At 43.5% G+C, this 72,089-nt stretch overlaps 2 protein-coding genes across 2 annotated transcripts; one reads left to right on the plus strand and one right to left on the minus strand.

Moving 5' to 3' along the window:
• The first annotated feature begins 4,271 nt into the window (after positions 1 to 4,271).
• LOC118369919 (inhibitory synaptic factor 2A) lies at positions 4,272 to 39,828 on the plus strand. The gene is made up of 4 exons (XM_035754693.2): positions 4,272 to 4,842; positions 14,334 to 15,519; positions 27,515 to 27,586; positions 39,489 to 39,828. The coding sequence occupies exons 2-4, from the start codon at positions 14,339 to 14,341 to the stop codon at positions 39,670 to 39,672; spliced, it is 1,437 nt and encodes a 478-aa protein (XP_035610586.1). The 5' UTR covers positions 4,272 to 4,842; positions 14,334 to 14,338; the 3' UTR covers positions 39,673 to 39,828.
• Positions 39,829 to 40,701: 873 nt separating this feature from the next.
• LOC118369741 (indoleamine 2,3-dioxygenase 2-like) lies at positions 40,702 to 60,217 on the minus strand. Its single transcript, XM_035754401.2, has 10 exons — positions 59,982 to 60,217; positions 58,546 to 58,641; positions 57,729 to 57,848; positions 57,516 to 57,634; positions 57,299 to 57,313; positions 57,074 to 57,173; positions 56,741 to 56,858; positions 46,109 to 46,160; positions 44,796 to 44,944; positions 40,702 to 44,076 (listed from the first exon to the last, which is right to left on the minus strand). The coding sequence occupies exons 1-10, from the start codon at positions 60,078 to 60,080 to the stop codon at positions 43,727 to 43,729; spliced, it is 1,218 nt and encodes a 405-aa protein (XP_035610294.1). The 5' UTR covers positions 60,081 to 60,217; the 3' UTR covers positions 40,702 to 43,726.
• Positions 60,218 to 72,089: the final 11,872 nt, after the last annotated feature.

The following is a 72,089-nucleotide window of genomic DNA, read 5'->3' on the forward strand; positions in this document are numbered from 1 at the left end:
GGCCAGGTGGACTGGGGACAGCAAGGAGTCATCATGTCAGGTAGTCCTGGGGCATGGTCCTAGGGCTCAGGTCCTCCGAGAGAGAGAAAGAAAGAGAGAAGGAGAGAATTAGAGAACGCACACTTAGATTCACACAGGACACCGAATAGGACAGGAGAAGTACTCCAGATATAACAAACTGACCCTAGCCCCCCGACACATAAACTACTGCAGCATAAATACTGGAGGCTGAGACAGGAGGGGTCAGGAGACACTGTGGCCCCATCCGAGGACACCCCCAGACAGGGCCAAACAGGAAGGATATAACCCCACCCACTTTGCCAAAGCACAGCCCCACACCACTCGAGGGATATCTTCAACCACCAACTTACCATCCTGAGACAAGGCTGAGTATAGCCCACAAAGATCTCCGCCACGGCACAACCCAAGGGGGGGGCGCCAACCCAGACAGGATGACCACATCAGTGAATCAAACCACTCAGGTGACGCACCCCTTCCAGGGACGACCCTGTAATAGGGTTAGAGGCAGAGAATCCCAGTGGAAAGAGGGGAACCGGTCAGGCAGAGACAGCAAGGGCGGTTTGCTGCTCCAGAGCCTTTCCGTTCACCTTCCCACTCCTGGGCCAGACTAGACTCAATCATATGACCCACTGAAGAGATGAGTCTTCAGTAAAGACCTGCAGCAACTTCTCCTTTACCCAGATCCAGACAGCTGATGTTCTGAAAGAGCTGCAGAATCTGGATCCCTACAAATCAACTGGGCTAGACAATCTGGACTCTCTCGTTCTAAAATGATCTGCCAAAATTGTTACAACCCCTATTACTAGCCTGCTCAACCTCTCTTTCGTATCGTCTGAGATCCCCAAAGATTGGAAAGCTGCCGTGGTCATTCCTCTCTTCAAAAGGGGACACACTCTAGACCCAAACTGTTATAGGCCTATATCCATCCTGCAATGGCCTTCTAAAATCTTCAAAAGTCACCTACAAACGAGCTTCAATGCCATACAGCACTCCTTCCGTGACCTCCAACTGATTTTAAATGCAAGTAAAACTAAATGCATGCTCTTCAACCGATCACTGCCCGCACCCGCCCGCCCAACTAGCATCAATACTCTGGACGGTTCTGACTTAAAACTCTCCTTCCAGACTGTAAACTCTCCTTCCAGACTCACATTAAGCATCTTCCAAGCATCTGCCTCTAACCCTAGGAAGCTCTTTGCCACCTTCTCCTCCCTCCTGAATCCTCCTCCCCCTCCCCCCCTCCTCCCTCTCTGCAGATGACTTCGTCAACCATTTTGAAAAGAAGGTCGACGACATCCGATCCTCGTTTGCTAAGTCAAACGACACCGCTGGTTCTGCTCACACTGCCCTACCCTGTGCTCTGACCTCTTTCTCCCCTCTCTCTCCAGATGAAATCTTCTTGCGTCTTGACTGACGGCCGGCCGCCCAACAACCTGCCCGACTTGACCCTATCCCCTCCTCTCTTCTCCAGACCATTTCCGGGTCGCTCCTAGACCTTCTCCCACTTACCTCACCTCGCTCATCAACTCATCCCTGACCGCTGGCTACGTCCCTTCCGTCTTCAAGAGAGCGAGAGTTGCACCCCTTCTGAAAAACCTACACTCGATCCCTCCGATGTCAACAACTACAGACCAGTATCCCTTCTTTCTTTTTTCTCCAAAACTCTTGAACGTGACCATGGTGCTTGCCTCACCGTCCTTGGCCAGCTCTCCCGCTATCTCTCTCAGAATGACCTTCTTGATCCAAATCAGTCAGGTTTCAAGACTAGTCATTCAACTGAGACTGCTCTTCTCTGTATCACGGAGGCGCTCCCGCACTGCTAAAGCTAACTCTCTCTCCTCTGCTCTCATCCTTCTAGACCTATCGGCTGCCTTCGATACTGTGAACCATCAGATCCTCCTCTCAGATCCTTATTGAAGCTGGAGTCTTATTTCTCCCTTTCTAACTTTAAGCATCAGCTGTCAGAGCAGCTTACCAATCCCTGTACCTGTACACAGCCAATCTGTAAATTGCACACCCAACTACCTCATCCCCATATTGTTATTTATCTTCTTGTTCTTTTGCACCCCAGTATCTCTACTTGCACATCATCATCTGCACATCTATCACTCCAGTGTTAATGCTAAATTGTAATTAGTTCGCCTCTATAGCCTATTTATTGCCTTACATCCCTACTCTTCTACATTTGCACACACTGTACATATTTTGTATTGTGTTACTGACTGTATGTTTGTTTATGTGTAACTCTGTGTTGTTGTTTTTGTCACCCTGCTTTGCTTTATCTTGGCCAGGTCGCAGTTGTAAATGCGAACTTGTTTTCAACTGGCCTACCTGGTTAAATAAAGGTGGAATATATATATTTTTTTAATTGACGACAACCCACGACTCTCAACTCAGTAGAAATGGCTGAGAGTGAAGTTCCATTATTGGCCTATTCAAGACATTTTCCTTTATTCTTGCATTGGGACACATTCTCCACATTTGATTTGTTCTGGTCCCATAATTTACCAGCAAAGGAAAAAAAATGTTTAGTGCTTCAAGTGTTTCATCCCAAGCCATAATATGCTAATGTGAACATTTCAGTTTCACCTAGGGATGTAGATCTGAGAGAGGCGTTTGACAGCACTCTTCCTTTCTTCTGAGCCTTGGAAGAGTGGAAAATTAACTGGAAAAACAAGTGGAAGAAACAGAATAGCATTGGCTACTGAACCTCAACAGAGTCCCCTTACAATGTGCGAATACATTTTCCAATATTCTCTGTTACCAGCAAAATGGGATCACTTTCCAGTCTCAGCGCGTACAGTGGCCTTCCAGGCGCAAACAGTACCCCTGGGAATCCAACTGCAATGAACAGTTAAAAACTGACAGTCATCACCACGGACAAGCTATTTGCATAAAACACACACTCACTAACAGCCCTTGGCAGATCAATAAGTGGAGTGGAAGAGAGATGAAGAGAGATATTTTTCTCCAGTACGACTTTGCGTTGTCCACTCTTTAAGTCAGTTTTATCTGGGCTTCAGGCTGATGGAGAGAACTTAAGGCTGTTTCTGGGAGTGAGAGAGCAGAGCTACATGTGCATTCCGTGGTGTGGCATAGTCAGGCTTATGAACAGGCGGAGCCAGGAGGGAAACAGACAATTAAATCAATAAGACAGCAGTCAGCAGATTACCATTCTGCCTCCCCCTCAGCTCTTTGCAAGAAAAACCTCATTTGGAACACTTTCTGCAGGTTGCTTACACAAGCAAAGCACAGGGAAACTTTTAGTCACACTGGCTGAAGTTGTGCTGAGAGCTCTCCCAGCAGCCACCTGTGGTGCCTTAGGAAACACTACATCTTTTTTTATTGTATCGATGCTGTAGTTTTTCCAGCAGAGAAAAACAACCCACAAAGGTGGAAGATTGTATTGTTTTGAAGATCCTTTCCAATCACTTATCCCCCCTCTTGATATGCAAACCACATTTCATTTCACGATATCTAAAGTGTGTATCACAGTCAACTGAATAGAGTTCATGTATTTCACAGACGTTTGTGCATCTCAGAAGCACGAATCCCTGACTGATTATCAGACATGCCTGTGCACTGACCACTGCAGAGAAACAGAATAGAACACTTGCATCAATCAAGAAATCAAAGCCAGATAGGCTTTGATACAGGCGTTGTGTTTCTTGCTAGTATACCATGCAAATTACAATAACACAATAACAAGAATGAGAATAAGTTGGACAATCAATATACATTTTGAGTGTATTATTTTTTGGAATTACTATCTTTGGCTGCAAATCAAGTTATCTCTGTGAGGTCAGAAATCAGCAGTAGGTCATGCAGAGTTGGATTAAATGAATTAATCTCTCTCTCATCTCTTTCTCTCTCATCTCTCTCATTTTCTCTCATCTATTTTTCTCTCATCTCGCTCTCATTCTCTCTATGTACTCTCAATTCTCCTCCCTGACTCCCCCTTCCCTCTATATTGCTCTCACACATACTATTTCTGCCTCAACTCCTCTCTCTCCCCACCATTTCCTCTCCCTCTTTTCCTTCCATCCCCCTCTGCCTCTTCTCCTCTCCTCTCACAAACAGGGTGTCAGATATCTAAAAGTAACAGGGGCAGGAGGCTTCCAATTAAAAACACAATGCATTATTATTTCAGAGCCTTCCCCCCCGCCATCTGGGAAGCCCATCGGATGATATAACAGCTCTATGACAGCTAGTCTCACCAGTCCCTACGCCACTACGCCAGCTCAGAGGACATGATAAGGAGCTCTTTACTGTTGCTGCATGAGCTCACCAGCTGTGGCGACTCTGGACTTTCCCCAACAGCTTGCACTATCCCCCTCTCTCACCCTCCCTATCACTCACCCTCACTCTCACTCACCCTCACTTTCTCTCACCCTCACTCTTCCCCTCTCTCTCTCTCTCTCTCTTTCTCTCACTCACTCACACTCCCAAATGCACAGGGATTGCAGCAGCGCGAGATGGAGATCTCCACTGCGTGTGTGAGTGCCTATTGCCGGTGAGTGCAGGAACGGCAGCAGTGTCAGTGGTGCTTGAGTGAGGGGAAAGAGAGAGAGAGAGGCAGAGAGAGGGAGAGAAGTGGGGGATATCATTGTGGATCTTACGGGTTTAGAGGCTTTTTTCTTTCTTTCTCACTGCTATCCTGAACCTTGGCTGATGTGCCACAACTATTGCAGCCGTCACTGCAGCGGTCCCCTCTCCTCTCTCTGGACAGAGCTCTCTATGCCACTCAATGAATGGATATGCACCGGCTCAGTGGGAGATCTCTGCTTTGTTGTCCTTTGAATCACTGATTTGTTTCTCACGGTAAGTGTTTTAAGTCTGTAAAGAAATACTGATAGGAAGTGAATGTACAAACATAGGAGAACCTGCACTTAATGTCAGTTAATCGGCTATGATTTGTCAATAAAGTAGGCGCCTGAGTGGTTTGAATGTCTGTACTGTATGCACTGCAATATACTGTAGTGTTGTATGTCTAGCTGCGATGGCAGGGGGTGCATATCTGCATTCCAGCCAAGCAGTAAAGGGCTCACGAGAAAGCAATGGTATTGTCTTTATGTTAGCTGTTTCACTTTTGGCTGATTCCCTGTTTCGAAAGCGCAATGAACAGCTTACTGAACAAGAAAATGTTCAGGTTAATATTCAATCAGAATTGACATTGTATAATTTACCATAATTTACCATGGCTTGATTTTTAGGGATATCAATGAAAGTGATCAAGTGCTCATGACAGTGTAATAGGTGTTCAGTGTTAAAAACCAGAACTACAGTAGTGCTGCTGAAAGCACAGTGAGTATCATGGGTGATGGACGTGTTCTTCAAGACTTCATGTGACGAGGAGATGAGGATCTTGCCTGGGACTGGAGACTTATCATGAGTAATGACATGTGTGATTTTGACGCCACAGGCAGGGCACTGCATCACATTCAGGGCAGATCAGATTCTCTCTCTCTCTCTCTCTCTCTCTCTCTCTCTCTCTCTCTCTCTCTCTCTCTCTCTCTCTCTCTCTCTCTCTCTCTCTCTCTCTCTCTCTCTGTATTAGATACTGTTTCATATTCATTCCACCCCACCGCTTCATTGTCATTCCACCGATTAAGAGACGCATTGTCTCTCTGACCACCTCCTTATGTAGTCAGGGACCCATTGCATCTGGGTATCAATCATGTGTAAACAGATCTGGAGGGTCAAACCATTTAAATCCTCATTATACAGGCCTCAAAATCATTGTCAGGTAGCACCACTGACTTATGACATTAATAATTGTCAATATTTGTAATTAATATCGGTCAAATAATTTAAATACAGGGAGGAAGCAAGAAATCTGGTCGCAATGCAGACACAGTGGACACGTTTTAATGCCATGTGTGGATCAGATCACGAAACACACGTCAGTGCAAAGTGTAAACAAGGCTACTAAAACCAGTTCAGAAGGTTTGTTCTCCCCCTGCCTCATTCTAAATTGAGACGTGTTCATGTGCCCTTCTAATGAATTATTTTGTTTTTGTTTTTGTTTATGATCATCTCTTTCTACTCATCTCTGTCTCTACAGAAACCTCAGTCTTAGAAACCAGCTCATGGTATGCGCCCTAGCCATCTTCTATCCTCGGCCCTCCACATCTTTTATTTTTTATTTAAATAAGCAAGTCATTTAAGAACAAATTCTTATTTTACAATGACGGCCTACCCCTGCCAAATCCTCCCCTAGCTCAGACGACATGGCCAATTGTGCACCGCCCTATGGGACTCCCTATCACAGTCAGTTGTGATACAGTATCTATGGCACAATTGGGAAAGGAACAATTACTGTAAGGCTAGGGAACATAAACCAATCTGCCTCTCATGCTCTCCTGCATCAGGGAAACAGCCCTCAGTTCCCCACAGTATTCTCTTCCTTCCCACTTTTAACAATGTCAATGCGTCAGGTGTAATACACTTCTGCCTGTCATGGCAATGCTAAACCCACTTTTCGGAGGATCCATTTCATAATCTATAGCTTTCAGTTTGCAGATGGGGAAATGTAGGCTTTTTAAAAAGCTCACCTACTCCTCTGTAACAGAAGGTGCTGTGCAGTGATGAATCTTTTAAGTCAATGTCATAAAGCACACTTTCACAGGTGAAGCCTGTAGCCCAGCAAGGTACTACGAATTCACACGCACCTGGGGGATACCTATCCTATAACTTGGTGTGAGTGTCAACTGAAGGGCAATGTGATACAATCAACTAGAAATACAAAACTAAAACTAAAAAAACCTAGCAGTTGTCCTGACATCACTCACATTACTCTCAAATCACATGTTGTGCAATGGATGGCGAAGTGCTTCTGATTCAAAGCATTACATTGCCTTAGAAAGTATTCATACCCCTTGACTTAAATTCACATTTTGTTGTATTACAGACTCAATTAGAAATTTTATTTTTAGAAATGTTTACAAATGTATTGAAAATGAAAAACACAAATATTTAATTGACTTAAGTATACATGTTAGAATCACCTTTGGCAGTGATTACAGATGTGAGTGTTTCTGGGTAAGTCTCTACGAGCTTTGCAAACCTGGATTGTACAATATTTGCACATTATTCTTTTTTTAATTCTTCAAGCTCGGTTAAGTTGGCTGTTGATCATTGCTAGACAGCCATTTTCAAGTTTTGCCATAGATTTTCAAGACGATTTAAGTCAAAACTGTAACTATGCCGCTCAGGAACATTTAATATTGTCTTGGTAAGCAACTCCAGTGTATATTTGGCCTTGTGTTTTAGGTTATTGTCCTGCTGAAAGGTGAATGTGTCTGTTGGCTGGGCTGTTGACCAGACGATTTTTCCAGTGTCTGTAGGAAAACAGACTGAACCAGAATTTACTCTAGGATTTTGCCTGTGCTTATCTTTATTCCGTTTATTTTTATCCCCAAAAACTCCCTAGTCCATACCCATAATATGATGCAGCCACCACCATGCTTGAAAATATGAAGAATGGTACTCAGTGATGTGTTGTGTTGGACTTGCCCCAAATATAACGCTATGCATTTACGACATGATGTTAATTTCTTTGCCACATTTTCAATTTTCTGCTATCCCACATTAAACTCTTCAACTGTTTAAAAGACACCATCAACCTTATGGTGAAATCCTTGAGTGGTTTCCTTCACCATGCTCAAAGAGATATTCAATGTCTGCTTTTTTTTAACCCATCTTAAAATAGGTACCCTTCTTTGTGATGCATTGGAAAACCTCCTTGGTCTTTGTGCTAACAAGAAAAAACTAAAGCAGGAAGTACCAGTGACTCACTCAATGCGGAAATGGTCAGATGACGCAGATGCTGAGCTACAGGACTGTTTTGCTAGTACAGACGGCATTGAGGAGTACACCACCTCAGTCACCAGCTTCATCAATAAGTGAATTGACGACGTCTTCCCGACTTTGATCTTACATACATATCCCAACCATATCCCAACCAGAAGCCATGGATTACAGGCAACATCCGCACCGAGCTAAAGGCTAGAGCTGCCACTTTCAAGGAGCGAGACACGAATCCAGACACTTATAAGAAATCCTGCTATGCCCTCAAACAAACCATCAAACAGGCAAAGTGTCAATACAGGACTAAGATTGAATCAATCAAATGTATTTATAAAGCCTTCTTTACATCAGCAGATGTCACAAAGTGCTGTACAGAAACCCAACTTAAAATGCCAAACAGCAACCAATGCAGATGTAGAAGCACGTGGCTAGAAAAAACTCCCTAGAAATGCAGGAACCTAGGAAGAAACCTAGAGAGGAACCAGGCGCTGAGAGGTGGCCAGTCCTCTTCTGGCTGTGCCGGGTGGAGATTATAAGAGTATGTGGCCATCAAGGTCAGATTGTTCTTCAAGATGTTCAAACGTTCGTAGATGACCAGCAGGATTGCAGAGAGTGCAACAGGTCAGTAACTCATAAGAAAATGTCAGTTGGCTGGAGCTCTATAGGAGAAAGCCCTGCCTCCAGCTGTTTGCTTAGAAATTCTAGGTACAATAAGGAAGCCTTTGTCTTGTGACCGTAGCGTAGCATAGGTGTAGGTAGAGTTGAAGTCGAAAGTTTACATACACCTTAGCCAAATACATTTAAACTCAGTTTTTCACAATTCATGACATTTAATCCAAGTAAAAATTCCCTGTCTTAGGTCAGTTAGGCTCACCGCTTTATTTTAAGAATGTGAAATGTCAGAATAATAGTAGAGAGAATGATTTATTTCAGATTTATTTTTCTTTCATCACATTCCCATTGGGTCAGAAGTTTACATACACTCAATTAGTATTTGGTAGCATTGCCTTTAAATTGTTTAACTTGGGTCAAATGTTTCAGGTAGCCTTCCAGAGGCTTCCCACAATAAGTTGGGTGAATATGGGCCCATTCCTCCTGACAGAGCTGGTGTACCTGAGTCAGGTTTGTAGACCTCATTGCTCGCACACACTTTTTCATTTCTGCCAACACATTTTCTATAGGGTTGAGGTCAGGGCTTTGTGATGGCCACTCCAATACCTTGACCTTGTTGTCCTTAAGCCATTTTCCCTTCCTCATTTGTCATCTATTTTGTGAAGTGCACCAGTCCCTCCTGCGGCAAAGCACCCCCACAACATGATGCTGACACCCCCGTGCTTCACGGTTGGTATGGTGTTCCTCGAATTGCAAGCCTCCCCCTTTTTCCTCCAAACATAACGATGGTCATTATGGCCAAACAGTTCTATTTTTGTTTCATCAGACCAGAGGACATTTCTCCAAAAAGTATGATCTTTGACCTGTGGATGTAGACACATTTGTACCTGTTTCCTCCAGCATCTTCACAAGGTTCTTTGCACCTTTGCACTTTTCGCACGAAAGTATGTTCATCTCTAGGAGACAGAACGCGTCTCCTCCAGAGCAGTATGACGGCTGCGAAGTCCCATGGTGTTTATACTTGGGTACTATTGTTTGTACAGCTGAACGTGGTTGTAACGTGATTCGTCTTCCTCTGACAAGGAGTATGAAGGATCGGACCAATATGCAGCGTGTCCATGTTGATATTTATTAACATTGAACACCAAAAACAAAATAACAAGGAGACAGAAAACAATCACCCACAACTAAAATAGGGAAAACAGGATACCTAAGTATGATTCTCAATCAGAGACAACGATCGACACCTGCCTCTGATTGAGAACCATACCAGGCCAAACACATAAATACTACATAGAAAAAAGTACATAGACTACCCACCCCAACTCACGTCCTGACCAAACTAACATAAAGACATAATAAAGGAACTAAGGTCAGAACGTGACAGTGGTACTTTCAGGCATTTGGAAATTGCTCCCAAGGATGAACTAGACTTGTGGAGGTCTCCAATTTTTTTTCTGTGGTCTCGGCTGATTTATTATGTTTTACATGTGATGTCAAGCAAAGAGGAACTGGGTTTGAAGGTAGACCTTTAAATGTAACCACAGGTACACCTCCAATTGACTCAAATGATGTCAATTAGCCTAACAGAAGCTTCTAAAGCCATGCATCATTTTCTGGAATTTTCCAAGTTGTTTAAAGGCACAGTCAACTTAGTGTATGTAAACTTCTGACCCACAGGAATTGTGATGCAGTGAATTATAAGTGAAATAATCTGTCTGTAAACAATTTTGGGAAAAATTACTTGTGTCATGCACAACGTAGATGTCCTAACCAACTTGCCAAATCTATAGTTTGTTAACAAGACATTTGTGGAGTGGTTGAAAAACTAGTTTTATTGATTCCAACCTAAGTGTATTTAAACTTCAGACTTCAACTGTATGTACGGTAGGGTCAAATCGGAGAGATACAGTAGGTAGGAGCAAGCACATGTGATGATGTTTATGTTAGCAGTAAAACCTTGAAATTAGCCCTGACCTTAACAGGAAACCAGAGTAGAGAGGCTAGCACTGGATTAATATTATCACATTTTTTGGTTCTTGTCAAGATTTTAGCAGCCGTGTTTAGCACTAACTGAAGTTTATTTTGTCCTTTATCCAGGAAGTTGGAGAGAAGAGCATTGCAGTAGTCTAACTGACAAAAGAATGGATGAACTTTTCTGGATACTTTTTGGACAAAAAGTTTCAGATTTATGTAATGTTACGAAGATGGCAAAAAAGCTGTCCTTGAAAAATTATTGGTATGTTCGTGAAAAGAGAGATCAGGGTCTAGAGTAATGCCGAGGTCCTTCACAGTTTCATTTGAGACGACAGTGCAGCCATCAAGATTAATTGTCATATCCTAAAGTAGATCTCTCTGTTTCTTGGGACCTAGAACTATCATCTCAGCTCTGACGCTCGTTGGATGTGGCAGGGCTTGCAAACTATTACAGACTACAAAAGGAAACCCAGCCGTGAGCTGCTTTGTGAGCCTACCAGATGGGCTAAATGCCTTTAATACTCACTTCGAGGCAAGTAACACTGAAGCATGCAGGAGATCACCAGCTTTTCGAGATGACTGTGTGATCATGCTCTTTCCATAGCCGATGTGAGCAAGACCTTTAAACAGGTCAACATTCACAAGGTCGCGGGGCCAGACGGATTCTTTTGAATCTGTGTTTGAAATTCACTGCTTGACTGAGGAAACTTACAGATAATTAATTGTATGTGTGGGGTACAGAGATGAGGTAGTTATTCAAAAATCATGTTAAACATGATTATTGCACACAGAGAGAGTCCATGTAACTTATTATGTGACACATTTGTACTCCTGAACTTAATTTAGGCTTGCCATGACAAAGGGGTTGAATACTTATTGACTTATTGACTGAAGACAGCTTTTCCTTTCTTATAAATTTGTAAAAAATTCTAAAAACCAAATTCCATTTTGACATGATTGGGTATTGTGTGTAGGCCAGTGACACAACATCTAAATGTAATCTATTTTAATTTCAGGCTGTAACACAACAAAATGTGATAACAATCCAGGGGTGTGAATACTTTCTGAAGGCACTGTAAGAAACCTTGCATGGTTAAACCGTAGACACAATGTGCCCAACCAAGAGTTATGACCCCTCCTCTTTGGGCATCCTAGATGGGCTTTAAAAATGCTGACAATATGCTATGCAACATCTGGCATGTCCTCATATATACCCTATTATCTTCTGTATTCATGGGTTTCCCCAAGCTGATGGCATGGGGGGATTGGTGCGTTGGGGAATTGGTATGTGCCTTCTTATTGCTTCATGTACAGTGCCTCGTGAAAGTCTACACACCCCTTTCTGCCTTCAATTAAATCTAAAAAAAGGGATTCAATTCAATTTTTTGCCTCCACAAAGTATTAACTCTGGGGTGTGAAGACATACGCAATCAAGACATCTTCTTTTTATATATACATACACTTGAAAAACGTTCACTTTGATATTGGGGAGTAGGTTGTTCAGATCTGTGGGGGGGAAATCTAATTAAATCCATTTTTTTATTTAATTTTAAAGCAGCAAAATGTGTAAGTGGTGTGTAGACTTTCACTTGGCATTGTATGTACAGCAGCCAATTTATATTCATTATTGACTATGCATACGGTGCAGATACGGAGTGAACTGCATTCATACATGGATAATGTACAGTACATATAATAAACAACACTGAGTGTAGCCTGGTGATGATCAGAAGCACTAACGCGATATGGTGTCATAACAGAAATATTCAGAATTGTTATGAATTGATGCACTGAAAGAACATGCCTTTGCAGCAGATAGACAGCAAACAGCAAGTGAGATATGGCCTTCCACACACTGATGATACGTATCATGTGAGCTGTGTCAAGGTCAATGCTATTGATAGCACTGTTTTCTAAATGGTTGCCGTGTTAGAACAGGCAAAGTCAAGGGCCACTCTAATAGCATTACTACACAATTAATGAGAGTGGTTAGGCTGCATTTTCATCCTATAAACATGCCATAGGGGAGCATGTCAATCATTTATCAGGTCATGTGTGGGTCCGTGACACAACACCTCAAGAGACCCTCTCCTTTAAGAAGCTGGTGTTGGAGCTGGAGGCAGAGCTAAATATCGCAAGTCAGAAATGTTATAGACTTGTGAGCAGGGATAGTGATACATTCATATCTATAACCAGCCAGCTCGGCCCTATGTCCAAAGAACTGACAGGAAACTCAAGATAATTATGGAGATGACCACTCAATCATAGCATCTGAAGTGGAGTTTTATATCTAACATTTTTGTATGAAGAACTGAGGGGAAATTGGAACAGACAACATGGTCTGCCAGAGTACATAAGTAGATTTAAGAGGATTACTTTTGCAATTTTAGAGTCAATGCATTATTTATAATCCCCTGGATGGCTGGGGCCAAACCAGGGAAGGACCTCTGGTCATTAACAGCGATAGCTAGCCCTGGGAAGTGGGGAGTGAGGAGGGAAAAAGGAAAAGGAACTGGGGATTCAGAGGGATTGTGTTGGTGACAGACTTAGTTGTCTTTAAATATATGCCACTCCAGGTTGGCTCAATAACCTTAAGGGAATGAGGCATTTTATCTTTTATATTCTCCAAGGTTGAATTACCATTTAGCTTATTTACATGCTTTGGCTTGTGTCCTAATATAAAGCGAGGAGGACTTGAGTGGACATTGTATGAACGTAGATATGGTTTCAGTGTGCTATTGCTATTTCCTGGTGTGAAATAATAAGATCCCATGTGAATCAGCCTCGAAGCAATGGAAGTGTAATAATATACTTTTTTTGTCAATCAACCTCTCATAATTTATAATGTCAGCATTGTTTGGCATGAAGTAGTCGTTTAAGGTGTCTGAAATGGGTTAAGATTCTACTTCCGATATAGACATGAAGAGAAAAATATGTCTGAAAAAACGTCCTGAGATACAGAAATGTCATAATGTCCTGCTCGCATGGTGATCCACCAGGCAGGATTCCCAGGGCATTCAGCTGGCCCTTTCTTCAAGCTTAGTCCACTGCTATCAGAGTATTGTGTGAGTGAGAAGACCTCTCCGACTAAAATACTGACAGACTCTCTTTAAAAGGTAATGGGGCTTGTTTCTTTCTTCCTTCTTCCATTCAGGTGACATTGTGGGAAACTGTGGTAGAATCAGTGCTGACAAATCAACCACATGGACAGAGGGCAATACTAAGGATAATACAGGCTCCTGGACGACTCTGAAATATTAATGACTTACCTATGATAGCTTCATAACCTCATTACAATATGTTTCATTATAAGCAAATTGTGTGAGGCAGTGCTTTGGGTTTTGATGTGAAAGTGACTAATCAGAATTTTATCAATGACAAAAAAAAATATCACCCAACAAGCATATTGATGGAATTACTATGTCTTAAAATGATTAAACGTGATTGCTCTCAGAGAAGCGACTATGTCATGAAGGGCCTGCCTTTGTGTAATAACAAACAATTAATTTAGGTTTATTCATCACATGGTGTCTCATCGTATAAAGATGATGAACTACCTCAGCAGTGATGTGTCCTTTATCCCCATTTCATTCCCTTACACTGCTTTCCATGTTTATCCATTGGTAATCAAATATCTTATTAATCTTGTCAGACATTGTTCAATGCAATGCAGCCCCTTAATATGACAGCTCTGCATGTGGAATACCTATAGAATTTTTGGGGCGGGGCACATGAATAAGAAGGTGTGTCTGTCCGTGTGTCATCTATGATATTAATCAAGATCTGGTATAAATAAAGCTCTGACAGTTTAGATGTTAGTTGCTCAGTGTCAGAAAATAATCTGCTACCTATCTACTGTGATGCCACCCCAGAGTAATAATACATACACTGTATATTTCTCTCCCTTCTCCCAGAAACCATGGTGAGCAAGGAAAACAGCAAGGTCGTGCTATCCAACTCAGAGTCCGATTCAGAGGCAGGCCCGTCACAAAGCCTGGAGGTGCAGTACGGTCCTGACGGCAAACAGCAGGTGAAGAAGAGGAACAAAGCCTTACAAGTCCGCTTCAAGGACATATGTGACGCCCAGAAGGAGCAGCGGGCAGGGGGGCGAGGAGCCCGGTCCATTTCCTGTAAAGTGGCTTACAGGAAGTACATGACGATGCCTGCGCGGCGCTCCATCCCCAATGTGACTAAGAGCACAGGTGTCCAGACGTCACCGGACCTTACGAAACACTACCAGACTTTCCCCTTCGAGCGAAAGAAAGGACACACGATCAAACACACGGCCTTGGTGGAGGACTACAAGGGCCAGAACAACGGGTTTTTGAGTGACTTGAAAGGGCAGGAGGAGGCGCTCGGTTTAGAGGAGTGCTCGTCTTCTCAGGGTGCAGGGAAGCATGTGCGGCAGACGCAAGCTCTGCTCCACCACACGGACGACAGCAGTGGTACAGAGGATCTGTTATCCATTGCCAACTGTGTAGATGGGCGTGCGTGCCCGGACTCCTCTCGCATCACAAAGGACACAGAATGCATTGCAAACGACCCAACTCCCAGGGGAGAGCCAGAGAACCCTGCCTATGGCGCGAGGACCAAACACAAAGGATTATCCAAAGCGGACACAATGGGTGCCAACCCTTCTGCCAAGCGCCAGCTGGCCAACTGTGAGGAACCCTTACAGGACACAAGGTCAAAGGTCACAAGTCCAGTTGCCTGGAACTCCCTGACGCAAGTGGAAGGTCTAGGCCTAGGGAGTCCGTCGGTGCGCTGCAAACGCAAAAAGGCCATGCAGCCCAATGGACAACAGTCCCAGACACTGCCCCACCCCCACAGTGCTGGCTGCTCTGTAGCTAGGGTGAAGGCACATCAGTGCCGATCAGGGACTTTACCAACCCCAATGAAACCCCAACCGGGCCTGGACAGCCAGGCTTGCCCCCCAGGACGGCAGGGTGCCTGCAAGGAGATAGTGCCCTTAGCTGGGAACGGGGATATTAAAGAAAAGCTCCAGGCCATGGAAAACCTCATCAGCTCCAGTCAGGAGACCATCAAAGTCTTACTGGGGGTCATCCAAGAGCTGGAGAAGGGCGAGGCTCAGAGAGAAGGGTGAGTGGAAATAATTTATGTTCACCAGGCATCGTTTAGAATTGGCATTACATTTACATCATTAGCAGATGCTCTTATCCAGAGAAACTTACAGGAGCAATTAGGGTTAATTGCTTTGCTCAAGGTGACATCAACAGATTTTTCACCGAGTTGCCTCAGATATTCAAACCAGCGACATTTCAGCGATCTTTCGGCTGCTGGCTAAACGTTCTTAACCGCTAGGATACCTGCCGCCCCACATAACTAACCTATTCAAGTAAAACAGACATTTTCTGTGTGTGGTTCAATCTTCACTGAGGTGTGATGTTCCTGCTGGTCCTGCAGCCCTTGAAACTGCTGTGGTCTACAGCATGTGTAAGCTACATTTAGCATCTGAGTACAAACATCACAGCTACCTGTGTCATTTAATTCCAATAGCAAGGAAGTGAGTGGTCTCTGATTGTTCTGTAGATACTGTATCGTTCCATGTATTTGCTCAGGGGTACAGAGGCACTAACAAGTGCATAACGTTTCTGAGCCGAGTCCAATACACCAAAACTCTACAGCATTGGACTGAAGGTACAAGGCTGTCTGCTTTGTTTCCTAAAACCTGGAGCGGCACAAAGCTAATTGTATTAAGCCTTCTCCAAAGCCACCGGACTCCCCTGATGTTGCTCCCTGAAACCTGGTTTCAAAGGACCAATTAGCAGCGCCTCATAAAGCACTGTCTTTCATCTCCTCTGAAGTGTGTGGCTCATATGACACCTTCAATATGTTTCATCACTATTATTAGAGCCTGCTACTCACCATAAGGCCCCAGCATCTCAACTCCTCCCCACCTTCTCCCTCTCTCCCTGCCAAGGCACTCTAACTCCCTCACCACGTTCTCTCTCTCTCTCTCCCTGCCAAGCCACTCTAAAGCTTTCTGTCTTCAAAGTGATGGTCCCAGACTACTGGTGGAACAGAATAGTGTCTGAAAGCCCCTCTTATTCTCGCTGGGATAAAGGCATCATGTGGGTGGTATTTTCAGGAGAAAGCTCTGCACACGGTGATGTGTCCAAGAGAGGTTTCAGTGCTGTTCCCAGCAGACCAAAGACTGAGAAATGTATAACATACTGTGTTGAGCAGTGGTTACTTGGTTTGCAGATGTTTGCAGGACCTTATCAATGATGCTCATTCCTATTTCTATTGGGCTTAATGCTCTCACAATAAATCAATGTGAGGTGAATGATTAGTGTTGCACAAGCCTATTTTTCCTCCCTGTGCTATACTGCTATCACAATCTGAGGGGCATCACTGGTCCAACACTCCTGCTGGTTTCAAGGTCTCAGGGTGATTTGCTTACAGTTCCTACCAGTCAGGTCAGGGACTGAATCCTATTCTGCTAACATACAGGATTATCCAACCTGACCCTCCTGTATCTGTTGTTCACAGGATATCAATAGAGCAGAGAGCGATATCCATTCAGCCAGGCAGTCAGCGGTATAGGGACAGTGAGGACATCTCTCCGGAGAGCTGACGTGTGCAAATAACACCGGAGTGAGTCTGTGCAAACAAATAACACCGGAGTGAGCCTGTTCAAACAAATAACACCGGAGTGAGCCTGTGCAAACAAATAACACCGGAGTGAGCCTGTTCAAACAAATAACACCGGAGTGAGCCTGTGCAAACAAATAACACCGGAGTGAGTCTGTGCAAACAAATAACACCGGAGTGAGCCTGTGCAAACAAATAACACCGGAGTGAGCCTATGCAAACAAATAACACCGGAGTGAGCCTATGCAAACAAATAACACCGGAGTGAGCCTATGCAAACAAATAACACCGGAGTGAGCCTATGCAAACAAATAACACCGGAGTGAGCCTGTGCAAACAAATAACACCGGAGTGAGCCTATGCAAACAAATAACACCGGAGTGAGCCTATGCAAACAAATAACACCGGAGTGAGCCTATGCAAACAAATAACACCGGAGTGAGCCTATGCAAACAAATAACACCGGAGTGAGCCTATGCAAACAAATAACACCGGAGTGAGCCTATGCAAACAAATAACACCGGAGTGAGCCTATGCAAACAAATAACACCGGAGTGAGCCTGTGCAAACAAATAACACCGGAGTGAGCCTATGCAAACAAATAACACCGGAGTGAGCCTGTGCAAACAAATAACACCGGAGTGAGCCTATGCAAACAAATAACACCGGAGTGAGCCTGTGCAAACAAATAACACCGGAGTGAGCCTGTTCTAACAAATAACACCGGAGTGAGCCTGTGCAAACAAGTAACACCAGAGTGAGCCTGTTCAAACAAGTAACACCAGAGTGAGCCTGTGCAAACAAATAACACCGGAGTGAGTCTGTGCAAACAAATAACACCGGAGTGAGTCTGTGCAAACAAATAACACCGGAGTGAGCCTGTGCAAACAAATAACACCGGAGTGAGTCTGTGCAAACAAATAACACCGGAGTGAGTCTGTGCAAACAAATAACACCGAGTGAGTCTGTGCAAACAAATAACACCGGAGTGAGCCTGTGCAAACAAGTAACACCAGAGTGAGCCTGTGCAAACAAATAACACCGGAGTGAGTCTGTGCAAACAAATAACACCGGAGTGAGCCTCTGTGAGCCTGTGCAAACAAATAACACCGGAGTGAGCCTGTGCAAACAAATAACACCGGAGTGAGCCTGTGCAAACAAATAACATCGGAGTGAGCCTGTTCAAACAAATAACACCGGAGTGAGCCTGTGCAAACAAGTAACACCAGAGTGAGCCTGTTCAAACAAATAACACCGGAGTGAGTCTGTGCAAACAAATAACACCGGAGTGAGCCTGTGCAAACAAGTAACACCGGAGTGAGCCTGTGCAAACAAATAACACCGGAGTGAGCCTGTGCAAACAAATAACACCAGAGTGAGCCTGTGCAAAAAATAACACCGGAGTGAGCCTGTGCAAACAAATAACACCTGTGCAAACAAATAGTGAGCCTGTGCAAACAAATAACACCGGAGTGAGCCTGTGCAAACAAGTAACACCGGAGTGAGCCTGTTCAAACAAATAACACCGGAGTGAGCCTGTGCAAACAAATAACAAATAAACAAATAACACTGGAGTGAGCCTGTGCAAACAAGTAACACCAGAGTGAGCCTGTGCAAACAAATAACAGAGTGAGCCTGTGCAAACAAATAACATCGGAGTGAGCCTGTTCAAACAAATAACACCGGAGTGAGCCTGTGCAAACAAGTAACACCAGAGTGAGCCTGTTCAAACAAATAACACCGGAGTGAGTCTGTGCAAACAAATAACACCGGAGTGAGCCTGTGCAAACAAGTAACACAAGCCTGTGCAAACAAATAACACCAGAGTGAGTCTGTGCAAACAAATAACACCGGAGTGAGCCTGTGCAAACAAGTAACACCAGAGTGAGCCTGTGCAAAAAAATAACACCGGAGTGAGCCTGTGCAAACAAATAACACCGGAGTGAGTCTGTGCAAACAAATAACACCGGAGTGAGCCTGTTCAAACAAATAACACCGGAGTGAGCCTGTGCAAACAAGTAACACCGGAGTGAGCCTGTTCAAACAAATAACACCGGAGTGAGCCTGTGCAAACAAATAACACCGGAGTGAGCCTGTGCAAACAAATAACACCGGAGTGAGCCTGTTCTAACAAATAACACTGGAGTGAGCCTGTGCAAACAAGTAACACCAGAGTGAGCCTGTGCAAACAAATAACACCGGAGTGAGCCTGTTCAAACAAATAACACTGGAGTGAGCCTGTGCAAACAAATAACACCGGAGTGAGCCTGTTCAAACAAATAACACTGGAGTGAGCCTGTGCAAACAAGTAACACCAGAGTGAGCCTGTTCAAACAAGTAACACCAGAGTGAGCCTGTTCAAACAAATAACACCGGAGTGAGCCTGTGCAAACAAATAACACCAGAGTGAGCCTGTTCAAACAAATAACACCAGAGTGAGCCTGTTCAAACAAGTAACACCAGAGTGAGCCTGTGCCAACAAGTAACACCAGAGTGAGCCTGTTCAAACAAGTAACACCAGAGTGAGCCTGTTCAAACAAGTAACACCAGAGTGAGCCTGTTCAAACAAATAACACCGGAGTGAGCCTGTGCAAACAAATAACACCAGAGTGAGCCTGTTCAAACAAATAACACCAGAGTGAGCCTGTTCAAACAAGTAACACCAGAGTGAGCCTGTGCCAACAAGTAACACCAGAGTGAGCCTGTTCAAACAAGTAACACCAGAGTGAGCCTGTTCAAACAAGTAACACCAGAGTGAGCCTGTTCAAACAAGTAACACCAGAGTGAGCCTGTGCAAACAAATAACACCGGAGTGAGCCTGTGCAAACAAGTAAAACCGGAGTGAGCCTGTGCAAACAAATAACACCGGAGTGAGCCTGTGCAAACAAGTAACAACAGAGTGAGCCTGTTCTAACAAATAACACCGGAGTGAGCCTGTGCAAACAAGTAACACCGGAGTGAGCCTGTGCAAACAAATAACACCGGAGTGAGCCTGTGCAAACAAGTAACACCAGAGTGAGCCTGTGCAAACAAATAACACCGGAGTGAGTCTGTGCAAACAAATAACACCGGAGTGAGCCTGTGCAAACAAGTAACACCAGAGTGAGCCTGTGCAAACAAATAACACCGGAGTGAGCCTGTGCAAACAAATAACACCGGAGTGAGCCTGTGCAAACAAATAACACCGGAGTGAGCCTGTTCAAACAAATAACACCGGAGTGAGCCTGTGCAAACAAGTAACACCGGAGTGAGCCTGTTCAAACAAATAACACCGGAGTGAGCCTGTGCAAACAAATAACACCGGAGTGAGTCTGTGCAAACAAATAACACCGGAGTGAGCCTGTGCAAACAAATAACACCGGAGTGAGTCTGGGCAAACAAATAACACCGGAGTGAGCCTGTGCAAACAAGTAACACCAGAGTGAGCCTGTGCAAACAAATAACACCGGAGTGAGTCTGTGCAAACAAATAACACCGGAGTGAGCCTGTGCAAACAAGTAACACCAGAGTGATCCTGTGCAAACAAATAACACCGGAGTGAGCCTGTGCAAACAAATAACACCGGAGTGAGCCTGTGCAAACAAATAACACCAGAGTGAGCCTGTTCAAACAAATAACACCGGAGTGAGCCTGTGCAAACAAATAACACCAGAGTGAGCCTGTTCAAACAAGTAAAACTGGAGTGAGCCTCTGCAAACAAATAACACCGGAATGAGCCTGTGCAAACAAATAACACCAGAGTGAGCCTGTTCAAACAAATAACACCGGAGTGAGCCTGTTCAAACAAGTAACACCAGAGTGAGCCTGTTCAAACAAGTAACACCAGAGTGAGCCTGTTCAAACAAGTAACACCAGAGTGAGCCTGTTCAAACAAGTAACACCGGAGTGAACCTGTGCAAACAAGTAACACCAGAGTGAGCCTGTTCAAACAAGTAACACCAGAGTGAGCCTGTTCAAACAAGTAACAACAGAGTAAGCCTGTTCAAACAAGTAACACCAGAGTGAGCCTGTTCAAACAAGTAACACCAGAGTGAGCCTGTTCAAACAAGTAACACCAGAGTGAGCCTGTTCAAACAAGTAACACCAGAGTGAGCCTGTTCAAACAAGTAACACCAGAGTGAGCCTGTGCAAACAAGTAACACCAGAGTGAGCCTGTTCAAACAAGTAACACCGGAGTGAGCCTGTTCAAACAAGTAACACCAGAGTGAGCCTGTTCAAACAAGTAACACCAGAGTGAGCCTGTTCAAACAAGTAACACCGGAGTGAGCCTGTGCAAACAAGTAACACCAGAGTGAGCCTGTTCAAACAAGTAACACCAGAGTGAGCCTGTGCAAACAAGTAACACCAGAGTGAGCCTGTTCAAACAAGTAACACCGGAGTGAGCCTGTTCAAACAAATAACACCGGAGTGAGTCTGTGCAAACAAATAACACCGGAGTGAGCCTGTGCAAACAAATAACACCGGAGTGAGTCTGGGCAAACAAATAACACCGGAGTGAGCCTGTGCAAACAAGTAACACCAGAGTGAGCCTGTGCAAACAAATAACACCGGAGTGAGTCTGTGCAAACAAATAACACCGGAGTGAGCCTGTGCAAACAAGTAACACCAGAGTGATCCTGTGCAAACAAATAACACCGGAGTGAGCCTGTGCAAACAAATAACACCGGAGTGAGCCTGTGCAAACAAATAACACCAGAGTGAGCCTGTTCAAACAAATAACACCGGAGTGAGCCTGTGCAAACAAATAACACCAGAGTGAGCCTGTTCAAACAAGTAAAACTGGAGTGAGCCTCTGCAAACAAATAACACCGGAATGAGCCTGTGCAAACAAATAACACCAGAGTGAGCCTGTTCAAACAAGTAACACCAGAGTGAGCCTGTGCAAACAAATAACACCGGAGTGAGCCTGTTCAAACAAGTAACACCAGAGTGAGCCTGTGCAAACAAGTAACACCAGAGTGAGCCTGTTCAAACAAGTAACACCAGAGTGAGCCTGTTCAAACAAGTAACACCGGAGTGAGCCTGTTCAAACAAGTAACACCGGAGTGAGCCTGTTCAAACAAGTAACACCAGAGTGAGCCTGTTCAAACAAGTAACACCAGAGTGAGCCTGAAACAAGCACCAGAGTGAGCCTGTTCAAACAAGTAACACCGGAGTGAGCCTGTTCAAACAAGTAACACCAGAGTGAGCCTGTTCAAACAAGTAACACCAGAGTGAGCCTGTTCAAACAAGTAACACCGGAGTGAGCCTGTGCAAACAAGTAACACCAGAGTGAGCCTGTTCAAACAAGTAACACCAGAGTGAGCCTGTTCAAACAAGTAACACCAGAGTGAGCCTGTTCAAACAAGTAACACCAGAGTGAGCCTGTGCAAACAAGTAACACCAGAGTGAGCCTGTGCAAACAAGTAACACCAGAGTGAGCCTGTTCAAACAGGTAACACCAGAGTGAGCCTGTGCAAACAAGTAACACCAGAGTGAGCCTGTGCAAACAAATAACACCGGAGTGAGCCTGTTCAAACAAGTAACACCAGATTGAGCCTGTACAAACAAGTAACACCAGAGTGAGCCTGTTCAAACAAGTAACACCAGAGTGAGCCTGTTCAAACAAGTAACACCAGAGTGAGCCTGTTCAAACAAGTAACACCAGAGTGAGCCTGTTCAAACAAGTAACACCAGAGTGAGCCTGTGCAAACAAATAACACCGGAGTGAGCCTGTGCAAACAAGTAACACCAGAGTGAGCCTGTGCAAACAAATAACACCGGAGTGAGCCTGTTCAAACAAGTAACACCAGAGTGAGCCTGTACAAACAAGTAACACCAGATTGAGCCTGTACAAACAAGTAACACCAGAGTGAGCCTGTTCAAACAAGTAACACCAGAGTGAGCCTGTTCAAACAAGTAACACCAGAGTGAGCCTGTTCAAACAAGTAACACCGGAGTGAGCCTGTTCAAACAAGTAACACCGGAGTGAGCCTGTTCAAACAAGTAAAACCGGAGTGAGCCTGTGCAAACAAATAACACCGGAGTGAGCCTGTTCAAACAAGTAACACCAGAGTGAGCCTGTGCAAACAAGTAACACCAGAGTGAGCCTGTTCAAACAAGTAACACCAGAGTGAGCCTGTTCAAACAAGTAACACCGGAGTGAGCCTGTTCAAACAAGTAACACCAGAGTGAGCCTGTTCAAACAAGTAACACCAGAGTGAGCCTGTTCAAACAAGTAACACCAGAGTGAGCCTGTTCAAACAAGTAACACCAGAGTGAGCCTGTTCAAACAAGTAACACCAGAGTGAGCCTGTTGAGCCTGTTCAAACAAGTAACACCAGAGTGAGCCTGTTCAAACAAGTAACACCGGAGTGAGCCTGTGCAAACAAGTAACACAGAGTGAGCCTGTTCAAACAAGTAACACCAGAGTGAGCCTGTTCAAACAAGTAACACCAGAGTGAGCCTGTTCAAACAAGCACCAGAGTGAGCCTGTTCAAACAAGTAACACCAGAGTGAGCCTGTTCAAACAAGTAACACCAGAGTGAGCCTGTTCAAACAAGTAACACCAGAGTGAGCCTGTTCAAACAAGTAACACCAGAGTGAGCCTGTTCAAACAAGTAACACCAGAGTGAGCCTGTTCAAACAAGTAACACCAGAGTGAGCCTGTTCAAACAAGTAACACCAGAGTGAGCCTGTTCAAACAAGTAACACCAGAGTGAGCCTGTTCAAACAAGTAACACCAGAGTGAGCCTGTTCAAACAAGTAACACCAGAGTGAGCCTGTTAACAAAGCCTGTTCAAACAAGTAACAAGTAACACCAGAGTGAGCCTGTTCAAACAAGTAACACCAGAGTGAGCCTGTGAGCAAACAAGTAACACCAGAGTGAGCCTGTTCAAACAAGTAACACCAGAGTGAGCCTGTGTAACACCAGAGTGAGCCTGTTCAAACACACCAGAGTGAGCCTGTTCAAACAAGTAACACCAGAGTGAGCCTGTTCAAACAAGTAACACCAGAGTGAGCCTGTTAACACCAGAGTGAGCCTGTTCAAACAAGTAACAGCCTGTTCAACAAGTAACACCAGAGTGAGCCTGTTCAAACAAGTAACACCGGAGTGAGCCTGTTCAAACAAGTAACACCAGAGTGAGCCTGTTCAAACAAGTAACACCAGAGTGAGCCTGTTCAAACAAGTAACACCAGAGTGAGCCTGTTCAAACAAGTAACACCAGAGTGAGCCTGTTCAAACAAGTAACACCAGAGTGAGCCTGTTCAAACAAGTAACACCAGAGTGAGCCTGTTCAAACAAGTAACACCAGAGTGAGCCTGTTCAAACAAGTAACACCGGAGTGAGCCTGTTCAAACAAGTAAAACCGGAGTGAGCCTGTGCAAACAAATAACACCGGAGTGAGACTGTTCAAACAAGTAACACCAGAGTGAGCCTGTTCAAACAAGTAACACCAGAGTGAGCCTGTGCAAACAAATAACACCGGAGTGAGCCTGTGCAAACAAGTAACACCAGAGTGAGCCTGTGCAAACAAATAACACCGGAGTGAGGCTGTTCAAACAAGTAACACCAGAGTGAGCCTGTACAAACAAGTAACACCAGAGTGAGCCTGTTCAAACAAGTAACACCAGAGTGAGCCTGTGCAAACAAGTAACACCAGAGTGAGCCTGTTCAAACAAGTAACACCAGAGTGAGCCTGTTCAAACAAGTAACACCAGAGTAAGCCTGTTCAAACAAGTAACACCAGAGTGAGCCTGTTCAAACAAGTAACACCAGAGTGAGCCTGTTCAAACAAGTAACACCAGAGTGAGCCTGTTCAAACAAGTAACACCAGAGTGAGCCTGTGTAAAGAAGTAACACCAGAGTGAGCCTGTTCAAACAAGTAACACCGGAGTGAGCCTGTTCAAACAAGTAACACCAGAGTGAGCCTGTTCAAACAAGTAACACCAGAGTGAGCCTGTTCAAACAAGTAACACCGGAGTGAGCCTGTGCAAACAAGTAACACCAGAGTGAGCCTGTTCAAACAAGTAACACCAGAGTGAGCCTGTTCAAACAAGTAACACCAGAGTGAGCCTGTTCAAACAAGTAACACCAGAGTGAGCCTGTGCAAACAAGTAACACCAGAGTGAGCCTGTTCAAACAGGTAACACCAGAGTGAGCCTGTGCAAACAAGTAACACCAGAGTGAGCCTGTGCAAACAAATAACACCGGAGTGAGCCTGTTCAAACAAGTAACACCAGATTGAGCCTGTACAAACAAGTAACACCAGAGTGAGCCTGTTCAAACAAGTAACACCAGAGTGAGCCTGTTCAAACAAGTAACACCAGAGTGAGCCTGTTCAAACAAGTAACACCGGAGTGAGCCTGTTCAAACAAGTAAAACCGGAGTGAGCCTGTGCAAACAAATAACACCGGAGTGAGCCTGTTCAAACAAGTAACACCAGATTGAGCCTGTACAAACAAGTAACACCAGAGTGAGCCTGTTCAAACAAGTAACACCAGAGTGAGCCTGTTGAAACAAGTAACACCAGAGTGAGCCTGTTCAAACAAGTAACACCGGAGTGAGCCTGTTCAAACAAGTAAAACCGGAGTGAGCCTGTGCAAACAAATAACACCGGAGTGAGCCTGTTCAAACAAGTAACACCAGAGTGAGCCTGTTCAAACAAGTAACACCGGAGTGAGCCTGTGCAAACAAGTAACACCAGAGTGAGCCTGTTCAAACAAGTAACACCAGAGTGAGCCTGTTCAAACAAGTAACACCAGAGTGAGCCTGTGCAAACAAGTAACACCAGAGTGAGCCTGTTCAAACAAGTAACACCAGAGTGAGCCTGTGCAAACAAATAACACCGGAGTGAGCCTGTGCAAACAAGTAAAACCGGAGTGAGCCTGTGCAAACAAATAACACCGGAGTGAGCCTGTGCAAACAAGTAACACCAGAGTGAGCCTGTTCAAACAAGTAACACCAGAGTGAGCCTGTGCAAACAAGTAACACCAGAGTGAGCCTGTGCAAACAAGTAACACCAGAGTGAGCCTGTGCAAACAAGTAACACCAGAGTGAGCCTGTTCAAACAAGTAACACCAGAGTGAGCCTGTGCAAACAAGTAACACCAGAGTGAGCCTGTGCAAACAAGTAACACCAGAGTGAGCCTGTGCAAACAAGTAACACCAGAGTGAGCCTGTTCAAACAAGTAACACCAGAGTGAGCCTGTGCAAACAAGTAACACCAGAGTGAGCCTGTGCAAACAAGTAACACCAGAGTGAGCCTGTGCAAACAAACAGTGGCACAGCTTATAGTTGACTTACAGTGTCAGAGTTTAGAGAATGATTTTCCGACACAGCGTCTGTACATAAATTAATCTGGCCTAGCAGAATAGAACATTGGTACATTGCTAGATTAACTGAAAATACAGTTCAGTAAATACAATTGTCGTTTAGATGGTGTATTACAGTACATGGAGGTTGTGCAAAAAAATGTGATGACTTTGATTATGACTGTACCACTCAATATCTCAACAAAAACTCCCTTCTGTTTGGTGACTCGAATTGACCTTTTTTTTTCTCCCAATGATTTGATATATCAAAGGAGTTATTGTGAATTCAGGCCCTCAACTCCACAGTCAAGAGCAACCACCTCTAAGGTGACATGGACAGATGAACTTTGTGACCTTCCATTCCCATCAGCACTTTCGATCTATCCAAGGCAGATAAGGTCATCTTTATGACATGGTGAGCAGCAGGGTTCAACCTCTCTAGTTACCATTCATCAGCTCCCAGTGACAATAGGCAATTACATGTCCTAGTGGACCCGCTTGCCCCATCCGCTTTCCAGTTGACCACTCTCTACACAGCCTCTGATCAAAATGAATGAGAAATCCCATCGCTGCCGCCAACGTACGCGACATGATGGATGGTGACTGTTACTTCTGGGAGAGACCTGAAGAGATTGATACAGATGCCATCAAATCTCCATGCATGTTCAGTGCACACTTACGTCTGCTCAAGTTTGCCTCCAAGATGCCTCAGGAGCAGAATGTCCATAGAGTTGTGCCGAAGATGGAGGAGGCATTGCAATCAAAGTAATGACAGGACAATACAGGGCGGACACTGGGCTTTAGGGCACTTTGAAATGCCATACAGGACACAGACATAATTTGTCATGTTGATTGTCTTTTGCCTCCCTAATTCTCATTATTTTCTGAGAATGTTGAGTTGGGTGGAGCACAGGGAGATCGAGTACATTGACTTTTCTATAGTATTCATAAACATGCATTTTTTTTGTCAGAAAGATGACGAAAACCATGTGAATACCGTGTCAATAGGAAAGAGATCAGCATATTATATCAAGTGAGCATGTCTACTACCTGACCAACCTAATCTCACAGAAGACTGTACCATTCAGAACGCAAATCCATATCAGTTTGAAAAATAGATCATGTAAATTAAAATAATCCAAGTCAAACGAGCCATGAAAATCATCCATTCTCTCACCACTCCCCAGGCTTTCCTACCGAACAGGACAGGACACAGCCAACTGCGACACGTGTCGAAACAGTGCCTGCATCATTTATAGGTGAGTACCTTAACATCTACTCTCCTGTTAGCAGCTTGAAAGGTCGCTTCCGCCTGCTATGGCACAACATATTGATGGCGTGAGGCGAGAGATACCTTACGGGAAAACAACATGAATTGTATATGTGTACACATGAAGTGTTCCAAAAATACGTTTTGTGTGATCACGTGCTCTTATGTGAAGTTAATGTGACAACATGTAAAGCAACATGTGATAACAATAATTCACATGTGAATTCACACGTTTTGTTCTCACAGGTTTTCTGTAAAGGGTGCTTTATGTGTGAGGTGATATACTGTAATATGACAAACCAAGTGCTCAGAGTCAATTGAATATAATGTATTTTACTGTAGGTGTCACGTTCTGACCTTTATTTCCTTTGTTTTGTCTTTATTTAGTATGGTCAGGGCGTGAGTTGGGGTGGGCAGTCTATGTGTGTTTTTCTATGTTGGCGTTTTGAGTTCAGCCTAGTATGGTTCTCAATCAGAGGCAGGTGTCGTTAGTTGTCTCTGATTGAGAATCATACTTAGGTAGCCTGGGTTTAACTTTTGGTTTGTGGGTGTTTGTTTCCGTGTGAGTGTTTGTTGCCACACGGTACTGTTTCGGTTTCGTTCATGTTCACGTTTATTGTTTTGTATTTCATAGTGTTCAGTTTATGTCTTAAAATAAACGTTATGGACACTTACCACGCTGCGCATTGGTCCTCCGATCCTTCTTGCTTCTCCTCCTCAGAAGAGGAGGAGGAATGCCGTTACAGTAGGCCTTGAAATGTTTCTCCACAGCAATAATTGCCTTTCCGGTAATGAGTAGAATGGAATACTTTACTGAACTCAGAGGATATTATTTGTCTCACTGCAAGATTTTAATGAAGTATTAAGGGCTTAGCTCGGTTGTGATACAATAATGACAATTGATAGAATACTTCTGTCAGAGTGAGAGAAATGAATTGAGCACCATTAGATACTTGGAAATGGTGTGACTGCTGAGATCAATGACAGGTTCACTGAAGGAGAATAGAACACTCCTATATGGGTCAGATCAATGATGAAAATAAACGTTTGATATCCTATTACAATGATGCATAGATGTCCTCAACTCTGATTTCAGACTCCGGTAATAAATACAGAATATACTCACTGTAGAAAGGAATTAACACATCAGCCGAATTGGAAGCAGTAAATTGAGTTGAATTTCTAGACACAGGTGGTGCAACTATAACGATGTTATTGTAGAAGGTAATAAAATAAATAAAGACAAATCTCTCCAGCACAATTGCAAAGCACTGTGGGTGAAGCACACCTCGTGAGGGAATAAATAATCATACACAACAGGGGGAAATGAATTAGCCCAGAGAGGAAATGCAATTGGGGCTCATACAGTATGAGAGCAGCTGGGAACTGGACATGAAATCCTGACAGAGTCCCCTTTCAAAGTGCCTTATGAATAACAGCTGCAGTGATGGACGCTAAAAGCCATGGAAACTTGACTCTACTTCTGTGTCCACTTCACTTCAACTGGTCCAGAAGTAGTTGACGAACGATTCCACCAACCAACCGTCTCACTTGGGTAAACACTCGCAGATGATCCGACTTTTCCAGTCGTCTGAGAGAGCCTCAGGCAGGTTGCAAAATCCACTCACACTGTGACTCTGTTCAGAGACAAGAATAAAAACATCCATCTTAGAGATCAACGCCAATTTAAACAATATACAGTAATGCAGAACATACTATAGCAAACCATCTGAATGATTGGTAAAAACATGAGTACTGAGCCTCCAAAGTCTGGCACGATCAATATTTGAGTCGTTATTGTACCCTAGTGTGCCAGCAAACTGCTTCTTCAGCTGTACGGCCTGTTCTAGCCTTGCAGCCAGAGAAAGACTCACAGGGGAAAACATCAGATAGTAGGGTTTGTGAGGTCACGGAGTCGCAAATAAACACCACAACAAGCACTGCTGCAGCAGAGTTCTACATTTAAAAAGTGAACCAATTTCTAAAAGTCTTTTCATGTTCATCTTTTGCACTCATTATTGTCGTCTTCGTAAACAACTCATGCATAAGTACATCCGCTTTACTCAATGACAAAACAGCCTACGTTTGTTTACTTTGGCTGAGGGGACATCTAACTTTGACCAACAACCTCACTCTTGTCTCCAATGAGTAGATGTTCATCTCCATCTTAACCTGATCAATTCCGTGTCAATCAATGTTCTCATCCAATCAAAGCCTACTTTTTTGTTCATCCCTGGGGTGTTAATCATAATATAATATATGCCATTTAGCAGACGCTTTTATCCAAAGCGACTTACAGTCATGTGTGCATACATTCTACGTATGGGTGGTCCCGGGAATCGAACCCACTACCCTGGCGTTACAAGCGCCATGCTCTACCAACTGAGCTATATTGACTAATCATTAGTCCAAACAGTTGCAACCAGTTGGGTTTTGCAACGAATACAGGAGTTTTTATTGGGCAAATTCAGGAAGGTCACTCCCTGTTTCGTTCCATTTGCTTCAGTTTAAGAAATGTTTTGCAACAGTAGTAATACATACACCCCTGTTTTTATTGAACCTTTATTTCATAAAGAATAAAGAATGCATCATCATTGCATAAAGAATTCATCATTTAACAGCCATAGTGTCAGATTGAAGGAACTGACATGCAAGAATCATTCATGTAATCATGTGTCATTTCCTGCAACATAGTCTCATGAGAAATGTGTTACATTTTCCCAAGCGATGATCTATGATCTGAGATAACTCCTGTGACAACGCACATTTGCTAGTACAGTATCTAATTGAGGACCAGTATGGCATGAAAGAGGACTTCAAATGATTCAATTCATACCCCGAATTCTGCTATGAGTCACATTGCTTATTATTGTTGTCTTCCGGATTTACAACCCATGTAATGTAATTAGTGTATGTGTGAGCTGTTGTGTGCTAACAAAGTGATTACAGTAGTTGATGTGTTGGAATGATTTAACTAGACTGCTCCTTCTCGTTTGTGATGCTATATGCATTAGGTGTGATATGATTATAGGATTACATGAAATACACACAGTTCCCATACTAATATGGGAATGCATGTCATAACGTGCAACAACTAAACAGATGAATCATAAAGCATAGATCTGAGAGCCGGACTGAACTAGAAGTATGTGTGGATAGCCTAATGTCCTTTGGGGATGTGGAATGTATGTACTAAAAAAATATGTCTTGAAACACTTGTAATTCCCGGATTACTACTGAATAAGCTGCGACATGTTCCTTTTTCATGTCCATTCTCATCATCATCCAAGAGGGCCTAAATATGTACACATGTGCTGCTTTATTCATCAACCTTGGTTGGCGAAATGTAAAGATGTTACATGAATTCTGAATGGCTTTGTTTCAGTAGAGGTTGATTGTAATTGAGATCCTGAAGTGGTGCTTGATATCTATGCAAGTCACGGGATCACATGGAAGAAAGCAGATCATTTACTGTTTACTAACTGCAGATGCATTACAGTACATTACATCAACCACGATAGGGTCAGAGATTCTGTACAGCATCCTGTACAGAGACAAACAAACACTTAACTACAAAGTATAAAGCCAGGAAGCAGAATAGGCACAGAATGAGAACTGTTCTGATAGAGACGGAAATATTAAATAGTAACACGTTGTCTTCCACGAATGATTGAGCCAATTGAGATATTGCATGTGACTGACAAATTTCAGTTCATTACTATAGCTCCCGCCGTTGGAACAATCGGTGCAATTTTGTATTTGCCGGTTCTCTATGGCAAGACGCATCATTCACCAAGTTTCGTCAAAATTGTGAGATATAATGTGACTACCGTACGAACGTACGGACGGACGAATGTACGAACGGACAAACGAACATACGGACGGAGATAGATCCACAGTCCACTACCCAATTTTATCATGAGGGACAATTATAAAGCTCTTTATCAATGCACTGATCACAGAGAGACAACAACTTCACAAAGACCCAGGTTAGGAATACATGATAATTCTGTTCAAAACTTGAGATAATCAATAGAAGGTTCTCAACAATCCCTAACAAGGGAAATATGTTTTTCACTGAAAGTGCCGGAATGTAACATTTCTAAACAAAGCCGTTCTATGACAAGTCAACACAAATTATCCATTTTGTTATTAGAAGAAGGCTTGTGGAACGTGTACAAAATAAATGACTAGAATTCCATCTGTGGTCAACAGGTTTTTCAGCTCATCGTTCCTAAATTGTTCATCTCCTAATTTTTGTAATTTTTTAAAACTTTCCTTGAATAGGACATAACAGCAATTTGCAAGCAAGACTACTATCTATCAAGCACTATCTGTCTCTGCCAAAGCAAATAGCAGTAAATATATCCAAAAACTTTGCAAATAGATATAGTTCGTTTTTTCTTTCCACGATACTCTTTCCTCGATCTTGTTTATTTACAGACTGAATTGAGTGATGTGTCACACCGAAGGAATTTATCAAAGTCAGGCGGTTGAACGATGATTCGGGTGTTTACCCTTTTCTTATATCATGTTTTACAGTGTATATGTTTAACCATTCCTTTTTTGCAATTCTTTCTTTTCAGAGATTTTTGTTGATATCTTGAACTGTTAAGTTATGACCGTGGCTTTCAGTGCTAGCTATGTGGATAAAACTAGATATACGACATAAACATGGACTTGAACATACGGTAAAGTATATTCTACAGGTTTGTTATTTCTGCCAGGGCCTGTGCTGGTGACTCAAAGTGCTCATAGGGCACCAGTAATCCCCTTGCTGGGCACACCACTCAGCCCTTTCACTTAATGAGCTGGCCTGGCTACAGTGAGAAGAATTTAAAAGAGCCAAGAAGAAACAAAATCTGAACCAAAAGGCCAATTATTCCTCAGACTTGGACAGTAACTGCTCATTTCCAAGATTAGCAGCCACGGCGATGTGGCCTTTAATTCCGAACAGCAAGTCAGTACCAATATGGCTAATAAATCCAGGGCTTGGGCTCCTGCTGGTGATCAGTTGAGCTGAGATAGTCAATCTACAAGCCCTACCCAGAATTCAACACCCGACCGACACTCCCAGCCCCCTCCCCCTTGTATACTGCAGCATCCCATGCATCACTGCTACTGATACAAATAGGACACAAACAAAGCATAGAGAGAGAGAGGAGGAGATGAGAAAGAAAGAGAGGGAGATTGGAGAGAGAGAAGGAGGAGGGATGGAGATGAGAGAGAGGGCATAAATGCCCCACTACTGCAGTCACATCACATCCCATTGAAAAGCAGGCTAGGGAAACAAATGCAAAAAAATAAATTTGACCGCAGAAAAGTAGTCTAAGCGGGCCCCTGAGAAAACAGTGGACGAAGAGATAGATTATGGCCCCGTGTTTCTAGCCTCGGCTCCTTACAGTTTCCATGCTAATGTCCTTCTGGAGCTTAGACCACTTAGTCTGGCTCTGCAGTAACATCAACAGTAAACAATGTGGGGTCTTTGCCCGTATCCCATACCAAGGGAACGCAAAGGAGTCGCCGGCTTTCTAATGCACACCCACACTGAATGGGTGATCATTCAGTGTTCATAATGCCTAATAGGTACAAGAATAAGATTACAAAAAGGGGAGAGTTTAATCTTGTTTGCACAGATGTGTTATTACATTTGAGGCTAATAATGGCTTAACAAATCAGTACTAATACAGTTCCTGGTTGTGTAAATTGGGTTTAATGAAGACGTCATTCAATTACTCATAAGAGCAAGTAGCTAATTAGGTTAGCTCTTATGCCCCATGCTGTTAAGGAAGATGCATGTGTTTCATTGGTGTTGAGAGAACTTGGAGTATCGATCTGTTCATTGAAGTACATGTCTCTCAGTCTGTGTGTGGACATGACTATGCTATTGTAAGCCAGTCAACCATTAAATAGAGCTGGACATTAGTTGGCTTTTTAACAATAAAGGCACTCTATCAAAATGGCCCCTCGTCAGTCAAAGAGAAATATGCTCAGTGGTTTCAAGTCATTTGTACTCTGGTGATTTAAATCAATAAACCAATTGAAGTACAATTTGTTGGATTTGTTTGGGGGAAACATTAGGCCTATACAATACATGTAGGTAGCCCAGAAGGACAGACAAATAGGGAGCCGTGTACAATAATATCCTGGAAGTGCTATTGGAAGGGGAGAAAATATCAAAAGCATTTGCATCTTCATTTAACAGAAGCTCAATCGTGAATAAAAAATCAAACGTACAGTAATGGTAAAGTAATGTGGTTTGAAGTAGAAACCAACCAGTGAAGGGAGACAGTGAGAGGGTATAGAAGACAACACCTCCCTCCCATACAGAACAATCATTAAACAGGGTTCACTCCAGCTAAACAATCAGGCATCAGTGATCACAGACAGAGCTATTCCCAGACCGTAGCTAAACAGATGATTCGTCTGCTTGTGAATGGTTGAAAATGATACTCCCTGTCTTTAGCCGTCCCGATCTTTTGGCCGATGAGATGATTTGAGGTCTGTGGTCTTTGTTTACTCAGTCACCTGCTCTCCAGGACCACCCGCACAGTACAGCGTGCCTCAGGCTCCCTGCGGAGCCAATTGTCCACAGCATGCAGTAATTGCAGCTCTCTGCCAAGTGATTAATTGCTTCATAAGTGCCAACACCATTCCATAGTGTGCTGCGCTGTTGTCTTTTCTGCTGTTCTCTAGCGAAAGCTTGGCATCAACAAGAGCCCAGAGATGGTGAACTTTTAGAATGGCTCTAAAAAATACTGTGAAACAAGGGCACGTCTTCTGTAAATATACAAAGCGTGCAACTCGTTTCAAATGTTGTGGCAATTCAGTCTTGATGGAAGTAAGAAGCTGGTCTCTGGTCTTTGTGTGTTGCTACTGAGCAATGTGAAATAAAATAAAATTGTCACATGCGCCAAGGACGACGGGTTTAGACTTTACAGTGAAATGCTTGTTTTACGAGCCATTCCCAACGATGCAGTTAATAAATTACATGAATAGTAACACAAGAGGAATAAAATGCACAATAATGGAGCTATATAGAGGGAGTACCAGTACCAGATCAATGTGCAGAGATACAAGGTACTTGAGGTAGATATGTACATAAAGGCAGGGTAAAGTGACTAGGCATCAGGATAGATAATAATAAGAGTAAAATAGAGAACAGAGTAACAGCAGCAAATGATGAGTGAAATAGTGTGTGTGTATGTATGAGTGTGTGTATGTGTGTTTGTGTTATGCATGTGTATGTTATGTGTGTACGTATGTGCGTATGTGAATGTGTGTGGGTATTGTGTGAGAGTTGTGTGTATAGTGTGTATATATAGTCTTGTGAGTGTGCAAAGAGTCAGCACAAGATAGGACCAGTACAGATAGTCTGGGTAAACATTTTATTAACTATATAGTAGTCTTATGGCTTGGGGGTAGAAGCTGTCTCTGAGCCTCTTGGTAAGAGAGCCGCTCCGGTACCATTTGCCAGACAATAGCAGAGTGAACAGTCTATGGGGTTTGGTGGCTGGAGTCTTTGGCAATGATAGAGGTCCTGGATGGCATGGAGTTCAGCCCCAGTGATGTACTGGGCTGTCCGCACCACCCTGTGTGGGACTTTGCGGTCGAGGTCGGTGCATTTGCCATACAAACCAGTAATGTAGCCAGTGAAGATGCCCTTATTGGTGCAGCTGTAGAACCTTTTGAGGATATAAAGGCCCATTCCAAATCTCGACAACACTTAACAGAGGTGTGTGCTGGCACATACTGTGTCATTGAAGTGGTCTCATCCTTTCACAATTAAGTTTTGGGGTTAAAGGTCAGATATTAATTCCTTTTAGTCTAAGATGTTGGGGGGATATATGGTATTGTTTTAAGATGGTCATACTATGTACTATTTCGATATTTGATTGGAAATGTAGGTGTCCCAAGAAAAATAGTATTTGATAAAAAAACATAGAAACTGAATAACACATTCATAAAAAAATAATCATAAGAAACAAGGTTTTGAAGTGTTTGTCATAAATCTAGGAGATATAAAAAGAAATCTGGAAATACATATATACAATGTGTATTTTTTACACAGAAATAAATAAAGGGGGTAGGCACTAAGCTACCTTCATACTTCCATTTGTTTTATCAAACCGGTGCCGTTTACCGTCAGGCAAGTCGCGTGACACGTGGGGTTTGTGAGCAAAGCGGAGAATACCATAGTGTTCGTGAGAGTCTCCCCTTTCCATAGTTTGTAGGTCGAAACCGTTTGGACGCACGCTACAGATGTTTTCGCGAGAAGACCGGTTTTCGGAATGTCTCATGGTCGGACAAACACTGCTCTGGCTCTGCCTGTCACCACAGATGTCTCATGGTCGGACAAACACCACTCTGGCTCTGCCTGTCACCACAGATGTCTCATGGTCTGACAAACACCTCTCTGGCTCTGCCTGTCACCACAGATGTCTCATGGTCTGACAAACACCGGTCTGGCTCTGCCAGTCACCACAGATGTCTCTTGGTCTGACAAACACCGCTCTGGCTCTGCCTGTCACCGCAGATGTCTCGTGGTCTGACAAACACCGCTCTGGCTCTGCCTGTCACCACAGATGTCTCATGGTCGGACAAACACCGCTCTGGCTCTGCCTGTCACCACAGATGTCTCATGGTCTGACAAACACCACTCTGGCTCTGCCTGTCACCACAGATGTCTCATGGTCTGACAAACACCTCTCTGGCTCTGCCTGTCACCACAGATGTCTCATGGTCTGACAAACACCGGTCTGGCTCTGCCAGTCACCACAGATGTCTCTTGGTCTGACAAACACCGCTCTGGCTCTGCCTGTCACCACAGATGTCTCGTGGTCTGACAAACACCGGTCTGGCTCTGCCTGTCACCACAGATGTCTCATGGTCTGACAAACACCTCTCTGGCTCTGCCTGTCACCTCAGATGTCTCATGGTCTGACAAACACCTCTCTGGCTCTGCCTGTCACCGCAGATGTCTCGTGGTCTGACAAACACCTCTCTGGCTCTGCCTGTCACCACAGATGTCTCATGGTCTGACAAACACCGCTCTGGCTCTGCCTGTCACCGCAGATGTCTCGTGGTCTGACAAACAACGCTCTGGCTCTACCTGTCACCACAGATGTCTCGTGGTCTGACAAACACCGGTCTGGCTCTGCCTGTCACCACAGATGTCTCGTGGTCTGACAAACACCGCTCTGGCTCTGCCTATCACCGCAGATGTCTCGTGGTCTGACAAACACCGCTCTGGCTCTGCCTGTCACCGCAGATGTCTCGTGGTCTGACAAACACCGGTCTGGCTCTGCCTGTCACCGCAGATGTCTCGTGGTCTGACAAACACCGCTCTGGCTCTGCCTGTCACCTCAGATGTCTCGTGGTCTGACAAACACCGGTCTGGCTCTGCCTGTCACCACAGATGTCTCGTGGTCTGACAAACACCGCTCTGGCTCTGCCTATCACCACAGATGTCTCGTGGTCTGACAAACACCGGTCTGGCTCTGCCTGTCACCACAGATGTCTCGTGGTCTGACAAACACCGCTCTGGCTCTGCCTGTCACCACAGATGTCTCGTGGTCTGACAAACACCGCTCTGGCTCTGCCTATCACCGCAGATGTCTCGTGGTCTGACAAACACCGCTCTGGCTCTGCCTGTCACCGCAGATGTCTCGTGGTCTGACAAACACCGCTCTGGCTCTGCCTGTCACCGCAGATGTCTCGTGGTCTGACAAACACCGCTCTGGCTCTGCCTGTCACCGCAGATGTCTCGTGGTCTGACAAACACCGCTCTGGCTCTGCCTATCACCGCAGATGTCTCGTGGTCTGACAAACACCGCTCTGGCTCTGCCTGTCACCGCAGATGTCTCGTGGTCTGACAAACACCGCTCTGGCTCTGCCTGTCACCGCAGATGTCTCGTGGTCTGACAAACACCGCTCTGGCTCTGCCTGTCACCGCAGATGTCTCGTGGTCTGACAAACACCGCTCTGGCTCTGCCTGTCACCGCAGATGTCTCGTGGTCTGACAAACACCGCTCTGGCTCTGCCTGTCACCGCAGATGTCTCGTGGTCTGACAAACACCGCTCTGGCTCTGCCTGTCACCGCAGATGTCTTGTGGTCTGACAAACACCGCTCTGGCTCTGTCTGTCACCGCAGATGCGGTAGTGCGGTGGATTGAGACACATCCAATGCAAAAAAAACAGATATCTCTAGCTTAAATTGACAGATTTTGATGGGGATTTTTTGTTATGTATTTTAGACTGACGCACTGGTGCGTCAATCGACTCTCAGGGGTTAATTAACTGAATACATTCAAGATAGTATTCATAGTCAAGTTTATATTCATATAATCAGACCTTTATTGATTGATTCAATCTTCTGCACTGCCAAATTCCTCTCTGGCACCCTGTACCGTTTTCTCTGAAGGTTGTAATAGAGTTGAATAACTGACACTTATCGTAAGGGTAAGGATAGTTACTAAGATTCATTCTGTCACTTTAAGCAGAGCATCGCCTTCAGAAAACGAATTGGACTGCCTGTCAGGCCAGTGGATCTGAACAGAGCTGAACAGGGCTTTGTACATTCATCTGGCTGCCTAAGCTGTCTAGACTTATGTTTGACCTTGGAGGGTTTAATGTCCTTTAAGCAAGTTTGGCTCTTCCTCTATCCTTCCATGTGTTTGGCTGGCAGAAATATGCCACTTCAAATCATTCTATGCTTTCAATAAAACAACGTATCAATGATCAACAACATTGTGTGATAAGGTTCATGCAATAAAAATGAAACTTTCTGCTACTATTGCTATTGTTACTTCTACTGCTGTACAACCATACATTGTAAACTTCAGAGAAATTGTGTTTTTTATTAAGTTGGCAGAGGATTGACAATATAATGACTTTGTGGCAATCTTTTTTGTCAACGTGCATTAAATGGGCTGGCAAGTATGACAGTATGATTCATACTTGACTCATTCCAAGCTAGTATTCTGCCAAAGATTATACATAAAAGCTGTACATACATGTAGATGAACTTAATCAATAGCTGTATAGATGGGGAATACGCAATGTGTACTAATGCATAATATGTCCTTCGCTTATGCTGTAGTAAGTCTGGGTCTGCTTGGGTTCCGAATGATTTCATTTGGTTGGGATTAAGCTGCTTCTCCCAACAGTCAGAGATTTAATCTGTGAGTTCAACCTCGGTGCCCGAATGGAATCAGATGATGGCCAGCCAGGGATTACAGGAACAGATGAGGAAATCAGACTCCAGAAATGACCCATATCCCAACGGACATATTTGTATCATGACTATGCACTAAAACATACAGATGTGCAGACTGTTTACATTTGTCTGATTTCACACTCAGTACATTTCACCATCAAAGGAATTTATTTGTGTTGCTAGAATTATCAGACTGTACTGTGCCCTCCCCCGACAATCCATCTGGAGCCTATGGCTAGCAACTGACCTGGATTATCAACAGACAAATTGAATGCCGGCGTTTTGGCAGTACTCTTGCATCCTATTATTAACTTAACATAACTTTTATGGGATCAAAATTCAATGTACCAGATTGTGCAGAGTCATGGTTCATACTTGAGTTGCGTCATTCATGTTAAACTTGTGATACCCACAATTAAGATTGGTTTGAATGTAATTTAATCTCTTAAATCCTGGTAGTCTAAACACTAAAACTTAAATAGGATTGAACCGCCCTTCCACAGTTTCAAATTGTAGTATTTTCCTTCTCTAAGTATTTAGTAGAATTACCAGTAGAATCCATACATTTACATCCGGTTTATCCCCCACAAGAATAAATGAATATTGTGTTTTATTGTATGTTTGTATGTGTTACTGTAACCCAATGCGATAGTTTTTTGTGTGTGTGTTGCAGTGTGGAGCTGGACTTCAAGCAGCAGGAGGACAAATTACAGCCCCTGATTAAGAGACTGTGCCCCTTGGACGACCCTCAATACCCTGCTCTGCCTTACCCCCACGAGGTGTTCACCTCAACCCCCAAACGCAAGTCCAAGACAGAGTCCAAAAAGCATGGTCGCTGGAAACTCTGGTTCCTATAATTTAGGGAACACTTTGGATTTTGGAATGGCCTTTTGGATCAGTTTTTACCCATTTACTATCTTCTCTCAAAGGGATTTATCAGAACATATTTTTTGCTCCAGAGGACAGATAACCAGATACCAATAAACCATCTACAGTATATCAGGATTCTGAGTTGGAACTGCACTAGAAATCAATGGGGGGGATATATATATATTTTCTCATGGAGGTTTAGAGTCTGCCAAGACTCCAGTTTCTGGCTCAAACACCAGAGAAGATCAACTTATACTCTGGCTAGAGGTTAGCAAAACAACAAGGTGAGACTGGATATATTTAGGTCATCTTGAGATGTAGCCTACAATATGAAGACGGATGTTATTTATTTACTGGGCAAATGCTTCTTTCACTTTTTTATTTATGAATTCCAATGGCACACCTTTTTGGTCTCTTTCCCCAGAGACCTCTGCTTGAGTAGAAGAGGAATCACCATGTGGAAGGCCTGTTTCTCTACAAAGCTACTTTAACCGTACATCAGCCTGTCGGCAAAGCACAAACATTTGGAGACTGAGATGGAAGAAGAAGTTATATACAGTACATTACAGTATATTAGTGAACCAACTCTACATGAACCCGTCTTGCCCCTTCTCTCCAGTCTTGAGAGAACCCTATCTCTGTCTCCCAGTCTCTCTCTCTCCCTGTCTCTCTATCCCCTCTCACTCTCTCCCCTCTCTCTCTGTCTTTCTTTCCCCCCTCTCTCTCTCTCCTTCTCTTCCATCTCTCTCTCTCGCTCACTCTGTCTCTCTCCCATCTCTCTCGCTCTCTCTCTCTTCCATCTCTCTCTCCCTCATTCTCTCTCTCTCTCTCTGTCTCTCTCTCTGTCTGCACACAGACACACACTTCAGGAGTTTGTTAAGAATGATTGAGGTATCTGAGATCCTAGACTGCGTTGTCTTTTAGAAACAGGATGTAATCCAAGTTATAGTTCTCCTCGAAGCTGTTCTAATCCCTCAGTGTTCAGAAATAGAAAAAATTGACTTATTTTTAACATATTAAAGTTTATTGATAAGTTTTATTACTGTGTTGTTCAACCCGCAGCAGACTTTTTTTTAAAATGACCTTAAAATGCTTTTCTTAAATATCAGTTGAAAAGGTAAGCATATTTTGCAACTTCTTTATCATGTCACACGCATAAAGCTTTCCGTGTCTTTAACTTACGTACTGGCTAACATCGCACTAACTTATTCTCACCCACAGCAAGGAAATGTACTGTAAAGACATGATGAAACTCATCACTATTCTCTCTGCGATATGTATTTCACATTCTCACACACTTGGCTTAATTGATCCTCATCACAGACCACATGGTCATTCACATGATGCTATAATTCTGCAATTGATCAGCACCAAACGCCTTTGATTACCATCTCCTATATGATTACGTTAGGGGTGAAATCAACTCACCACCCAGGAGAAGCAATCCATGCACTGAACTTGCAATCTTTATATTTCTAGACCAGTGATAAATAGTAACTTTGGTAGCAGAGAGATTCAGTTGATGTAGTCACTAAAACTATACACTTACTGCACCATTAGTTTATGGACAATCATTTCAATCTCACATTAAAAATGTCACACAGACATCATGTGATTCAATCACACATCTGTTCTTGTCGACTGGGTTACCAAGTCTTTCATTATTTGGCTGTAGCATACTGAAAGACAGACACATAGTGATACCTTAAGGAAGTGCAATTCATTGATCATGTGCAATATTATGCATTTTGTACTGTTTTTACCTCACACAAAATGCATTTTCAATAAAAACCAATATAATTATGAGAGGTGTGCTGAAATGATTATGTGGTATACTGTGTGAATTGCAGGGCAGCGACAGTTTGATACAAAGCAATGTTGATGGAATATAAAAAGTTGGACTCCATCTGAGAACCGGTAGGTACATCAACATGGTACAGTACATGTCTTAATCTACTCTCTCTTCCCTGTCTTGGGGAGAAAGACTTGTAGCATGACCAGGGCTCAGCTGCAGTGTAGGATTGTGTAGAGTTCTGCCCAGTCACTCTCAGAACTCTTTCGCCCTCTCTTTCTCTAAATGTGATTGGCCCACTCTCTGGCAGGGACACTACTGGTGTGCCCTGAGGTTTGACAGTTTCCAGCCTGCCACCTGCTGCCAAGATACTGTCTGCTTGGACACCTGAATGCAAGGGTGTAATTTCCCTCTCTCTACCTCCCTCCCTATATTGCTTCATCCCTCACTTCCGGCTTGTGGAGCTAAGATCCCGAGCTGCAGTGAAACCATGGTTACTATGGTGAAACAGGTTGGATAATTGACGCAAGCTCAGTGGCTCAGCTCCCTAAGGAGCTGAGTGGTTCAGGTCCCTAAGGATATTTATAGTGTATGAGTTTAACTGTGCTTTTGTACGTGTCAACTGTCCAGGAAGAATTTGATGGAATAGAAAATCTCCCTTTATAGAACAATGTAAGGGCCTTCTCATTACCCACATCCCCATGGTGGTTAAAGCCAGGCGATGATGGCGTTTCTATCCATACTTACTCTATCCACTATTGGGATATTTAGTCATAAAAGCTACTTGACAAGCGAGCCCTCTAAAACTGCATACTGATGTTTCAAGTTGAAATGTGAGGCAATGCTGAGGCATGTAGCCTACTGCAGTTTACCACATCAGTGAAGGATTTGCTATGGCATCAGCCAGGTACTTTCATGTTAAGTGTGCTGTGCACATCACAGGACCATCCACTTTCAATCCCTTTTACCAACCCGACCCAGTACTGTGGCCACTACTACAGACAGATAACCATAAAAGAAGTCAGTGAACAACCATCATTTTTTTGGACCATTTGAGACCCCATACAAAAGCATGGCTGGTAAGACCATGTGGTTTATCTACTGTAAGCCAGCCAACATGACACTTCATGAATGAGGGTTCCTTCTCAAGCATAGAATCCTTTAAACCATGATTCAAATAACTGCTGGCAGGTTTAAGATGTACTTTGGGTAGAGTTGGAGTTCCACAATGAAGCTTACAAGGTAAACTGTTTTACAATTCAATACCTATCACAGAAACCACCACTGTCACCTAAGCATCAATGTTTTAAGATTTCTATATACCGTATACAGATGTAGGATCTTCATTTGATCACTATTTTTGTTGCTGAGAATTTTTGTGCACAGCAGGAAATGGAAAGTTGAAAGAATTCTAAAGTTTGTAATTTCCACTTTAAATGTCAGACTTGATTCACCCGAAAGAAAATTGTATCAACTTCATAAAAAATGTATTCCACATAATAATTCACATTTCCTGTTGCTTGCAGGATTATTTTACTGCTGAAGGAAACTGGCTCAAATGAAGATCCTACATCTGTATGTCTTTTATGTTAGTATGTCGATTGGGATGTACATTTTCCACAACCATAAAGTTGTGTTGTTAGGTCATAAACAACTGGCATATAAAGCATTTAGCTGTGATGGCTTAGTTGATAGCTTTACATCACGTGTCAAGCTCATTCTGCGGAGGGCCGAGTGTCTGCGGGTTTTCGCTACTCCCTTGTACTTGATTGATTAATTAAGGTCACTAATTAGTAAGGAACTCCCCTCACCTGGTTGTCTAGGTCTTAATTGAAAGAAGAAAAAAAACCTGCAGTTACTCGGCCCTCCATGGAATGAGTTTGACCGCCGTGCTCTACATCATTCTCTTGGTTATTCCTAGTCAAATAGATCATCAAACTAAAACGCACTAGGCAGTGTTGGAAGTGGGTAGGCCCTCGCCAGAACCCAATTTTCAACTAGTTTGAGTAATATTTACAATAATTATGTAGTGTTTGCCACAGCAAGAGAAAATATAATAGTCAAGCATAATGATATATACTGTATATACAGCCAATACAATGATGAAAGGTGTGCTGAAATTATTCTATGGTATACTATGTGAATTGCAGAGCAGCGACAGTTTGATACAACACCATGTTGAAGGAACATATGCTGTGTAAGTAACCAAACGATAGTGATCTATATCAGCGTTGACTCTGTGATGTGAGTCAGGTCTGTGAGATCAGTGCTCTCTGAGTGGCATCCCGGATGCTCTTCAGGAAGGGCAGTGGGCTGGAGCCTCCGGTGCCGGTTTCATCCAATGCTGAGCCTACGCCGTTGAGTGGACAGCGCATGGCACGGGCCCGGTGACCAGGTACAGTGATGTACCGGGTCACGGCAGAGAGGTGATAACTCCGCAGGTTCACCAGGGCAGACACACAGGAGTCATAATTGACGCAGAGAGAAGGGCTGGAGCAGGAGAGGATAAAGTCACGTAGAGGGGGACAGCCAGACAGAGTCTCTATCAGCTGGCGGTGGGAGGGGAGCATGTACTCCCGCATGCGCTTCAGGAAAGATGCTGTACATGGAGAGATGGAGAGGGGGAACAATTGAGGAAAAATGAGGAGAGGGGAAAGGTGCGATCAGAGGGGAGATACACTTTGATTAGAACCTGCCTTGGAATATCTAATAAAAGGGAAGAGAGACTGCAGATTCTTTCAAACAACACTATCATAAGATCTGCAAAAAATGGAGAATCAACTACCCACTCAACAGTGCATAGTTGAAAAGCTCAATGAATAGTGCCGGATCAATGCTTTTATAGAGAAAATACATACAACCCCTTTCTGTTTACGTGGCAGTCAGCAGATAGTGTGTAAAAGGTCATTCGTTGTCTAGGTAAACTTAAGATAGCACAAGGTTGATATCCCGAGGGCTCAACCGTCTAACTGCGTTCACATCAACAAACACTCTATTGTACTCCTTTCTGCAAGGTTCCATATATGTGACTTTCTGTAGATAGTAAACCTACAGGATTTCACATGCTGCGGTTGCACACAAATACCTCTAAGCTGTAAACCCAGTCTTATGACGAAGTCACACCAAGACAAGTGTGTATCAGATTAGGAAAAACACTGGCATATAATAAGAGACTATTCTTTAATTAAGCAATAAATCATGGGATAGCATGACTAATTATGTCATTTTCCACGACAAACCCAAATTGAAATATTACTGGAAATTCACTTGGAATTGTATTCAGAAACAGAGCCTTATGGGTTCAGAATGGGGTTATACCTGCATGGTCATCATGACAGATGCCCAGTAGCGCATCAAAGCACTGAATGGAGGAACTCTGGGCAGCACTTCCTCCTGACAGCATCATCGGCTCCTCAACTATACCCTCATACAACAGCCCTCCTGGAAGCATGGGGTTATCTCTCCATCTACGAAAGCACAATACAGGGTTATGCATGAAACTATTACAGCACAGAATGGGGTACATAATGTAGGGAGAATGTATAAAATCAGTTTTATTTTTAGCCAAATTCTGTTTTTTCCATTTTGTTTTTCCACGTTTCAGAATTTTTTCATTTTTTTTCAGGTTTTCTCTCTCAAAATCACACTTTTTTAATAGAAAAACAACACAATTGTATGTTTTAAGTCCACAACAATGCATAAACCACATCAGGAGACCACTTTTGAGAAAAATCATTTTTGGGTGTAGAATATACATTGAGCGTACAAAACATTAGGGAAACCTGCTCTTTCCATGACATCGACTGACCAGGTGAATCCAGGTGAAAACTATGATCCTTTGTTGATGTCACCTTAAATACACGTCATTCAAAGCCTTGAGACGTGGATTGTGTATGTGTCCCATTCAGAGGGTGAATGGACAAGACAAAAGATGTAACTGCCTTTGAACGGGGTGTGGTAGTAGGTGCCAGGAGCACCGTTTTGAGTGTGTCAAGAACTGCAACGTTGCTGGGTTTTTTACGCTCAACAGTTTCCCGTGTGCATCAAGAATGGTCCACCACCCAAAGGACATCCAGCCAACTTGACACAACTGTGGGAAGCATTGGAGTAAACATGGGCCAGCATCCCTGTGGAACGTTTTTGTCACATTGTAGTCCATGCTCTGACGAATTGAGGCTGTTCTTAGGTGTCCCTAATGTTTTGTATGCTCAGCATAGATGCTCTTTCATTCAAGTGTGCACCAACAAGAGACTTGTTTGAATAGCAGTGTTTCTGTAGCACACATGTGATTTCAGAGTTTGCTAATCAAATCATCACTGGATTACAGCAAATAATGATATAATTCTGTAATTAACATTTAATTGAAAAGGCATTTTGAAAAGCCTTTCCATCTACCAAAAGATGGTTAGCATTAGCATCTTAGCTAACTGCTAAATAAAGTGCTACAAACGTACACACAGACAGGGGCATTCCCACATTGCCTCTTCAGAAAGTTGAAAATATAAATCACTGATGCGTTTTGTTAATGTCTTATGATTAACTTGGGCAAATTAATCAAATGTCTTATAAGTTGAATACATTTAGTTGATAATTAAATGGCTTGGATATGTATGGATTGCATCATACATTACCCTGAGAAGAAGATTCTCAGAGTTCCATGGAATGCAGTGGGGTCCACATGCCCTGAAAACAGAAATATTTCAATGTTCCAATAACTTGCACAATATATATATGATTACCTCCACTGTGTACCGAACCGGTTTGGCTGAGGACCCGAGTTTTAGGAATGAAACGGACAACGAGAACGGATTGTGGACTGTGAACTGGTTGCTGAATTCCCCCCTTTCCCACAGTGTGCAAATTTCCCTTATAAATACCCCATTTGAATTCTAGTTGTGCTTTGTGTGCGTGTTTGGTTATTGAACATGGTGATGTGGAAACCCCACTCCCTTGAGCCTACTACATGTGGTGGAGAATGCGGGCAAAGCAAACCATGAACTAAAATAGCGGCAGTAGTTTTACGGCAAAAAAGAGCTTCTGAATAACAGGACAGCGATGACTCACCTCGGATTAGACAAAGATTTTTTCTACAACAAGACGACGCACAAGACATTCTCCAAACACCCCACAGGACCGACATAGCCGTTATTTGCAAGAGGAAGTGATGCAGGTACAGAGGACAAAGAGCCGGATGCCTGGTCAGGACCCTGAGAAGGAGACTGGGAAAGCTGCCATTACCGTCAATACTACTCGCCAACTTGCAATCATTGGACAATGAAATAGATGAGGTACAATCATGAACATCAAAAACTGTAATATCCTATGTTTCACGGAATCGTGGCTGAATGACAACATGGAGGGAGGGGGGGTCTGTGCATATTTGTAACAGCGGGTGCATGAAATGAAAGGAAGTCTCTAGATTTTTCTGGCCTGAAGTAGAGTATATTGTGATAAATTGCAGGCCACACTACTTGCCTAGAGTTTTCAGCTATACTTTTCGTGGCTGTTTATTTACCACCACAGACAGATGCTGGCACTAAGACTGCACTCAGTCTGCTGTATAATGAAATAAGCAAACAGGAAACCACTCACCCAGAGGGGGCGCCCCTAGTGGACGGAGACATTAATGCAGGGAAACTTAAATCAGTTTTACCTCATCTATCAACATGTCAAATGCGCAACCAGAGGGAAAACAATTCTAGATCACCTGTACTCCACACACAGAGACATGTACAAAGCTCTCCCTCGCCCTCCATTTGGTAAATCCGACCACAACTCTATCCTCCTGATTCCTGCTTACAAGCAAAATTAAAGCAGGAAGCACCAGTGACTCGGTCTATAAAAAAGTGGTCGGACGAAGCAGATGCTAAACTACAGGACTGTTTTTCTATCACAGACTGGAACATGTTCTGGGATTCTTCCGATGGCATTGAGGAGTACACCACATCAGTCACTGGCTTTACCAATAAGAGCATCGAGGACGTCGTCCCCACAGTGACTGTACGTACATACCCCAACCAGAAGCCATGGATTACAGGCAACATTGGCACTGAGCTAAAGGGTAGAGCTGCCTCTTTCAAGGTGCGGGACTCTAACCCAGAAGCTTACAAGAAATCCTGCTATGCCCTGCGACAAACCATCAAACAGGCAAAGCATCAATACAGGGCTAAGATTGGATCATACTACACCGGTTCCGATGCTCGTCTTATGTGGCAGGGCTTGCAAACTATTACAGACTACAAAGGGAAGCACAGCTGCGAGTTGCCCAGTGACACGAGCCTACCTGGCGAGCTAAATCACTTCTATGCTTGCATCGAGGCAAGCAACACTGAGGCATGCATGAGAGCATCAGCTGTTCCGGACGACTGTGTGATCACGCTCTCCGTAGCCGACGTGAGTAAGTCCTTTAAACAGGTCAACATACACAAGGCTGCAGGGCCAGACGGATTACCAGGACATGTGCTCTGGGCATGTGCTGACCAACTGGCAAGTGTCTTCACTGACATTTTCAACATGTCCCTGATTGAGTCTGTACATGTTTCAAGCAGACCACCATAGTCCCTGTGCCCAAGAACACAAAGGCAACCTGCCAAAATGACTACAGGCCCGTAGCACACATCTGTAGCCATGAAGTGCTTTGAAAGGTTGGTAATGGCTCAAATCAATACCATTATCTCAGAAACCCTAGACCTACTCAAATTTTCATACAGCCCAAACAGATCCACAGATGATGCAATCTCTATTGCACTCCACACTGAACTTTCACACCTGGACAAAAGGAACACTTATGTGAGGATACTATTCATTGACTACAGTTCAGCTTTCAACACCATAGTACCCTCAAAGCTCATCACTAAGCTAAGAATCCTGGGACTAAACACCTCCCTCTGGAACTGGATCCTAGACATCCTGATGGGCCGCCCCCAGATGGTGAGGGTAGGTAGCAACACATCTGCCACGCTGATCCTCAACACTGGAGCTCCACAGGGGTGCGTGCTCAGTCCCCTCCTGTACTCGCTGTTACCCATGACTGCATGGCCAGGCACGACTCCAACACCATCATTAAGACGACACAACAGTGGTAGGCCTGATCACAGACAACGACGAGACAGCCTATAGGGAGGAGGTCAGAGAACTGGCCATGTGGTGCCAGAATAACAAGCTATCCCTTAACGTAACCAAGACTAAGGAGATGATTGTGGATGACAGGAAAAGGAGGACTGAGCACGCCACCATTCTCATCAACATGGCTGTAGTGGAGCAACTTGAGCGCTTCAAGTCCACATCAACAACAAACTAAAATGGCAGTCGTGAAGAGGGCACGACAATGCCTATTCCCCCTAAGGGAACTAAAAAGATTTGGCATGGTTGCATCGCTGCCTGGTACAGCAATTGCTCGGCCTCTGACCACAAGGCACTACAGAGAGTGCCTGCCATCCGGGACCTCTACACCAGGTGGTGTCAGAGGAAGGCCCTAAAAATTGTTAAAGACCCCAGCCACCCCAGTCATAGACTGTTCTCTCTACTACCGCATGGCAAGCGGTACCGGAGTGACAAAAAGGATTCTCAACAGTTTTTACCCCCAAGACATAAGACTCCTGAACAGGTAGTCAAACGGCTACCCAGACTATTAGCATTGTTTTTACGCTGCTGCTACTCTCTGTTTATCATATATGCATAGTCAATTTAACTATACATTCATGTACATACTACCTCAATTGGGCCACCCAACCAGTGCTCCCACACATTGGCTAACCGGGCTATCTGCATTGTGTCCCGCCACCCACCAACCTCTCTTTTACACTACTGCTACTCTCTGTTCATCATATATGAATAGTCACTTTAACCATATCTACATCAAATCAAATCTACATACTACATCAATCAGCCTGACTAACTAACCAGTGTCTGTATGTAGCCTCACTACTTTTATAGCCTCGCTACTGTATATAGCCTGTCTTTTTACTAGGCAAGTCAGTTAATGGCCTGTTCAGGGGCAGAACGACAGATTTGTACCTTGTCAGCTCAGGGATTTGAACTTGCAACCTTCCGGTTACTAGGCTTGTTACTACGCTTTAACCACTAGGCTACCCTGCCGCCCTGTTGTTCATCTAACATTTGTTTTGCACTATTGGTTAGAGCCTGTATGTAAGCATTTCACTGTAAGGTCTACCTACACCTGTTGTATTCAGCGCACGTGACAAATAAACTTTGATTTGATTTTTTTATTTGATTTGAACCAAGCTCAATAACTAAACAGACATGGAGCACAATGGAAGCATCGGGGGCTGCTGGAGGAACAAGAGCTGGCTAACTACTGAAACACTGACGCTCACTCCCATTGAGTAAGTGGTCATAGATACATTTCTACGCTCTCTCCCGTTCGAAGCTAAAAGGTTAGCAAGCTAAGCTAACCCGCAGAGCGCAGATCAGCTGGTGGAACTGGCAGAAGGTCAACAGATGGCTTTCAAGTTTCTGTGCAGTGGACAACCATGGAAGGCTGAACTCTCCACTCGCCCGAAGGAGCCGAAAAGGGCGGAGGACCATGCCGGGACCCCAGCCAAGGATGGGAGGACACCAACAGCCAGCTCCCAGAGACAACGCCCCTTTCTGAACCTGGACAGCAGGAAATGCTATGAGTGTGGTGAGCGGGGACACATCGCCTGGAACTGTCCAAACCGCAATGTCCCGATGCCTTTGGCCTCAGCCAGTGAGGTAGCCACTGGACGTCCCTGGGGCTTGCTGATGGAATGCTGGGCTGAGGAGAGTGGTCCTTCCCCTGTCACCCCGGTAAGAGCCAACGGAAAGGACACCACTGCACTTTCGGACACCGGGAGTATGGTGACCCTGATCTGACCTGACTTTGCCAAGTCCCCGAACCTGACTGACACCGTGGCTATCACGTGCATACACGGTGAGACCAAGGACTACCCTGCCACACTCCTCCACCTACAGACCACAAAGGTACATCACACAAGGCCAGTGGGAGTCATCCCGAACCTGCCTGTGCCGGTCCTTATCGGGAGGTATTTCCCGATGTTCCACCAACTGTCGACCAGTATGTTCAGAGACGTGAGGAATGGAGAGAACCAGAAGGGAGGAGGAAGCCAGAGAGGTGGGAGGGACAACAGAAGGAGGGATGCCCGGATGTGTGGATTCCAGAGGGTGGACTACCAGGAGTCAACAGAACCCCTCTCAAAGGGTGGCTGGGGTGAAGCAAGACTGGAGGCAGGTGTGGCGACTGGAAGACCTGTTCCCGATGGACCATGAGGTGGCGCCACAGTCTGCCTCTCTAGTGGGCCAGTTCAGCACATCCCAATTGGAGGATCCCAACCTGGCCAGTGCTCTCCAGCAGGTAACTGTGGTGGATGGAAAGGCCATTGAGGGGGTAAGTCAGATCACCTACCCCCATTGTTCTATAAAGAAGAAATTGCTGTATCAGGTGGTGAAGAATAATGACGAATTCATGGAGTTGTTGTTGGTGCCCAGTCCCTTTGTACAATCTGCCCTGCAGTTGGCGCACTCCCACCTTCTTGGGGCTCACCTAGGGGTGGAGAAGACCTTAGACCGGATCAAGGCAATATTTTACTGGCCAGGTGTGAAGAGAGCAGTGGAGGATTACTGCCGCAGTGGCCCGGAGTGCCAGCAGGTGGCACACTTTTGCAGCCCCTTAATTCCCCTTCCCATTATTTCAGTCCCTTTCAGCAGGATTGCAATGGGCCTTGTGGGATCTCTACCAAAGAGTAACCGAGGGCACCAATACATCCTGGTGATTCTGGATTATGCCACCAGGTACCCAGAAGCCATTCACCTCTGCACCATGGCCACCAAGGGAATCGCACATGAGCTAGTCATGCTGTTCTCCCGAGTAGGCATCCCTGACGAGATATTGTATAAGGACTACCTAGGATAGGATAAAGTAATCCTTCTCACCCCCCCCCCCCCTTAAAAGATTTAGATGCACTATTGTAAAGTGGCTGTTCCACTGGATGTCATAAGGTGAATGCACCAATTTGTAAGTCGCTCTGGATAAGAGCGTCTGCTAAATGACTTAAATGTAATATAAATGTATATTAACTGACCAGGGAACCCCATTCATGTCGCAAATCATGAAGGACCTCTGCAAACTAATGAAAATAACCCAGTTGCGCATCTCAGTGTATCACCCACAGAACGATGGAAAGATTCAATCGGACCCTGAGCAGATGCTAAAGAAGGTGATGGAGGCGGATGGAAAGATTTGGGACCAGCTGCTACCCTGCCTGATGTTCTTGATCTGAGAAGAGCCCCAAGCTTCAACAGGGTTTTCTCCCATTGAACCCCTGTATGGGAGACAACCTCGAGGACTGCTGGACATGGCTAAAGAAGCAACCGTCGCCCCATCAAAGCATGGTGGACCAAGCCCGGATGGCAACCCTGGGGCCCCTGGTACAGGAACACATGCTGGAAGCCCAACCGTGGGTGTACAATAGAGGGGCACAACAAAGAGACTTCCAGCCAGGAGCCAAAGTGTTGCTGTTGGCCCCCACCTCAGAATGTACGTTTTGGGCCTTGAGAAGGTGGGTGAAGTCAACTATAGGGTCAGACAGCCGGGACGTAGGCATCTGACACAGATTTACCATGTGAATTTATTAAAGAAATGGAATGCACGTGATGTACTCTACTCTATTTCCCCAAAGAAGGCTACCACAGAGACAAAGCCTGCGAAGATGCCACTGGGGGAGCAGCTGAGCCAAGCACAGCAGCAGGAGCTGACAGAGTTTGTTGGCTGGAACCAGGATGTGTTCTTCAGTTAACAAGGACACACCAGGACACACCAATCTGGTACAGCACAGCATCATCACCGAACCCGGGAACAAGGTGAAGTTGAGAGCCTACCCCATATCGGAAGCAAGGAGCAAGGCCATCAGGACTAAGGTAAAACAATGCTGGAAGCTGATATTATCGAAGAGTCGAAAAGTGAGTGGTGCTGCTCCATAGTGTTGGTGCCGAAGCCAGACGGCACCTTTCGCTTCTCTAATGATTTTAGAAAGGTAAATTAAATCTCAAAGTTCGACGCCTACCCCATGCCCTGAATTGATGAACTAATCGAACGGCTAGGGACCACCCGATTTATCAGCACACTCAACCTGGCGAAGGGTTATTGGTAGGTGCCCTTAGCTCCCGAGGTGCAGGTGAAAACTGCTTTCACCACCCCTGATGGGCTGTTCCACTACAAGAAGCTGCCCTTTGGGTTGCACAGGGCCCCAGCCACCTTCCAAAGGATGATGGACTGGATTCTCCGTCTCCATCGTGAGTACGTAGCGGCCTACCTCGATGATATTGTGATCCATGGAAGCGAGTGGGAGACACATCTAAACCAGGTGAGCATGGTATTGCAGGCCTTACGGGGGAAGGGCTAACAGCTAATCCAAGGAAATGTCGGCTCGGCCTGCGGGAGGCTGAGTACCTGGGGTAAACAATCGGGAGGGGATGTGTCAAACCCCAGGTGAAGAAAGTGGAGGGGATTCGGGACTGGCCCTGCCCCCTCACCAAGAAGCAGGTACACACGTTTGTGGGATTGACTAGTTACTACTAGATAATTATTTTCCACTTTGCCTCCCTAGCCAGCCCCCTGACAGATCTGACCAGGAGACATCTGCCCGCCCAAGTGACGTAGACCGGGGAGATGGAGAAAGCCTTCCAGGACCAAAAGGGAGCACTGTGTTCTGGACCAATGCTGGTGACCCCGGACTTCTCCAAACCACTGGTGGTACAGACCGATGTGTCTGAAACAGGGGTGGGTGCCGTCCTATCACAGCTACAAGAAGGTGAGGAACACTCAGTCGGGTACATTAGCCGGAAGCTGTTGCCGCAGGAATAAATATATTCCACTGTGGAGAAAGAATGTCTAGCGTTCAAGTGGGCGCTGGAGATACTGAAATATTAGTTATTTGGACGGCACTTCACCCTCGTAACTGACCACGCGCCACTGGTTTGGATGTCACGGAATACGGACAGTAATGCCCGGGTCACCCTGGTTCCTATCCTTACAGCCCTTTGCTTTCTCTGTCGTCCGCAGATCAGGTGCAGCCTATGGAAATGCAGATGCCCTCACCAGGAGTGATGCTGGACCGCCCCTCATGGGGGGGGGGTCGCACATGTCAGGGAGAGGTGAGGGAGTGGTGATTGAAGGGAGATATCTTGCAGACCGCTGGCTTCGCCCCCAAGCCTTATATGGACATCCTGCTCCAACGAGGCAAGCCTGTGGATCATTAAGCCATGGAGTGCTTGGGGATAAAAGAGGAAGCGCGCTGCACAAATAGAGAGAGGACTGAGAGGGAAACGTGTGTTATGGAGAGTGTGAGAAGAGAGAATTATCTGTGTGATTTCCCGTTGAACCTGGACTGTCTGATTACCCCCACTGTGTACTGAACCGGTTTGGCTGAGGACCCGAGTTTTAGGATTACCCCTGGATAATGGAACGGACAATGAGAACGGATTGTGGACTGTGAACTGGTTGCTGAATTCCCCCCTTTCCCACAGTGTGCAAATCTCCCTAAAAAAATACCCCATTTGTATTCTAGTTGTGCTTAGTGCGCGTGTTTGGTTATTTAACTTGGTGCTGTTGAAACCCCACCCCCTTGAGCCTGCAACAATATATACAGTTGAAGTTGGAAGTTTACATTAACTTAGGTTGGAGTCATTAAAACTCATTTTTCAACCACCCCACAAATTTCTTGTTAACAAACTATAGTTTGTGAAGTCGGTTAGGACATCTGCTTCAGTCATTTTTCCAACAATTGTTTACAGATAGATTATTTCACTTATAATTCACTCTCTTCACAATTCCAGTGGGTCAGACGTTTACATAAACTAAGTTGACTGTGCCTTTAAACAGCTTGAAAAATTCCAGAAAATTATGTCATGGCTTTAGAAGCTTCTGATAGGCTATATTTTTTGTTAATTGGATTAATTTTGTTAATACCTGTGGATGTATTTCAAGGACTACCTTCAAACTCAGTGCCTCTTTGCTTGATATCATGGGAAAATCAAAAGAAATCAGCCAAGATCTCAGAAACAATTGTAGACCTCCACAAGTCTGGTTCATCGTTGGGAGCAATTTCCAAACGCCTGAAGGTACCATGTTCATCTGTACAAACAATAGTACGCAATGTAAACACAGTAGGACCTGGCAACCTTCATACCGTTCAGCAAGGAGACGCGTTCTGTCTCCTAGAGATGAACGTACTTTGGTGCGAAAAGTGAAAATCAATTCCAGAACAACAGCAAAGGACCGTGTGAAGATACAGGAGGAACCAGGTAGAAAAGTATCTATATCCACAGTAAATCGAGTCTTATATCGACATAACCTGAAAGGCCGCTCAGCAAGGAAGAAGACACAGACTACGGTTTACAACTGCACATGGGGACAAAGATTGTACTTTTTGGAGAAATGTCCACTGGTCGAATGAAACAAAAATAGGACTGTTTGGCCATAATGACCATCGTTACGTTTGGAGGAAAAAGGGGGAGCAAGCCAACAAACACCATCCCAACCATGAAGCACAGGGGTGGCAGCATCATGTTGTGGGGTGCTTTGCTGCAAGAGGACTGGTGCACTTCACATAATAGATGGCATCATGAGGATGGACAATTATGTGGACATATCTCAAGACATCAGTCAGGAAGATAAAGCTGGGTCGCAAATGGGTCTTCCAAATGGATCATGACTCCAAGCATACTTCCAAAGTTGTGGCAAAATGGCTTCAAGACAACAAAGTCTAGGTATTGGAGTGACCATCACAAAGCTCTGACCTCAATCCTATAGAGAATTTGTGGCATAACTGAAAACGTGTGTGTGAGCAAGGAGGCCTACAAACCTGACTCAGTTACACCAGATCTGTCAGGGAGGAATGGGCCAAAATTCATCCAGCTTATTGTGGGAAGCTTGTGGAAGGCTACTCGAAATGTTTGACCCAAGTTAAACAATTTAATGGCAATTCTACCAGATACTGAGTGTATGTAAACTTCTGACCCACTGGGAATGTGATGAAAGAAATAAAAGCTGAAATAAATCATTCTTTCTATTATTATTCTGACATTTCACATTCTTAAAATAAAGTGTTGATCCTAACTGACCTAAGACAGAGCATTTTTAATCGGATTACATGTAAGGAATTGCGAAAAACTGAGTTTAAAACTTCTTAAGGCTAGGGGGCACTATTTTCACATCCGGATGAAAAGTGTGCCCAGAGTAAACTCACTGCTACTCAGGCCCAGAAGCTAGGATATGCATTTAGTTGGTAGATTAGGATAGAAAACACTCTATGTGTGTGGGTATAACATAACTTATTTGGCAGGCAAAACCCAGAGGACAAACCATCCAGAAAATATTTTGAGGTCACTCTCTTTTCAATGGGTTTCTATGTGGATCTAGATTTCTAAGGCACTTGCTTGCAGTTCCAGCTTCCACTAGATGTCAACAGTCTTTAGAAATTGGTTGATGTTTTTCCTTTGAGAAACGAAGAAGTAGGGCTGTTCAGAACAAGGGTCGAGTCTAGTGTACTGTTGTGGTTGGCGCGTGCAACCTGAAAGCTCGCTCCACTTTGTTTTCGTCCGTTATTGAACACAGTTTATCCCGTCTTAAATTGTATTGATTATTTACGTTTAAAAATACCTACAGTTGGATTAGGAAAGTTGTTTGAAATGTTTGGATCAAGTTTACAGGTAACTAACTATATTAGATACTTAGTAGTCATGTTGCACGAGTTGGAACTGGTATTTTTCTGGATCAAATGCGCCAAATAAATTGACATTTTGGAGATATAACAACAGAATTTCTCGAACAAAAGAACCATTTGTGATGATTAATGGACATATTGGAGTGCCAACTTATGTCGTTATTTCTGACTTTTATGCCGCACCTGGTGGGTTGTAATGTGATTTTCATGTGTTTATTTGATGGGTTGCTGTCCTCAGATAATAGCATGGTTTGCTTTCACCGTAAAGCTTTTTTGAAATTTGACACTGTGGCTGGATTAACAAGAAGTTCATCTTTAAACCGATTTACAACACTTGTATGATTCATGAATTATTATTGAGTATTTCTGTTTTTGAATTTGGCGCTGCTATTTCACTGGGTGTTGTCAAATCAATCCCGTTAACGGGATTGGCGTGCGAAGGGATCACTAAGAAGTTAAATGTATTTGGCTACGACTTCAACTGTATACTACCTGGGTATGGATATGATTCACTGTGGATAAGGTAAGGATGTAACTTACTGTGCATGAGCTCAAATATTTCCTTCATCTTCCTCAGAGACTGGCCCACTTTGTAGAGGCCCTTCTGTATGCTGATGATGTCACAGGTTACCACAGCATTCATCACTGAAAACGCCCCCTAGACGTAGTTCAGGACAATTAGGACTCATAATCAAAAGCCCCTTAATGGTCATAGCGAAAGAGACCACGAAAGACAGAAAGAGATTACAAAAACAGAGAGAGAGGGAGAAACAGGGTTATAATGAGAGACAGAGAGATGTGAAGTGTGTGAGAGATACAGTACATAGATAGAGACAGAGACAAAGAAAGACAGAGACACACATAGAGACTTGCCTGTATCCCTGAGCTAGCAGCCCTCTCCACCAAAAGAGAGACCAGGAAGAACCCTTTACAGCTTTCTCCCCCAGGGAAAGAGAACAGTGTTTCCAAGTTCCTATATTGAAATGCACATGAATATCACATGGTGACCACAACAATATCAAATAGAAACCAAATGGAACCGAAAACAGGAATTTACAGGAGATGTAATTCTCATGACAGTGGTTCTGTCAAACTCACCCAATTTCCATGTCCCTGAAATAACAAGTGTAAGAAAGAATGTCAATACATTGCATGTGTTTAATAAACAGTACATAGTCCTGTCGTGTTAGTAGACAAAATGGTTGTGGACATAGGTGTAGTGGCATATTGGTACGGGTTGGAAAGAAAGTGGTGAAGTAGGTAGAGGTAAGGGATAGTGACAGACCAGGGTGTAAGGGTCAAAGGCTAAGCTCACCCTGTAGGGTCCTTGAGTCTCCAGTTGACCAGAACAGAGTCTGCATAGGTCAGGATGGGAGGCAGGCCGAGTCTCTTGGAGACCAGCCAGTAGGGCAGAGACAGGGATTTGGGGAGAGTCTAATAAACACAAACACCGAACATGCCAACAATCAATGGGACAGATTCCAGTGTTCATGTCTGAGGTTAAAGGTCACTCTGAGCTGATTTTTACCTGGGCCGGCAGGTGATGCCCCTCCTGCCAGACATACCCCATGGTGATGAAGCCCAGGGCCAGGTGAGCCAGCCTCAGCTCCCGGTGGCCCTTTAGGAGATGGGGACTCAGCACTGGCATCTGTTTACAACAATGGTAACAATGAGTCTGTTAGTATGGAGTCTGTCAGCAACACTGGTACAATCACACACGCAGCGGTGTAAAATACTTAAGTATAAATACTTTGAAGTACTACTTAAGTAGTTTTTTAGGGAATCTGTACTTTACTTTACTATTTATATTTTTTGACAACTTTTACTTTTACTCCACTATATTCCTAAAGAAAATAATGTACTTTTTACTCCTTACATTTTCCCTTACACCCAAAAGTACTCGTTACATTTTGAATGCTTAGTAGGACAGGATAATTGTCTAATTCACGCACTTATCAAGAGAACATCCCATATCCTCCCCACTGCCTCTGATCTGGCAGACTCACTAAACAAATGCTTTGTTTGTGAATTTTGTCTGAGTGTTGAACTGTGCCCATGGCTATCTGTAAAAAAAAAAACTTGCCTGGTTCGCTTAATATAACAAATGTTAAATATTTATACTTTTACTTTTGATACATTTAAAACCAAATAATTCTAGACTTTAGTCATTTTCTTTTAAAGTATCTTACCTATAACTCAAGTATGAAAATTGGGTACTTTTTCCACCATTGCACATGTCAGCACGGACATCACAAGCCCAGACACATCCATAATCACATCAGTACTGAAGCCTAAATCAAGTTTATTTGATTGTTGACTGAGATACAGTCCATGTGGTTTTTCACCTCATTGACCAGGTCTCGCAGCTGATGTGTTTGGATGAGGGGTGTGAGGTTGCTGGCCAAGTCCATCCATACCCGGTAGTAATCTGGAAGGTCTGTCTGAAATGGGCAAAGGTCATATAGCTAGATATGACAGTACACTGTTTTATCTGTGCCCTATACGCAAAAGAAGAAAATGGTTGGTTCTAGAAGTTCAAGCAAAAAAATATGTTTCTGTCTGAAATCGGAACGTACTGTAAGTTAATGAGGTGTGATGGGATAAAAGAATGCACTAAAGTAGAGAGTAGAACTGTATCTAGTCCCTCAAGTCTCTTTGATCTAGTGTTGACATTGAGCACACTGTCTCCAGTCTAAGTCAATAGAGACCAGAACAGACCAACATTCATTGCCTCACAGCTCAGTGCACGCTGGAGGGAGAAAGATCAATAGGTATCCATATAACATCCCATTCTCTGTTCTGTACAGTATCTATGCTTATCTATCTCCAGTCTCATTGTCACGTTATGATCGCTTCACGTGGATGTCAGCCTCTGTGAGTGATCTGTGTCTGAGCTAGTTTTGCTATACTGTATCTCTGTCCCTTTATTATTAAACATATCCCATTTATCATTGTTTCTGCAGTCGGCAATAAGTTCAATAATAGAAGGTAGTGAACAATGTCATGTGACAACCAAGCAGTTCCTCAAATCTAGGCGAGGGAGTTTAGGAAGTTCAATTTCCCTAAATTTACACCATGTTGATTGTCATACTGGATTTTGTTTAGAAAGAAACTAGACATGGCAGTATGGTGTGATGGGATAAAAGCATGATCTGAAGTAGAGAGTAGAACTGTATCTAGTCCCTCAAGTCTCATTGATCTAGTGTTGACATTGAGCACACTGTCTCCAGTGTAAGTCAATAGAGACCAGAACAGAACAACTGCCATTGGCTCACAGCTCAGTGCACGCTGGAGGGAGAAAGATCAATAGGTATCCATATAACATTAACCAAAGCAAACATATTTCTGAGTTTAAAATCATGGTAGCACATGGGATTTGTGGATCAAGACTTACTGGAGGAAATACTATAGGTCACTGACACAGAAGTAATTCCACACGTCTAATTTTTTCTATTGTGAAGTCGACAGACTGATATTAAATGTGGACGTAGGGTCTTTAATGTTGCTTTTCACATTCACAAAACAATACCAGGAAATTATTTGAATGGTGACTTAGTGAGTAGATCAAATTTGTAAAGAGCAGCGGAGTCTAATTTGTTTTAACAGAAAATGAAACAGCATGTAAAGGAAAATTAACCAATAATGTAATAAATAAAAAGGCAACAGATGAACCTGAAGACTCACCATTTATAACGTCATCTGTTAACAGTAATTGCAGTATTTTGAAAGTTTTTATGCTCAGCTCAAAGTACATATATAAAGTTGGAAAAAGATGCCTTACTGCTGGCTGCTCCAGGATGAATCCAAACTCCTCAGACACGAAGAAACAGTCCAGGTCAATCTGCAGTGCTGACCTGGGGAATCTCTCTCCGTCTCCCATTCTCTGTTCTGTACAGTATCTATGCTTATCTATCTCGTCTCGTGTACACGTTATGATCGCTTCACGTGGATGTCAGCCTCTGTGAGTGATCTGTGTCTGAGCTAGTTTTGCTATACTGTATCTCTGTCCCTTTATTATTAAACACATCCCTTTTATCATTGTTTCTGCAGTCGGCAAGTTCAATAATAGAAGGTAGTGGACAATGTCATGTGACAACCAAGCAGTTCCTCAAATCTGGGCGAGGGAGTTTAGGAAGTTTTTAAAATTTCCCTGAATTTACAACCTGTCATACTGGATTTTTGTTGAGAAAGAAACTAGTATTTATCATGAAGTTTCACAGAAATCTGAATCATAAGCCCATGTGCCACAATTCAGTTTACATTGCATTCCTGTATCACACATATTTCAGGTGCAAAAAATACCAATATAAAACTAACGAACCGATACAAGCCTATGGACCCACTCCCATGTAAAGCATTATTAGGACATACAGTACAGTATGTGCAGAGATGGAGAAAGGAAGGAAGAAAAGAGAGGGAGAGAGAAAGCAAGAGAGAGAGAGAGAGGGAGACACAGAGGGTTTTATTTTTGGCTGGTGTTAACCCTTTACAGACTAAAGGTAGACCCATGCTTCCCAACCGAAACAGTTCGGTACGGTTTGTGCATATATTATGATGGGGCGGCAGGTAGCCAAGTGGTTAGAGTGTTGGGCCAGTAACCGAAAAGTTGCTGGATCAAATCCCAGAGCTGACAAGGTAAACATCTGTCGTTCTGCCCCTGAACAAGGCAGTTAAACCACTGTTCCCCGGTAGGCCATCATTGTAATCAAGAATTTGTTCTTAACTGACTTGTCTAGTTAAATATCAAAAACATATATAAAAAAAAATATTGTATGGCAAGTGTTATTTGGCCTAACTATTAGCCCACACAAACACATTGAATAACAGATTCACTACATGGAACAACAGATAGTCCCCCCAAAAAGCAAGTTTCTTCTAAAGTGTTTATCTTATATCTGAGAGATATAAGAAGATCATGAAACATTTGTTGTTTCTTATTATTTTTGGCACTAAACAGTCTCCATAAATAGTCCATAAATAGTTCCAGAAATGTTTTCAACTGGTACTGGGGGACCTTCAGAGTCTTGTGAGGCCTGAGGGCGTCCTAGAGCAAAACAACCAGCATGCACCTGTTCGTGAGAGTTTCGCCTTTTCACAGAGTGGTCATATTCGTGTTCTGATGCTACAGACAGAAGTTGGTAGATCGACTGTACCGACTTCAGACGAGTCCCAAGACGCTTGTGGGGGTCATAGAGCAAAACACCACTCTAGCTCTATCAACCTTTCACCGCAGATGCGGAAGTGCGACATAGGAGGATTATCTCTAGTTTAAACTGACAGATTTTTATGGAAATTGTTTTAATTATGCTAATTAGAATTCAACGGGGGCGCAGACATCAACTCTAGGGTTTTTTAAGGCAGCGCTACGGTGATAAGAGAATTTACAATCCCAATGATAATAACAATCAATCAATAGCTCTGATTCCCGAGGTTTGTAAGACCATTGGGTATAATAATAATTAGTCAAAGACTCAGCTTATGCAAAAGGTTAGTACAGTTTATTCAGAGAACGTTCTAAAGTCAAGAATACAAAACAATTCATTTTATACTGACTTCTCACGCCCACACATTCACACAACCATACGCACGCACGCACGCATGCACGCACGCACGCACGCACGCACGCACACACACACACACACACACACACACACACACACACACACAAACACACACACACACACACACACACACACACACACACACACAAACAGACGCACATACACACATACCCACACACACATGCACACAAACAGACTCACACACATGTCCTGCTACCCAGTCGCCAGAGCTTTGTGACCTTGTTCTTGACACGTACTCCCTGTTCTCTCCCAATCTCTAGTCAGGTCGGCACCAAGCTCAGACAGTCTGTGTTTATAATAACATAAAGACATATTGTCTTTACCCTCATTCTGAATAGGACTACACATTTATTGATTATGATTTTATACATTCTAATCACTTCCATACAATCATATGTTTCAGGGGGGAATATTCTAATCATTCAATTAACCGATAATTCTCACCTAACATACGGTCAAACGTTCTTTCATTGGCAATTTCCCTGTTATATCCAGCATGCTGCTATTTTTAAACTGTTATGCAAGGATTGGTAATTTACCGTTTTTATATCAGCTCCTTGGGAGGGGTGGAAATATCTGAGTTGTGGCCTTACAAACGTGATCCCAAGTGCTAATTTCAGGCATCACTATTTAAGTGTCTAGGTCTTGTCTCCTGTCTGATACATTTGTACTTGGTCTGGACTCGGTCTCGGACAGTGAGGACTCATCATTTCTTCCCAAGACTAGCTGTGACTAGCAGAGTAAATAACTCCTTTTATCAGCTTCCATTCAGTCAACCCATAAAATTGCTTCAGCCATGCCAAATATATACACTCCTTTCTACATACATTAATACAGTATCTTAACAGCCATTATGTATTTTATAGACATGTTTGCGCAGTGACAAACCTACAGAATAGGCCTTCATTTTGTGACAGGTTTGTGATTCTGAAAGGACAGCAACTGTAATACCAGCACACCCATTTAGGAGAGTGCACTTTTTGTAAAACAAAGGGCCAATTGTGTAGTGGAGGCTACAGTATATGCAGATATAAGCCGAATACCCACTTTTTTTTCAGTGGGCATTGTGTATACTCCTAAATCACGACTGATATGTATAAAAGTAGTGTAGTGGAGGTATATGACTTATCAATTATCTAGTACAATAGAGAAATCATGCACAAAGTAGACTATATAATCTCAGAGTATGTGAAATATATTCACATGCGCGCCTCACACATAGTCAAGTTTCAGAGGAACATCATCTGCAGGCAGCAAGAGTGTGCAGCTCTCAGAAGAATGACATCGGTAGTTGGTAGGAGAGACGTTTCAACTTATGATATCTACCAGTAAATGCTAACTAAAGCAACAATGGGTATGCAAACGAGGTATTGAAAAAGTTTAGTCCGAAGTGTTGGTTAGGCTAGGCTATTTGTGTTGTGGAATTGTCATCATGCCTGTTTGCATCAGGGGCGTAGACATGGATTGGCCCACCCACTGGGGAGCCAATCAGCCCAATCAGATTGATGTAAGATGGCGCCGACAGATATGGCAGCTCTGCTTCTAGCTCCTAAGCAACTTTGCAGTATATTTTTTTTACGTGTTATTTCTGTCATTATTAGCCCAGAAATGTTTTTGTTTTATTACATACGGCCGAAAATAACTTTTGGATATCAGAGCGGTGGTAACTCACCAACATTACATCCAAGAATACGACTTTCCCGAATGGATCCTTTGTTCGTAGCCCCCAGGGCAATTGAACTTACTCCAGTGGCTGCTCCATAACACCGCCGGCAGAGAAGAGGTTTTTGGAGTGGACTTCTAGTCCGACTCAGTAGGCTTGCACACCATCCACCGCTTCCGTGTATATTATTTGCTAATGTTCAGTCTCTGGATAATAAAGTAGACAAGCTCAGGGCAAGGATCTCCTTCCAGAGAGATGTCAGGGATTGTAACATACTCTGTTTCAAGGAAACATGGCTCTCACGGCATATACTGTCGCCATCCATACAGACATTTGGGTTCTCAGTACATTGCGCAGACAGGAATAAAGAACTCTCTGCAAAGAAAAATGGCAGGGGTGTATGTTTCATGATTAACCACTCATGGTGTGATGGTGATAATATACAGAAACCCAAGTTCTTTCCTAGAATACTTCACAATCAAATGCCGACTTTATTACCTCCCAAGAGAATTCACTTCGGTTATAGTCACAGCTGTGAATTTTCCCCCTCATGCTGATATTACGACGGCCCTCAGAGAACTACACTGGACTTTATGCAAACCCCCCGTAGGCTAGCCTTACCCTGCTATAATAAAGGTTGGTTCTACAACAATGTGTTGTGTCGTTTCTATCCTGGAGATTTCATGATATCATTACATTTTACATGTATTTATTTTTGTTTTTGTTCTGTTATATAGATTGCTTGGTTTTCGTAAAATGTTATTAAAAGCAAACTTATTGGAATGATTCACCATCCTGGTTTCATGGTGAGAACGTCCATGGCACGAATACAATGCAACTTCTGGAGAAGTGTTAATGCAATCTGTAAGATTGTTCCAATATGTTTATAAAACATCCTGGGAGCAGTTTAACGGTGAGTGGACATTCACTCTTTCTCTTTATATTGGATTTTTGTCCAGCTACAGTGAAAAATTTGGATGTGCCTAAAACCCTCCCTAGTTTGCATTGTTTTAGTAGTACAGTATACACCCACGGGGAACAATTGTTAAGCATAGCATCTTTAAAACAAGTTGTCTTTTCGTTTTGTTTAGAATTTGATTATAATTATTCACTCTTTTCAAGCTTTCTCAATAATGAATTTAATCTTGCTTATTGACAACATTTAGCATATCCATGCTCAGCCATAATGTCATTAATAGTAGGCCTAGCACCTACAGTATATCAGTGCGAATGCTGTGTATATATTTCCATAATGAAGTTATGCTATTACTCATATCAATGTGGACTGCAGACAAGTTAATGTATTTAAAAAAAGATGGGATAGGTCTACATTTTGTTATTTGTTTCTGTAAGCTATTTAACAAACTCAAAATCAAATCAAATCAAGTTGTATTTTTCACATGCGCTGAAAACAACAGGTGTAGTAGACCTTACAGTGAAATGCTCACTTATAAGCCCTTAACCAACAATGCAGTTTTAAGAAAAAATAAGTGTCAACTGAAGTAAAAAATCATTTAAAAAAATAAAGAAGAAAATAGAAAATAACAAATAATGAAATATAAATAAAATAACAGTACTAAGGCTACATACAGAGGGTACCAGTACAGAGTCAACGTGCGGGGGCACAGGTTAGTCGAGGTAATTGAGGTAATATGTACATGTAAGTGACTATGCATACATAATAAACAGAGAGTAGCAGCACCGTAAAAATGGAGCTGGGGGGTACAAATAGTCAATGCAAATATTCCGGGTAGCCATTTGATTAGCTGTTAAGTCTTATGGCTTGGGGGTAGAAGCCTTTGGAACTAGACCGTTTGCAGTGCAGTAGCAAAGAGAACAGTCTATGAAGGTCCTGAATGGCAGGAAGCTTGGCCCCAGTGATGTACTGAGCCGTAGGCACTACCCTCTGTAATACCTTGCGGTCGGAGGCTGAGCAGTTACCATACCAGGTGGTGATGCAATCAGTCAGGATGCTCTCTTTTTGAGGATCTGAGGACCCATGCCAAATCTTTTCAGTCTCCTTAGGGGGAATAGGTGTTGTCATGCACTCTTCACAACTGTCTTGGTGTATTTGGGTCATTATAGTTCTTTGGTGATCATGACACCATGGAACTTGAAGCTCTCAACCTGATCCACTGCAGCCCGTCGATGACAATGGGGGCGTGCTCGGCCCTCCTTTTCCTGTAGTCCACGATCATCTCCTTTGTCTTGATCAGGTTGAGGGGGAAGTTGTTATCCTGGCACCACACTGTCAGGTATCTGACCTCTTCCCTATAGAGAATCGTTGCCAGTGATCTGGCCTACCACTGTTGTGTTGTCGGCAAACTTAATGATGGTGTTGGAGTCGTGCCTTGCCATGCAGTCATGGGTGAACAGGCAGTACAGGAGGGGACTGAGCATGCACCCCTAAGGGGCCCCTATGTTGATTAGCGTGGCAGATGTTTTGTTACCTACAGAAAGGGAATTTTAATGTTTGTGCTTTTCTCTTATCTCGTTTATGTATTCTATTCATGTGCTGTTCTAATAATCCATTTCTGTGTACATGCAAGTGACTGATTTAACGAATCCTCACTGTTAGTAGCTGCAATTTGTCAGTACGCCCAGACCATGTTTTGAGAATGAACAAAGATATCTCCATTTCAACGTCTCAGCTTAGAGAGAAGAAGCCTCATGAGGTATTGGTCTGTCACATGTTATGAACCAGTATTAGTCTGTCACATGGATGAAACAAAATGGTAATTATTAATTAAGTATACTAAATCATGCAAATATAACTTGTCTGTGTATAGCCATATATATCGAATCAAATCAAATTTTATTGGTCACATACACATGGTTAGCAGATGTTAAATTCGAGTGTAGTGGAATTCTTGTGCTTCTAGTTCCAACAGTACAGTAATATCTAGCAAGTAATCTAACAATTCCCCAACAACTACCTAATACATACAAATCTAAAGGGATGGAATAAGAATATGTACATATAAATAAATATTAGACAACTGCTGGAACTGTCCAGGCAGAGCTCCTGATTGACATTTGTACTATGGTGCACTCAGTTGGTTGGAACCTCTCCAGCGAGCTGACAATAAACAATGATTAATTTAAGATGGACTTTTATTGTCCTTGTGTAAGAATTTCCACGAGACTACCCTCACCACCTGGGGGCAGCACATCAGGAAGTCCAGGATCCAGTTGCAGAGGGAGGTGTCCCAGGGTCCTTAGCTTAGTGACGAGCTTTGAGGGCTGAACGCTGAACTGTAGTCAATAAATAGCATTCTCACGTAGGTGTTTGTTTGTCCAGGTGGGAAAGGGCATTGTGGAGTGCAATAGAGATTGTGTCATCTGTGGATCTGTTTGGGCAGTATGGTAATTGGAGTGGGTCTGGGGTTTCTGGGATAATGGTGTTGATGTGAGCCATGACAAGCCTTTCAATTCATGGCTATAGACGTGAGTGCTATGGGTCGGTAGTCATTTAGGTAGGTTACCTTGGTGTTCTTGGGCACAGGGACTATGGTGGTCTGCTTAAAACATTTTGAAACATATAAATGGACTAAGATTGGGATTTAAGTTGATACCAAGGCAATACATACAATTCTGTAAATGCACAACTTGAAATAACCACATATTTAGCTATGGAGCATGTTCTGATTGTATAACGAATGCGCTGAGAGTCGGGAAGCAAGTACAGGGAGTGAGTGTTTAGTAAATAAACATAACAGAAAACAAGGAACACAAATAACGCACTGACATGGAACAGAGTCAATAACACCTGAGGAATGAACCAAGGAGAGTGACAGATTTAGGGAAGATAATCAAGGCGGTGATGGAGTCCAGGTGAGTGTCATGAGACAGAGTCAATAACACCTGAGGAATGAACCAAGGGGAGTGACAGATTTAGGGAAGATAATCAAGGCGGTGATGGAGTCCAGGTGAGTGTCATGAGACAGAGTCAATAACACCTGAGGAATGAACCAAGGGGAGTGACAGATTTAGGGAAGATAATCAAGGCGGTGATGGAGTCCAGGTGAGTGTCATGAGACAGAGTCAATAACACCTGAGGAATGAACCAAGGGGAGTGACAGATTTAGGGAAGATAATCAAGGCGGTGATGGAGTCCAGGTGAGTGTTATGAAGTGCTGGTGCATGTGTCGATGGTGACAGGTGTGCGTAATAATCAGCAGCCTGGTGACATAGAGGCCGGCGGCGGAGTATACATGACAGTGCCCCCTCCCTGACGCGGAGCTCCAGCCGCAGGACGCTGACAAAAGGGACAATCCTGGGGATCAGGAGCGGACCGGTCACCTCTGCTGTTGTGCGGGAACCTGTCGAGCCAGCTGGGGCGCGGGAGCCCGGCGACCTAGAGCAACGAAGGACCAGACGAAACAGTACCCCCTCTCCAACGCACGACTCCAGCAGCAGGACGCCGAAAAAAAAGGGACAATCCTTGGGTTGAGGAGCGGACCAGTCGCCTACCCCAAGGCACAGGAACCTGACGAGCAGCCTGAAGCACCGGAGCCTGGCGAGCCAGCTGTGGCATGGGAGCCTGCCGAGCCCACCGAGTCTTGCGTAATATCAGCAGCCTGGTGACCTAGAGGCCGGAGAGGGAGTATACATGACAGAATGGCCAGTGCGGGGTTAAGACTCAACACACCTACAACTTATTTATTAATCAAAGCTCAGCCCTTTTCGCACCACTGCCAGTTGCAAAATATGTCAGAGACACCGCAGAACCCACATCGCTTAGATTTACCATTGCTTTTGGTTGGTAAAATCGAGCCCAGAGACAGAGAGAGCTTGTCAAGACTGGACTGAATTTGAAATCTTAAAATTCAAGCCATCCTTTACTGCTCATTAAATAATAATGGACTGCTTCGGGAAAAGCTAGCTTTAAAAGCTGGCGCTCGCCGCATCACAATTTTATGAGTGACGCAAAGTGGGACAACAACTGACAAGGGGGAGGACAGATAATTTGTGACCAATGGTCAAAAAATGGAGAGGTCGGTGTTTGCTCCATATGAAAGATGTGTATGTGTGGAGGAGGACTGGGGGAAGGAATTATACCGTGGGATGTGTGCCTCTGAGACATGCTTATCATAAAACCACACCTCATCAAAACCTCTGATCTTGGTGGCGAACACTCAATTACTAACCTGTTTAGAAGGTTGGAATTCTATGAAGAACAGTAGACTGATGAGGCTGCAGTAATGTTGCTAGTGTCAAAGCTGTGTGCTGGGGAACTTTGGTACTGTATTGCATGTGTAGGTTAGGGCTGTAATACTCATTTGAGCTTCATCTTGGCTTTTTTGGCTTTTTACTTCTCACATTTATAACAATATTTTTGTGTTTAATTAGACTTTGGGAATCACACACTCTTTACAAATACCACGGCTTACTCAAACAACAATGTAACTCCGCATGGTAAAAAATACTCAACATCACCGAACAGGGCCATTTGTTGAAATGAGACTCAAATTATGCTAGGTTTAGTTCAGAGACATCACTAAGCTGTCGGAGAGACCTTGAACAAGCTGCCTCTCATGTTCTGTGCACTTTGCGCAGCAGTGTATTTGGGGAGAACACTGTGTCATTACATGCATTGTTAGGCACTGTGATTACTCAGAGACATTTCTGACATAGCAGTGCTTTGACAGCTCACGTCATGTGTGGAAGAACGATGGAGGAAGATGGAAGGAGAAGGAGGCGGGAGGAGGGAGAGAGCTCAGGGCAATGCTTCAATGTCAGAGCTCAGCTATATAGTTCATTATCAGTACCCTTCCTGTCATGTCACCAGGCAGCTCAAGTCTCCCTCCTCTCGCCCTTTTGTCTCCGCTCAGTAACACTTTATGGGAGGATTTCATCTCAAGTCCCTAGGAAAAGACTCAGCATGGTGACTTCATACCACACTCATCCATGGTGTGGGCAGCAGCTATTTGTATTTATTATGGATCCCCATTAGCTGCTGCCAAAGCAGGAGTTACTCTTCTTGGGGTCCAGCCTAGCGTTTAGAGCGTTGGGCCAGTAACTGAAAGGTCACTAGTCCCAGAGCCAAGGAGGTAAACAATCTGCTGATTTGCCCTTGATTTTGAATTTTAATAACACTTGAAGTATGAAAAGAATATCTAAACAAATGATTTGATTAAAAACTATTTTTTAGCCTTACTGCTATTAGCCCATACTGTACAAAAACATTTAAAAACAAATTCCCTACATGGAACAAGAGATAGTTCTCCCCCAGAAAAATCTGAGAGATATAAGATCAGGAAACATTGTATTTACAAACCTCTTAAATATAATGGCAAAATGTACAATTTTGCCTAAATCGACATACCCAAAAGTAACTGCTATTCATGTGTAATTACATGATTCTGACATGCAAATATTTGGAAAGAAGACATCTTGGAGATTATGAGGAAATGATCAGAAGATATATATGAGTTACATAGTTCAGAATACACAAGATCAAGCACACACAAAATAAGCTTTTTAATTTTTTTTATCTTGAAAGTCATCTTTTATTGACAAGCTATAAGTGAATTATTGATGACTAGAGCTGGAAACACATCAAATGGCTTCCACAACATGTGAACAAAATCTGAAAAAAATGGGATTTGATAGACCTAGCAACTAGAAATGGGGATCTGGATGCCTACAGCGTGTAAGTGTACTTTCAATGTTACCATCCACCCCTTTTTTTTTCACCTGAAATGACATACTCAAATCTAACTGCCTGTAGCTCAGGCACTGAAGCAAGGATATGCATATTCTTGGTACAATTTGAAAGAATACACTTTGAAAGGAAAGACAAGTTTGTGGAAATGTGAAAGGAATGTAGGATAATAAAACACAATAGAACTGGTAAAAGACTATATAAAGCTAAAAACAACCGTTCTTTTGTCTTTTTTTGCACCATCCTCTTTTAAATGCAAGAGAAAGGCCATAATGTATTATTCCAGCCCAGTTGCAATATACATTTGGCCACTAGATGGCAGCAGTGTGAGTGCAACATGCCTAATTTGTTTATTAATAATGTTTTATGTTCAGAATTGTGCACTCTCCTCAAACAATAGCATGGTATTATTTCACTGTAATAGCTACTGTAAATTGGACAGTACAGTTAGATTAACAAGAATTTAAGTCATACATCATCAGGCTAGATTTGTTCCTACCAACCTAAGGATTAATTTGATACCCCCTATGTAGATATAGCTCAAACACAGACCAAATCGAAGCTTACCTTGTAAGATGTTGCTGTTTGGTGAAAACATTGTGTAAAATATACATTTTGACTCTCGGGGCTGGTGATCAATAACGGTATGTTACAGGCAGACAAATAAGATCATGATCTGTGGAGTCCCGGCTTTCGGTATTTATCAACGTATTCCTTGTTTATTTCGTTAATGCTTCACAACGCTAACCGGAATGTAGGTAGCAGTCATCTTGAAATTAGGTAATCGGCTCGGCCTGCCCTTATAAATGTGTATGCCTACATATGGTAGTAAGTCATACCAAAGATTTGAAGGCACCGATCAACAGCCAAGATACTCAGCTTTACTCAGATACCCTGCTTTTGCAGATAGGGGCTACCAATCTTTTTCAACTGGTACCAGGAGACCTTCAGGCCTGTGGGCATCCCAGAGTAAAACGAAGTCTTACCTTTCCACAGAGGGGTCATATTCGTGTGTAGCCCAAACTGTTCGGACGCTACAGACAGAAGTTGGCAGATCGGATGTACCGAACTCAGACGAGTCCCAAGACGCTTGTGGGGTTCATAGAGCAAAACAGAGACCACCATCGTGTTTGTGAGAGTCTCATCTTTCGGTAACACTTTAGTTGACACCCTGTCATAATATGTCAAAACAGCTGACATAACTTGTCATAAACCTGTCATAATATGGTCATGACCCATATATTTACACCTGTTGTAACATATGTTGCGTTATTTTCTGAACAGTTATGACACCTAAATAAGAGCTTCAGCACATTTATTTAAATGACTTTTTTCCGGCCAAGAAGTTTCCTTTCATTTGAACGTGTCTTTCTTAAATCCTTTGTTGTTGTAATTCATTATTTACAGTCATGCTTTTTTCCATCATATTTGAAACAACTTTATGTCACTGCCATGAAGCATTAAGACCATCATAATTATATAAGCCAGATAGGCCTATCACGTACATGCCCTTACATCAGTCATCAGTCAAAAAGAGGGTGTCTTGTCCAGCTCCTGAAATCTGCTCCTGCATTCATCCCAGTCATCATCAACAGCACATAGGGGTAGCTGCATGTCTGACCTAAATGTATGCACAATTACAATGAAAATTGTACATGGTGATTTAAAAATATATATATAACATCAACATACTGTTGACACATAGGCTATATTTTGCCTTATGTGGTAGGTTTTCTGGGTTTTCACACATGCAATATATGTCAAAACAGGTCTAAATATATGTGTCATGATGGTTTGTGACAAGTTATGTCAGCTGTTATGACATATTATGACATGTTTATCACCATGTCATAATGTGTTATGACGCTGGGTGTCAAGTTAAAGTGTTTCCCATCTTTCCATAGAGGGGTCACAAACAGATGATTTTGTGAGAAGACCGATTTTTGGGATGTCTCATGGTCTGACAAACACCGCTCT

The sequence above is a fragment of the Oncorhynchus keta genome, chromosome 36 (genome assembly GCF_023373465.1).
Source record: "Oncorhynchus keta strain PuntledgeMale-10-30-2019 chromosome 36, Oket_V2, whole genome shotgun sequence".
Classification (NCBI taxonomy): Eukaryota; Metazoa; Chordata; class Actinopteri; order Salmoniformes; family Salmonidae; genus Oncorhynchus; species Oncorhynchus keta.

What these genes read in the sequence shown, in the direction of transcription:
- LOC118369919 (XM_035754693.2), top strand. Translation starts at nt 14,339, where the DNA reads ATGGTGAGCAAGGAAAACAGCAAGGTCGTGCTATCCAACTCAGAGTCC. An exon ending in GGCGAGGCTCAGAGAGAAGG is followed by an intron (nt 15,520 to 27,514) that starts GTGAGTGGAAAT and finishes ACCACTCCCCAG; the next exon opens with GCTTTCCTACCGAACAGGAC. An exon ending in AGTGCCTGCATCATTTATAG is followed by an intron (nt 27,587 to 39,488) that starts GTGAGTACCTTA and finishes TGTGTGTTGCAG; the next exon opens with TGTGGAGCTGGACTTCAAGC.
- LOC118369741 (XM_035754401.2), bottom strand. Translation starts at nt 60,080, where the DNA reads ATGGGAGACGGAGAGAGATTCCCCAGGTCAGCACTGCAGATTGACCTG. An exon ending in CTGAGAATCTTCTTCTCAGG is followed by an intron (nt 44,945 to 46,108) that starts GTAATGTATGAT and finishes GTGCTTTCGTAG; the next exon opens with ATGGAGAGATAACCCCATGC. An exon ending in CTGTCATGATGACCATGCAG is followed by an intron (nt 44,077 to 44,795) that starts GTATAACCCCAT and finishes CTCCATGTACAG; the next exon opens with CATCTTTCCTGAAGCGCATG.